Below are 72,089 nucleotides of genomic sequence, written 5' to 3'. Positions count from 1 at the left end.
AAAATCTAGACGTTAGAGCTTGCACAAGAAGTTTTTAGAAAGAGCTCTCTTGAGGCTACAAGGGAATTATGACTCTGGACAGGGAACAGCTGGAAGGTAGTCTTTGAGTCACCATTTTAAAGGACCTCTGTTCACTAGCAATTAGAATCACAGCCTCTGAAACAGGAGTCCCCTGTGTTTCTCTTTTGGTAGCAAAGCAATAAAACAATAAAACTTAATTTTCCTTTTTCTCAACACCATGTTATTATTATTAGATCACTACTGGGGTCAAGGATCAAACTTTCAGGATCAAATTTGGTCATCAGGGAGAAAACTCAGAGTGCCCTGCTCCAGCCCTTCTGGGCAGGTCTGGCACTCTGAGCAACCCCACTTCCACACTGAGGAGCAAGCAGGCTGATGAGCTCACTGACAGCTGAGCCTGGAGAATTAGGAGACAGGTGTGTTGCCTCAGGTTGTTCTGGAGGAGCTGTTCCAGTAAGTAAAGGGAGAGTCTGAGGGGCCTTCCAAGCAGCTGCCAAGGCCTCTTGGCTTCAGGGGTCTCTTGCTCTCCCTGAATGGTATGGGGCTCCACCATGGGCCTACTCTGGGAAAAAGGAAACTGAATGCAGTGAAGTCATGCCAACATGGACATCTGGCAAGTTCCTCCTGTGTGCACATTGAGACCCTTGATTCCACACATCAGGTCCTCTACAGGGGAGCATCAGGTACCTCTGTCTGGACATCTGTGGCACTATTGGTGTCAGAGTTGTGCTTACACTGCAGTAGGGGACTTAGAGGTGTTTCCCCAACTGGTCTGTTTTAAAGGATCTCTTCTGATGGCCCTGGTTTGAGGGATTCACTCTGGTTGTCTCTGGGTTTTTTGTCAAATGTTACTGGCCCTTTAACACATGGGCAATCCTGCATTTATCTCTTGGGAACAATCCTGGCTAACAGGTCCTTAAATAGATATGTCTAAGGAAAAGCTGATGTTTTACTCTATCAATCCACTGAATCGCTTCTTGTCAGCCTTTAGCTCACAACTTCAAAGTCAGGCACAAAGTTTTACAATTAAGGTTTGATGCACTTAAAAACTCCTCAGAATGGTAGTAGTCAATAAGATAGTTCTGGGGTCTCAGGGGCTCATGTCCATATCCACCAAATCTTCCATGGGGTGGTAGCACACACTTAGGTGGAAGAGAGGGCGAACAGAAAATAGGCTGCTGCCCTATAGTAGAGATGTGCCAGGGACTCACTTTCTGAATTGTTATATAATCTTGCTACTGGAATTGGTCTGTCAGAGGTAGGTGAGTGGAAGAAATCCTATCTGGGCAGGTATCCACACAGTTGCATAAGGAGTCCGACTGGCCTGAGATGAAGTTCATGATGTAAAAATACAAAGTTCATGGTGTGCAAGGATAGCAAGGCACCAGAAAACAGAAGTGTGCCCAGCACTGTTTCTCAGCCCAGTCCCAGGCAGCTGCAGATCATCCCACTGTGGGTCAGGAAAACCAGCCCTATGTCAGAAGAAAATCCCAGAAAAGCTGCTGGGGTTTAGAAAAGTAAATGTCTTCTACCTCTTTTGCCCAAGCTGGGGAAAGAGACATAAAAGGACAATGGCAATGGGTATTAGAACCACTAGATTATGACTTGGGGACAGGGATGATCTCCTGTTTAAGATTTATAGGACACTCCATTTGCTCAAGGGACACTCAGCACAGAGGCAGAGCAATTGTTCCTAAGATAGTATCCCATCAGCCTAAATGTACAGGAAGATGGAGGGGATAAATAACTGCAGAAAGGAAAAGCAGCTGTGGATGAAAGCAGATGGCTACAGTAGAGAGAGATCTGTAACCTCATGGGCTCTGGACAAAAGAAGAACCAGCTAAGTTCTAACAAAAAGGCCAAAGGCCAGGGCTCCCCAGGCTGCACCTCAGCCATACCACAAGCACAGGGCCCAGGACCATGTGGCAATAAATCAAAACCAGCCTGCTGGCCTCAGAGCCAAGGTCCAACCTCCCGGGCACTGTCACCTGAGGCAGAGCAGCTGAGGAGAGGCAAGGGCTCCAGTGCAAGCTCCCCACCTTGTGTCCTGAATCCCTGAGCTATTTACCCCTGTATGCAGGCACCTGCTTCTTGAATCCTAAAACATCTCTGTATGGGGCTGGGGCTGTAGCTCAGTGGGAAAGTGCTTGCCTCACATGTGTGAGGTGCTGGGTTTGATCCTCAGCACCACACAAAAATATAAAGACATTGTGTGTCCATCAACAACTAAAATTATTTTTTAAAAAAATCTCTGTATGGACTAGGTGTGGTTTTGAACACTTGTAATCCCAGTGACTTGGGAGGATGGTGGAGAAGGATTGCACATTTGAGGCCAGCCTCAGTAATTTAGCAAGGCCCTAAGGAACTTAGCAAGGCTCTGAACAACTCATGAGATCCTGTCTGAGAATAAAACAATAAAAAGGGCTGGGAATGTGGCTCAGTGGTTAAAGAACCTGGGTTCAATCCCTGGTTAAATAAATAAATAAATAACAACAACAAAAATGTCTCTGTGCTTAATGTGACCTTCACTGGACAAAGTAGCCTGGACATTGAGAAAAAAATGTAGTGGGTGGAGGGGGCAAACTGACCTAAACCACCCTCAGCTAACTGACATTGTCTTTAAGGTAAGGCCTGCAAAGAACAGAAACTAAAGCCACCTCGGGTTGTGTTGGCAGCCTCCACAAAGAGGTCATCAAGGGAGCCTAAAGACAGCATGGGAAGGGCCTGCCTCCATGGAAAACATGCCCACACTGAGAACAGGCCCAGCAGGAGCCCCTGGGTGCAACTGACAGTGGGGACTCACCTGAAGGTGATGACATTGTGATAATGATAATAGGGACCAGTCAGTCTTAACCAGACCCTGTGCTCCAACCCCTAGAATACCACCAGAGAAATTAAGACAAAGGCAGAGATTTGTACATGCCAGGTTGTCCAACGCAGCTCCTGGATGAGATCTGCTCGAATTGTAATAAGTACTCAAATTGTAATGGGCCTGGCCATATTGGCAATGACCAAATGGGCTCCATTTTACCCTGAGACTTGATGTCATGTAAGAAATGTTTCTCCCATGGGAACACTCCACTTCTGTGCCCATTAATTGTTACTTAGCATAACATGTTTGGCAACACAAAATGGCAATTCTTATACAATGTGAAATTGTTCTCTTTTTGGTTTCCATTGGGGGGGAGGGGACAATGTACCCTAACCACATAGAAAGTTAATGTTTGTGTAGACATTAGTAACCATTTTTAACTTGTACTCAAAATGACCCACTTCCCCTTCTGCTTATGATTTTACATCTCATGACTTTTATTTATTATCTTGAATCATAGCAACAACCACTTAAGATTAATATACTGACATACTTCATTTGCTCTAACTTCTGGAAGAGTCAGAGAATGTAGGCTTGCAGTCTGCCTTCTGTCCCGCCAGCTGGTGAATCCAGACTGCCAGTTGGTGAATAAACGTCTTAGGACCTGCTTCAGGACTGACCCAGTGATTTACTGCAATTTCACCATAAAAAGATAATCTTCTCATCCAAAAAAAAGCCATAACTCCACTTGCAAGTGACACCAGAACATGTCCTGATACAGTCTCCGTTGCCATCCAGGAAAGGAGACAGACTGCTGGGCTGAAGGTCAGCTAAAATGAGAGTAAGTCTGTGAGGGCCAAAGGGACACTGAGGAGGTGAACAATGTCATCACAAACACAATGCTGTTTAAGGAGGTCACATGCCCAGGAAGAAACAGTACCCTCTTAAGAGAAGTGCTGATAGGGATCCAGCCTCTTGTGGACAAATTCTTAAAACAGGCATGGAATTGGCTTTGTCAAATACCTTGTAGTACTCCACCCTGCTTGATTAAAACAAACAACAACAATAATACCTCACACTAATGCACACTAATTTGTTCAAAGGGCCTAAGAGCTAAAACTAACATTGCTTGGGATATTCAGCCCACAGGACCTAATTCAAATACCCTGCTAATTGCAATGCCAGGTAACTATGGCTGGTTCAAAACACTTCAGTGAAAAGATGAATTCTTTTGTATCCCCCTCAAAAGGAATTCCTAATTACAGTTTGCTTTTGACTGAGAGAACTTCAATACAATTAACATATCCAGTATCACCAGAGTGTCTTACCTCAGGGATTTAAAATCTCTTCTATTTTGTTGAATGAGTGTCTAACAAAAGTGTTAGCTGTTAGGGTTAAGGCTGGATAAAGGACTCCTTTGGAAATGTGTGTGTTATGGGCCAGTATATACATGCCTTCACCAGACAAACTCCATTTTACCCTGAGACTCCATTTCATATAGGAAATGCTTCTCCAATGAGAAAACTGTGCCTCTGCGAACATGATTCAGCTTAGCACACCCTGCTTAGAAACACACAACCTTAGAAAATGTTTCTTTTAGGGCTGGGGTTGTGGCTCAGCAGTAGAGCGCTTGCCTCACACATGAGAGACCCTGGGTTCCATCCTCAGCACCACATAAAAATAAATAAGTGAAATAAAGGTATTGTGTCCAACTACAATTAAAAAATAAATATTTTTTTTAAAAAAGAAAATGTTTCTTTTATTCTTTTACAATGTAAAATTGCTCTCCTTTTGGGGGGGCAATGTACCTGACTGTACCGGGTCATTCTGACCTACTCCCTATGGTTTTGACTTACTAGTGGCTTACAGTTTCTTGCTATAAGAGTGCCCACTACCTCTGCAAGATATCAAAGGTTGCAGAGGTGACTTGCCTTCTGCAGTTCTGACTCACCAACAAATAAAGTCCCATGTCCTACTTCAAGACTGACCAAATGATTTATTTCTAACATGCCACAAAATATGGATGACCTGCTTAGAGCCAACCACAACCAAGAACACCTCCTCTGAAATATTACTGCTGCACTAAACAACCTCACCTCATGTGGAAATGAGGTGTCCACTACTAAGGCTCAGTTTTGTAAAACAGTCACCTATCTGAAATATTAAATTAGCAAATGAACCTGAGTTTGATGTCAGATTAAAAGCAGGCTATATTAAGAAGTCAGGAACAAGAGACAGGTTTATTCCTGAGAATGTCATGGTTCTGCCATATTTGGGTCCCTAATTTTAGATAAATAGCTAAATGTCTGTATGAAGAACAAAAAGGAACAGAAATTAAACATGATTGTACACCAGAAAGATAAGGCTGTCTTTGGGAGGTTAAAACAAAGCCTCATGACAGCCCCCTGCCCTAGGCCTGCCTGACCCAAAAAGGTGTTAAGACTCTATATGAATGAGAAGCAAGGTACAGCCCTAGGAGTTGTCACATAGAGACTGAAGACATTGTGACCAGTAGCATGAAGGCTATTTAAAACCTAAATATAGAACTACTATATGATACAGTGATAATAATACTGGGTATACAGCCAAAGGAACTGGAATCCCTCTACTAATAAAAGACTTCATACTCATCTTCACTTGGCAGTATACACAGTAGCCAAGGTAAGGAAAAAAGTGTCTTTTGGATAAAGGGTGCACCAGGAGATTCCTCCCACCTGCAGGACACTTAGCTACTCCTGAGAGACTACACCCCTAAATTCAGACAGCTTTCTAATAGGTTAAGACCCAGGTACTGATGTTCATGAGACACTCCAAGAGAACTTAGACAGGCCAGCTGTGGGATCCTCGCATCAAGGAGTTCTGAAACATGGGATCAGGAAAATATCAGAGGGGATTATGAGAACCCAGTGTCATAAACTCTACTTAGGGGAAAGTCATTTTGACAAGGTTAGGACGGACACACACAAGTTTACACCATGTGAGATTGTCTTCAGGGATTAAACCCAGGGATTAAACCCAGGGGCACTCAACCCCTGAGCCACATCCCCAACTTTTTTGTATTTTATTTAGACACAGGGTCTCACTGAGTTGCTCAGGGCCTTGCTAAGTTGCTGAGTTTGATGGATCTCAGGATGCTCCTGCCTCAGCCTCCTGAGCCACTGGGATTACAAACTGTTGTAATAGACTCAGGGCCACTGAGCCCGGCACCACATAAGTTTCAAACAGATTTACACGAATGTTGTATTTCACATGGGAACATGTTCATTAAGAGAAATGTGTAGGATTTATGAGAAACTAAAATATACAGTAGTCCATAAAAGACTCAATTATAAGGCTGGGGCTGGGGCTCAGTGGTAATGCAACTACCAGGCATGTGTGAGGCACTGGGTTTGATTGCCAGTACCACATATAAATAAAATAAAGGTCTATCAACAACTGAAAAAAATATTTTAAAGAAAGGCTCAATTACACACCCCAATGTGCAGATGACAAAAATCATCATTACAAGAATAACCATTTCCCCCAAATTAATCTATAATATTATCTCATCAAAACTGCTATGTTCATATATAAATATATCACAATGAATTTCACCTCTTTGTTTATCTATAAAGCAGTAGTTTAAAACTATAAATAAATAGAAGGAAGACCAGGAGAGGAGGGGGAATGGGAAGCTAGGAGGAAAGGGAAAGGGGAAATACCACTAAAATGAAGCAAATTATACTCATGCTTGTATGATTATGTCTAATGAATCCCAACACGATATATATCTATAATGTACTAATAAAAAATTAAGAATTATTTATTTTTTAGTTTTAGGACACAATATCTTTATTTTATTTTTACGTGGTGCTGAGAATCAAACCCAGTGCCTCACACGTGCTAGGTGAGCACACTACCACTTGTTCCACAACCCCAGCCCCAGAATGCTTTATTTTTAATGGAATAAGGAACCAAGAATTAGTTTATAAAATTTATCCACAAGGTTTAATATATGTTAACTTAGCCAAGAAACCTTTTAATTATAAAAGCAAAAGAAGTAGCTATCAATACTAGGTAGTGTATATTATGAAACTATAATATTACCATAATGATCAGAGAATCAGAGTATAAACAAAATATACAGATGAATATACATATGTTTAAACGCAGGGGCGGTTAACCGCTGAGCCACATCTCCAGCCTTTTGTGTGTGTGTGTGTGTGTGTGTATTTTATTTAAAGATAGGGTCTCACTGAGTTGCATAGGGCCTCGCTAAGTTTCTGAGGCTGGCTTTGAACTCTCAATCCTCCAGTCTCAGCCTCCCGGGCTATTGGGATTATAGGTATGCACCACCCCACCGCACCTGGCTGAAATTTGTATTCTTAAGTTCAATAGAAACGTCTGTATAAATCCGACCATATCTAGGCCAGTCTCAGCAACTTAGCTACACCCTGTCTCAAAATAAAAAATAAAAAGTACTCATGTAGCCCCAAAACAACCACTAGCAAAATTAAGTTTCTCTTCTTGTCACCAAGATTGTTATAAAGAATGTCAGCAGTATTTTTCCTCCAGAGCGCTCACTGTGGGTTGAGCTTGCTCTTTCTTGTAAAAGCCAAGTTTGCAGACAGATGTCACAGACTTCTCAGGGAGCTTGCTGAACAGAAGCTTCATTTTTGTTTCCCTTGGTAGCAACCTGTGTCACCTACAAGTATGGGACAAGGAGTAGCTGCCCTGTAACCACGCACTGACTATAAATCTCAGAGAAGTTCCCTACCAGGGTCCCCGCTTTGCTCCATCTGGATGGCTGCAACTTAAGTAAACCTGCTGCCCGCGAATTCCTCAGGTGCCTCCCCCTCTGCCCTACATCAGAACCAGGGATGGAGCTCCTGGCAAAGCACCCTGCGGAAGGAAGGTTGGGGAGGAGGGAGAAAAAGCAAGAAAGCCAGCTAGCTCAGGAGGACGGCGGCAGCAAGGCCCAGAGCCACTGCTGTTAGAGTCTGTAAACAAGTCAGGATGGTGCCTGGCATTTTGCCAGAGGGAGTGGTTTGTGAAGTAACACCAGCGAGCCATTAAGTGTGGAGATTCCTTATTGGTTGACTGCTGTATCTAGTTTATGCTAATTAAGATAAGCTGTGTGGAATGTATATTTACCCCTCCTGTCCTACAATAAACGGCTCCCACTCCTGCTATATTGATCTACACAAGTCATTCGTCACCCCCCCCCCCGGGTTATTTTGCAGCAGCCGGACCGCGGCAGATGGTGGCCCGTTATGGGGAGCCCCGGGACACTGGGGGTAAGTGACAAAAAAAACAAACTGCCCATCCCTAGATAGGACGGGAGCAAATCTGCTTGTCCCTAGGCAGATAGGGCAAGAGGAAAAATGGCCATTTTGAGAAAATGGAGAAGATTGAGACAGTATGTTTGTGTCTTGTTTTGTCTTGGTGTATTGTATTGTCTTTGTGATGAAAATATGGAAGGGGTGAGAAGTAAATTACCAAGGGAAGAAGGCACCCCAGTGGAACCAAGAGCAATTAGAGCATGTGTTGATAAAAGCCCAGGGACTCTAGTCAGAAAGAAAAAGAAGTTCAGAAGAAGAAGGATTATCAGGAAAAAAGTTGCAGCAAAAAGGTATTACTGAATACTTTTCGTTACCGGAGGGTGCGTGAATCGGCATGGCAGCTGCCACGTGCGCAAGCCGGTCTTGGCGCAGCAAGGACTTTCCAAGCAGCGGCAGCGGGCTCTTCCCCGCCCCCCGCCCCGGGAGCAGGACGCCACTGAGAGAGCCCAAATCCAAACCTGACCCAGAGGCACAGTCTCGCAGGCTCTTGCTCCCTGTGCCCAGTGGCAGTTTGAGTCCAGAACACTCCCCGGACTCTCCCCGGGGCCATCTGGGGCTGCCCGGGTTGCTGCAGGTGGAAGACGGCCTGCATCCCTGAAGTTTGATCATTTCCAAGGCCAGTAACTACAATGGTTCTCCCACACCTGGAAGCTAATGAGTAATGAGCACTATTAAGGCTTATTTCAAATGTAAAAAAAAACTTGAGATAATGTACTAAATTGTTCAGAAGGTTGTTTTCTTAGTGGAATACTACAGGATTTTCTTTAGCATCATTGCTGGAGTTCCTGCCTTCATCCCAGTGCCGGTGAGGACGAGAGTGGAAGAATTTCCAGTGTTGCTGAGAACCAGACGAGACTTAGGATCAAGCTAGCTGCCTGCAGAACTTACCTGGACTGTGATTTAAGCTAGCTGCCTACAGAACTTACCTGGACTGTGATTTACCTGGACTGTGAGTTAATCTATTGAGACACTGCTTTACCTGGACTGAGACAACAAACTGTAATCTACAACAAATTGTAACTCGGTATCTTTGCTAACGGTGTCATTGCTGGTATAATTTTTCCAAGGGCTTCTTGCATGGAGCCATCAATTGGCTTGGTATTGTGGCATTTTGTATCCCCCCCTTCTGCTTGTAACAGATTATTTATGGTGTTTGTGTAAAAACCACTATGGTCTTTATTTAAATTGAACAAAAGGGGGAAATGTTAGAGTCTGTAAACAAGTCAGGACGGCACTTGGCATTTTGCCAGAGGGAGTGGTTTGTGAAGTAATGCCAGCGAGCATTCCTTATTGGTTGACTGCTGTATCTAGTTTATGCTAATTAAGATAAGCTGTGTGGAATGTATGTATACTCCTCCTGTCCTACAATAAACGGCTCCCACTCCTGCTGTATTGATCTACACAAGTCGTTCTTCACCCACCCCCCCGCCTTATTTTGCTGCAGCTGGACTGCCACACTGCTCCTCTCCTGCAGGAAAATCCCATGTGGAGAGACTTCTCCAACCGCGGTCCCACCTGTCAATCACCACCCACCTGGGAACACGGGGCTGCTGACTCTCTAGGGCTAGCTGAGGGGGTGCAGCAGGCTGGGCAGGAGCTCCACTGATGGCATGCTCCCCACCTGGCTGGCCAGGACTGAGGGGGCACTGCCAGGAGGAGGGCTCAGGCCACAGACCCCAGAGTCTCCAGCAGCTCCTGGTGTCACCGCAGCCAGTCTCGAGGTTCCAATGACCTCCCTCCCCAGGCTCAAGAGGCCCCGCCACATTCACCATTTCCTGGCGCTCGGGAGTCAGGCGGCCACCAGGGATCTTCAGCATCTGCAGGGCAAAGCCAGTGAGACCCCAGGGCTGGCAACAGAAGCCTAGGGCCAGATGGTGAGAAGGGCGGCTCAGAAGGAAAGGGCCTGGCCAGATCACGGAAGCCGCCCTGTCCTCGCTGGCTGTGCCGGAATTGGAGGGTTCTCCCCGAGTGCTCTCCACTGCACAGGGCTGCAGACCCGCCCGCAGGCTGAGCCCAGAGAGCCCTAGGAATCAGTGAGGCCAGAATGACAGGTTCCTGGTGACAGCTTTTACTTTTCCACCAAAGATCTGCGAATTGGACAAGAGGGCCTCAGGCTACAGCTAATGAAAGGCAAAGTTTCCTCTTAGAAGAGTGATCTAGCACTGCCAGAGGACATGTGCGATGAACCTCGCATACAAGGTGACTTCACCTTATGAATTATATGTCTGCATAATATTCACCAATGGAAATAATATAATGACAATTACTGTGCAATTTCATTTAACTTTCCTGCTCTCTCCTGGTGTGAGTCTGCAGCTTGGCCTGGGAAGCAATCCCTTAAGGCAGCAATGGCCAATGAAAACCATATGTGAAGCACAAGGGTCACTTAAAATTTCCTAATATTCACATTAAAAAATTAAAACAGGTGAAATTGATTGTTGTTGAGAGCCACAGCCAAAGGGGCCCCAGCAAACTTCCAGCTGCCAGCAAACTTCCAGCTGCTGGCTGATGATTGGCTCACAGCGGCCCCAGCAACATCTAGCTGATTGGCTCCTCGGCCCCAGCAACATCTAGCTGATTGGCTCCTCTGCGGTGATGCTCATTGGACTGTTTCCCTGCCCTTTCAGACCACGGAGCTGCTCATTGGGGGACTTTTTTGGCTCCGCCCACGTGACCCAGCCAATCGGCCTCAAGAGCAGGAGGATTGTGGGAGGTGGAGAGAAGCTTGTGTGGGAGAGAGAGGCTTGGGAAAAGCCGGTGGTGGCAGTTGAGGCTCTGAGGGTTTTTCCTGAGAGACTATTTTGTTTGTCGTGTGTGGTTCTAAAAATAAAGTTAGTTTCTTTTGACAAGTGGCTCCTGATTGTGCCCAGCCAGACTGCGGCATTTGGTGGCTCGCACGGGGAGCGACTGAGGGTAAGTGAACTGCTCGCCCCTGAGGGCAGGGCGAGAGGATGGGTAGCCATTTTAAGATTCTTCTTTTGTTATTTTGTTTCACTTTTGTTTTAAGTTGCCTGTCCCTGGAGATGTGTAAGATGGAAGAAAAACCGCTCACATCTGAGGAACAGATAGGGAGAAAGGACGGATGGATATTTCAGGAGGCTATTATAATGATTTTGTGTTGTTCCAATTTTGTTTCACTCAGTTTCAGTTTTGTTAGGCGTTATCTTGTTGGGTTGTATTATAGTAGAAATACGGGATCAGAAATTAGTAAAAAACAAACTGAAAGAGTGTTAAGTAAATTGTTAGAGGAAGGAGGCATCTCAGTAAAATCAAGAACAATCAGGGCATACGTTGATACAATACAAAAATGTAGCCCATGGCTTTTTAAGGAGGAGTTGTTAAATATATCACAATGGAACCATCATGGTGAAGATTTAAAAAGAATAGAAAAGAAAAGCCCAGGGACTCTGCCAGTTGGCACATTGCCATTGTGGACGTTCATATCTTGTTTGCTTAGTCCAAAGCCTTCAGTTCAGACAATGGTAGAGGAAGAAGAAGACATAATGATTCAAGTAAAAGAGAAGGTCTCTCAAGTTAGTCAGACAGAGGAAAATATTCAAGTAAAAGAGAAGGCCTCTCAAGCTAGTCAGACAGAGAAAGAAAGTGTAAAACAGAAAAAGCCATCAGGGGGAAAGTTACAACAGGAGACTGCTACTAACACCTTTCTATCACCAGAGGACGTAAATGTCCAACTAACAAGGCCACCTCCATATGCTGGGAGGTCCCCAACCCCCGCAGTTGATAGTTGGGATCCTGAGACAAGATCTCAAATATTAACATGCCCTGTATTTGAGGCAGGAGGGCAGCGATTTTACCAAGTTTTAAATTTCAAAACAGTGAAGCAGCTAAAAGAGGCTGTAACAACCTATGGTCCTCAAGCACCCTTCACTGTAAGCATGGTCGAATCCATTAACAACTTGAACATGACGCCAGCAGATTGGGCTAATATGTGTAAAGCTGTGCTAAATGGAGGACAATACCTGTTATGGAAGGTTGCCAATGAGGAATTTTGCAAGGAGACGGCTAGGCGAAATGCAGCAGCTGGTTATCCTCAGAGAAATCTAGATATGTTGTTAGGAAAGGGACCTTATGAGGATCAGCAGCAACAAATTGCATATGATCCTGGCGTATACGCACAAATTGCTGCAGATGCAATTAAGGCATGGAAGACTTTACAAGGACATGGAGGTTTACAAGGTCAATTATCTAAGGTCATACAAGGAGCTAATGAACCTTATGCTGAATTTGTAGATAGGCTTATTCAAACAGCTACCAGAGTTTTTGGGAATACAGAACAAGCAATGCCATTACTAAAACACCTGGCTTATGAGCAAGCGAATCATTGGTGCAGAGATATCATTAGACCATGGAAACATGAAGATTTAAACACATATATTAAATTATGTAGAGACATTAATGAACAAGAGCAAGTCATGGCAGCTGCAGTAAAACAGGCTTTAGATGCCAGAGACATTAATGAACAAGGGCAAATTGTGGCAGCTGCAGTAAAACAGGCTTTAGATGCCAGGCCAAGAACATGCTACAATTGTGAACAAACAGGACATTTTAAAAGGAATTGCCCCATTGGAGGAGGGTTTAACAAAACTAGCTATCAAAGGAGTAGAATACCAGGTATTTGTCCATGATGCCCTAGAGGGAGACATTGGGCTAATGAATGCCGTTCTCAAACCACCATAGAGGGTACTCCATTATCAAAAAACGAACAAGGACCAGGTGTTTATCCACGATATCGTGGAGAAAGGCATCGGGCTCCATTGCCAAAAAATGGACAGGGGGGCCCAATGCTCCGGGGCCCCAAACCACAAATATACGGAGCACTGGAGGAACCCAGCAACCCCATCAGGGTAGTGCCCAGGACACATTGTCCATCAGATCCCTCATCAGACAAACCAGAGGGAGCGCAGGGTTGGACATCTGCGCCTCCGCCAGAGCAGTACTAACTCCAGAGATGGGAGTTCAAATCATTCCCACAGGGGTGAAAGGACCTCTTCCCAAAGGAACAGTAGGCTTATTATTGGGACGCAGCTCTTCTACTCTAAAAGGACTTATGATAAGTCCTGGGGTAATTGATCCCGATTATGAAGGTGAAATAAAAATTATAGCCAGTTCTCCAAAGGGTATATCAGTAATTTCACCAGGAGATAGAATAGCACAGTTACTAATAATACCCAGCCTACATGATAAATTTTCCAGTCGTACTGTAGAAAGAGGTTCCAAGGGATTAGGCTCCACAGGTGTAGATTGGGCTATGCTTTCTTTAAATTTAGATTCTCGCCCCATGCTAAAACTAAATATTCAAGGACATGAATTTAATGGGCTACTGGATACAGGTGCAGACCTTAGCATCATCTCTCGTCAAGAATGGCCAAAACATTGGCCATTACAACAAGCCACTCAAACGCTTCAAGGCCTAGGAGTGGCAACTAATCCCCATAGAAGTGCAATGGTATTATATTGGAAGGATCCTGAAGGATGTGAAGGAACTATACAGCCATATGTATTGGATCATCTTCCCGTAAATTTATGGGGACGAGATGTCCTAGATCAATTAGGTTTGACATTAACAAATAACATCAACCAAAATGCACCCACTATTATGACTAGACAAGGTTTTAGGAAAGGAAAAAGATTAGAAAAACAAGAACAAGGTATAGCAGCACCAATACAAATAGATCAAGGAACAGACAGACATGGGTTGGATTTTCAGAAAGGGCCACTGAGACAATAAAAATTACTTGGAAATCAGAAAGACCAGTATGGGTTCCTCAGTGGCCCCTGACTAAAGAAAAGATACAAGCAGCCCATGACCTGGTCAAACAACAATTAGCGGAAGGACATATACAACCTTCCATATCTCCCCATAATACTCCCATTTTTGTCATCAAAAAGAAATCTGGTAAATGGAGATTATTGCAAGATTTAAGAGCCATTAATAATGAGATGGTTATTATGGGACCTGCTCAATCAGGGATTCCTCAGTTGTCTGCTTTGCCAAAAACCTGGTATGTTTTAGTTATAGATATTAAAGATTGTTTTTTTTTTCAATTCCAATTCATCCTGAGGATAGTCCACGTTTTGCATTTACTATCCCTGCACTGAATCATGAAGGTCCTGATCAGAGATATGAATGGAAAGTACTCCCTCAAGGGATGGCTAACAGCCCAACTATGTGTCAAATTTATGTTAACAAAGTAATCCAGCCACTTAGAAATCAAAATCCTGAACTACAAATATTTCACTATATGGATGATGTATTATTAGCACACAAAGATAAAAACACATTGCTAGAATGTTATGCCACACTTACAAACTTATTAAAAAATTATAATCTAGAGATAGCAATAGATAAAGTACAATTAAATTTTCCAATTAATTATTTAGGAGTTCTATTATCCTCAACCATGGTCCGTCCACCAAAAATTCAAATACGAGTAGATCAACTCAAATCACTTAATGACTTTCAAAAGTTATTAGGAGACATAAATTGGATAAGGCCTTATTTAGGTATACCAACAGGAGAGTTGGGACCTTTATTTGATATCCTAAAAGGTCCATCAGATCCAAATTCACCCCGAATGTTAACGCCTGAAGCAAGAAAGGCATTAAAAATCATTGAAACATATATGGAAAATATGCATTTGGATAGAATTGATATAAGTTTGCCTTTATTATTTATTGTACTACCAACAAAAAATATTCCTACAGGAGTATTTTGGCAAGAAGGTCCATTATTATGGATACATTTATCTTATTCTCCTAACACTATTCTTACTAGGTATCCTGAGGCTGTAGGACAATTAATACTCAAAGGAATAAAAGCAGCAAAGGGAGTGTTTGGAATTTCTCCCCATAAAATTATTACTCCATAGACTATGAATCAAATTGATGAGTTAGCTAATGAGTTAAATACTTGGGCAATAATCATGTGCAAATCTAATGTTTCATTTGATAACCACTTACCATCTAATCCTTTATTGTCTTTTTGGTCATTGCATCCTGTAATTTTTCCAAAAATGACAAGAAAAACACCTATCATGAATGCTCCAAATATATTCACTGATGGGTCAAATAATGGTACAGCAGCAGTAGTTACCCCTGATCAAACTTTTACATTTTTAGTACCCAAACAATCAGCTCAAAAGGTAGAGCTTAATGCAGTTTTACAAGCTTTTGTGATGTTTAAAGATTCTGTATTTAATTTATTTTCTGATAGTCAGTATGTAGTTAATGCTATAGTATCTCTTGAAGATGCTGGTAGGATTTCCCCTTCTTCTACTGTTTTCTCTCTGCTTTCCACTATACAAAGTCTAATCTGGGACAGAAAAGATCCATTCTTTATAGGACATATCAGGGCACATACAGGATTGCCTGGAGCCCTTAGTTTGGGCAATGATTTAGCAGATAAAACTACACATGACATACATATTTTCTCTACACTAGAAGAAGCTATAAATTTTCATAAAAAGTTCCATGTCAATGCTAATACTTTACAAAAGCATTTTAAAATAACTAAGGAACAAGCTAGACAAATAATAAAACAATGTCAAAATTGTGTGACCTTTTTACCACAAGTTAATCTTGGAGTCAATCCTAGAGGATTGATACCTAACCATATTTGGCAGATGGACGTCACACACTTGCCAGAATTTGGAAAATTAAAATATTTGCATGTTACAGTTGATACTTCTTCTGGATTTTTGATGGGCTCCCTTCATGCCGGAGAAAAAACTAAAGATGTTATAGCTCATTGCTTACAAAATTTTGCCACTGTGGGTGTTCCAAAACAGTTAAAAACAGATAATGCCCCTGGTTATACTTCTACCTCTTTTAAACAATTTTGCTCAACATTTGGCATTACTCATATAACAGGAATCCCATACAATCCACAGGGACAAGGCATAGTTGAAAGAGCTCATCAAACTATTAAAATGTACTTATTAAAGCAAAAAGAAGGAATTGGGAAGGGGTATATATTCCCCAAAGATAAACTTAAAATAACCCTTTTTACTCTAAACTTTTTAAATTTGGATTCATCAGGACTTAGTGCTGCGGAAAGGCATATGTGTCCAAAAAATGTACATAAGCCCAAGGTACTTTGGAAGGATATTCTAACAGGACAATGGAAAGGTCCTGACCCAGTAATTGTCTGGAGTCGAGGGTCTGTTTGTGTGTTTCCACAGGGAGAACAGCAGCCGATTTGGATTCCAGAGAGATTAACCAAGGTCCTGACCCAGTGATTGTCTGGAGTCGGGGGTCTGTTTATGTGTTTCCACAGGGAGAACAGCAGCCGATTTGGATTCCAGAAAGATTAACTAAAGCGATTTCTACAGACCAAAAAGAAGATGATTTGGCTCAAATCCATAACAACTGATATCCAAAACTCCAGTTTGGCTATTCTTACATCTGCAACAGAACCAGGATGCTTTTTTCAATATCGATTTTATTATTGCCCTTTGCCATATCATGAAGTTCTATTTTGTTTTTTGAGCTCATACAGACCTAGGTTAATGTTTTGCTGATCAGTTCTATTTTTTGACTATAGAGTTTTTAAACATTGCAATGGAGATTTCACCTGTAAAAAGTTATAAGGCCTTTACTATAATGTTATGTGTTGTATGTATTATATTATGTGTGCACACTTGTGTTTTGTGTTATATGTTTGAATGTACGTATGTCCATATATCATATATGATGAGCGCTCATGATAAAATGGATCCAAATATTTTTTTTTTCACGTGATTTATATGGTTTAATTTAAATTGGGTAAACAACTGTTGAGGATTGTTTTAATATGTAAACAAAAAAGAAGGTTAACAGATCTGTTTGTTTACTTTCACCTTTCCTTTTCATTATATTTAATAATTCTCTTAAAGACAATGTAAATTGTTAAGAAAATTGTTTTCTTTTAGTGCCTTCTGTAATGTTACATAATTTTTTCTTTAGCCATTATTGCCAGAATTCCTATCTTCATCCCAGTGCCGGTGAAGACAATGTAAATTGTTAAGAAAATTGTTTTCTTTTAGTGCCTTCTGTAATGTTACATAATTTTTTCTTTAGCCATTATTGCCAGAATTCCTATCTTCATCCCAGTGCTAGTGAAGTCAAAGATAAAATCAATCTACAGCTTCTACAATAGCCATCACTGAACTGCTTGCAGAACTTGCCTGGACACACTGTGAGCTCACCTGTATGCATTGTGAACTATCTGTTGGTGCAGTGACTTGTGGTAGTGTTGGGGTATTTTTGCTGATGATGTCACCGGTGGTACAATTTTTCAAAGGAGCCCTCAATTGGCTTAATGTCATGGCATTTTGCATCCTCCTCTACTAGTGATGGTCTAAAATTTGGGGGCCAACAGAGGTGAGGCAAAGAACCTCACCCCCCCACTGGTGCAAAGGCCTATCCACAAGTATGGCTGTATGCTGGACCGGTAGTCAGTGACGGGTATGATCCAATTGCACTGGTACCAACCTAAGACAGGAGGCTGACGCCTAGAGGTCAGTTCATCCGATGACGGGTAAGGACCATATGTTGAATTGGACTGCCTAACAGGCACGGTCCCTAAGCCACATGCTTGTTGTTTAAACAGAGAGGGGGAGATGTTGAGAGCCACAGCCAAAGGGGCCCCAGCAAACTTCCAGCTGCCAGCAAACTTCCAGCTGCTGGCTGATGATTGGCTCACAGCGGCCCCAGCAACATCTAGCTGATTGGCTCCTCGGCCCCAGCAACATCTAGCTGATTGGCTCCTCTGCGGTGATGCTCATTGGACTGTTTCCCTGCCCTTTCAGACCACGGAGCTGCTCATTGGGGGACTTTTTTGGCTCCGCCCACGTGACCCAGCCAATCGGCCTCAAGAGCAGGAGGATTGTGGGAGGTGGAGAGAAGCTTGTGTGGGAGAGAGAGGCTTGGGAAAAGCCGGTGGTGGCAGTTGAGGCTCTGAGGGTTTTTCCTGAGAGACTATTTTGTTTGTCGTGTGTGGTTCTAAAAATAAAGTTAGTTTCTTTTGACAAGTGGCTCCTGATTGTGCCCAGCCAGACTGCGGCAGATTGTAATGACATAAACCAATATATCCTGAATATTATCCAGATTATTATCAAAGTGCTAATGTAACCCCAAAAGCTTCATCTTTCTTGTAAATGCCAGGTTTGCAGACGAATGTTGTAACAGACCCTGTCTCAAGAGAGCTTGCTATACAAACAAATAATGTTTTCCTTGGAAAAACCTGTGAAACCTGTCTGTCCTGAAAATATGGGACAAAGACTTACTGCTATGTAACCACCCACTGTCATGTAAACACCCACTGAATCTCAAAGTATTTGTCAACCCTGGATCAGAGATTTTCCAGCCTTAGTTCCTCTGGACTGCTAAAGCTAATCAACCTGCATCTTGCAAATTCCTTGGGACTCAGGCCCATCTGTCCTACATCAGTGTGACCTATATGAAATCACCAATGAAGCATATGTAGTTTAGGAAGTATATCCCCAAACTCCCTGCTGTTCCATTGACCCAAAGGGCTAACACAAAGAAAAAATGTAAGGTAATATGTTTTATTTTGTGTTTAGTTTTTTGTTATCGAGGATTGAACCCAGGGTTGCTTAACTACTGAGCCACATCCCCAGCCCATTTTTGTATTTTATTTAGAGACAGAATCTCACTGATTTGCTTAGGGCCTCATTAAATTGCTGGGGCTGGCTGTAAACTTTAGATCTTCCTGCCTTAGCCTCTTGAGCTGCTGGGATTACAGGCATATACCACCATTCCCTGTTTTTTTGTTTTTTTTTTTTTTGAGAGAGAGAGAGAGAGAATTTTAATATTTATTTTTTAGTTTTCGGCGGACACAACATCTTTGTTTGTAAGTGGTGCTGAGGATCGAACCCGGGCGCAAGCATGCCCGGCAAGCATGCTACCGCTTGAGTCACATCCCCAGCCCTGTGATTAGCTTTTGAACATGACTTATATATACTCCAGTGGCTCATCTAAACAAGACCTTTGTTTTCTTCTCTGTAATGACATGTGCTCCTGTTCCTGTAAGACCTAAAAAGGGACAGGTGTAATCTGGATACTTCATCAGGACTCAGTGTCAGCCTGTGCCATATACTCTCTATCCTTTGATCCCCGATGTATAATTACTATGATAAATTTTAGAGTCAAATAAAAAGTAGCCAAAGTGAAATGATATATAATTATGTGGGAGTTTAGATGCTCTGTTAGTATGGCTCTTTTTCTTTTCCCCCCATTATTGGGTACTTGTTTCTGGTTATAGTTCCCTGCTGGTTGTCCAAGGCTAAATAGGTATTTAATAATGGGCAAAAATAGTTTTCTAAATTTTTCAATGTGAGTCGAGACCCCTCAGAGGGCTCTTCGTGAGGAACTCCTTGGCTTCCTCAGTATTTTAGTTGTTTTCTACCAACATACCAGGAGCCAGGATGGGTCAGTGTCCAGCTGTCCACATGGCTTCCTGGGCAACCATTAGGAATATTTCTTCCAATGGCCCTTCTTTTTACAAAATACGCACTGGTGGCTCCTAATTTCTGGGGTATTTAAAGTCCCTATGTTTGAAAGCTGTGTTGCTCTCCAAAATTGCAGAGCCCTTAGGACTACTCTTATTCTATAATGTTAAAAAAATTATTTTGGTACCAGGGATTGAATCCAGGGATGCTTAAAGACTGAGCCACATTCCTAGGTCTTTTTGTTTTTTTTAATTTTGAAACAGGGTCTCACTAAGTTGCTGAGGCTGGCTTTAAACTTGGGATGTTCCTGCCTTAGCCTCTTCAGTTGCTGGGATTAAAGGTATGTGCCACTGTTCCCAGCCCCTGTAGGGTAAAATTTGAAAGTACTAATTCAAGATAGAGAAATTTGGAGTTTATTTTCCTGTTCTTATATCTTACCTATAACTGTCTTAAGATCACCATAATACATAATTAGTATTCTGATTTGGGGGAATACTATTCTCCAAATGAGTTGATGTTTCTAAAAAGATTCATGGACATTTTTTAGTATGCATGATAGGAGAAGCAAATGTGACTCCATTTTGTATTATGACTTCATCCTGTAAAACAACCATGCCAAGTAGAAGGGTCATGACCAGGGCAAAATGTTCTTTTTCCTTTTGCTATAGATACCTTTAAGAACAGGGAACTACCTGATGGGGCATTGTTCTGTAACTAGGGTAATGGGGCTCTGTTTCTGTAACTGGGGTGACTGGGCTGAGATTGGTTAGGTTTCCAGCCGCTTGACTGTACTCTCCCGCCTCTGTAACCTGGCTTGCTTGCCTTGGCTAGACCCCCAAACATCCCTTTTGCGGTTTTCAGGCTTATAAGGAGCACCCTTGCAATTGTTCGGGCTGATCAGGGGAATAGCTTTAAGTTCTGGTCAGCGGCCACCGGTGTGCTTCAATAAAGGCTTGATTTGACTATACGTGAGTGGTCTGGAAGTCAGTTTATGAAACCCCAGGACAAAGCTTTAACTATAACATATGTTTTTACTATCTGTTGCACAGAACTTTTAGTAAAGAAGAACACTGTAATACCTGTGACATACTACCACGAGTAAATACCTAACAATACTAATACATTAACAAATTTTACTTTTATTTTGTGACAAAATTCATAATAATGTGAATAAAGTATTTCAAAATCCACTGTAAATAGTTGAAATTATAGATTGACAACTCTCAGAAACAAGTCATCTTCTGATAAATGAATCTAAGTTACAATTGTTTCCTCCAGTTTTCAAAAGTGAAAATATTGAGAAATCTTTAATTTACAATAAATTTACCTTCTTCCAGAGACAAGAGTTCTACACTATTTTATGACACTTGTGAGAATTTCTTTATTTCTACCCCAGCAGGTAAGGATGCTTAACAAATTTTAAGCAAATGTTAAAGGCAATTCCTCATTTCCCTCTCACATACATCAAGAATCAAGGTACAGATAAGAGCTTTGCTATATTTTTTTATATTCCTTAAGGTGTTTTCTTCACTGTTGATATTTTGCTATTTTTTAAGGCATATATTTCAGGCAAATGTCTTTCCACATCCCCTATAGGTATCAGGTTTCTGATGTTAAGGAAAATTTGAAATTTGAGTAAAGACTTGGGCACAGTATTTACATTGTTAGGGTTTCTATACACTATGAATTCTCCAGTGATAAGCCTGAGCAATTGCTAAAAGGTATGCAACAGTTTTTACACTTGCATTACCTCTCCCTGTTATGATTAGTCTGGTGAAGAATAAGCCATACTCTTTGATTAAAACCTTTCCCACATTCTTAACATTGAATCTCTGCATTATGAATTCTCTGGTGCTGGGTAAGACTTGATTTATACCTAAAAGCTTTCCCACATTTATTACATTTGTAGGGCTTCACTACAGTATGAATACTCTGGTGTCGAGTAACATCTGCTCTTCGAATAAATCCTTTCCCACATTCTTCACATTTGTAAGGCTTCTCTCCAGTGTGAATTTTCTGGTGTTGAGTAAGGTGTGAACTTTGAATAAAACCTTTCCCACATTCTTTACATTTGTAGGGCTTCTCTCCAGTATGAATTTTCTGGTGTCGAGAAAGCAATGAATTACACCTAAAAGCTTTGCCACATTCCTTACATTTGTAGGGCTTCTCTATAGTATGAATACGCTGGTGTAGAGTGAGGTTGGCTCTTTGAGTAAATCCTTTCCCACATTCTTCACATTTATAGGGCTTCTCTACCATATGAGTACTCTGGTGTAGAGTCAGGCTTGGTCTTTGAGTAAATCCTTTCCCACATTCTTCACATTTGTAGGGTTTCTCTCCAGTATGAATTCTCTGATGTTGAGTAAGGTGTGCTCTTTGAGTATATCCTCTCCCACATTCTTTACATTTGTAGGGCTTCTCTCCAGTATGAATTATCTGGTGTCGTGTAAGCAATGAATTACACCTAAAAGCTTTGCTACATTCCTTACATTTGTAGGGCTTCTCTCCAGTATGAATACTGTGGTGTAGAGTAAGATGTACTCTTTGAGTAAATTCTTTCCCACATTTATGACATTTGTAGGGCTTCTGTACAGTATGAATACTCTGGTGTCGAATAAGGCTTGGTCTTTGAGTAAATCCTTTCCCACATTCTTCACATTTGTAGGGCTTCTCTCCACTATGAATTCTTTGGTGTTGAGTAAGACCTGCTCTTTGAGTATATCCTTTCCCACATTCTTTACATTTGTAGGGCTTCTCTCCAGTATGAATACTGTAGTGTAGAGTAAAATATGCTCTTTGAGTAAATCCTTTCCCACATTCTTCACATTTGTAGGGTTTCTCTCCAGTATGAGTACTCTGGTGTTGAGTAACATGTGATCTTTTATTAAAAGCTTTGCCACAAATTTCACATTTATAGGGCTTCTCTCCACTATGAATTCTCTGGTGTTGAGTAAGTTGTCTTCTTTTAGTAAAACCTTTGCCACATTCTTCACATATGTGGGGCTTTTCTCCCATATGAATCCTTTGTTGTTGAGTAAGAGTTAAAAAATTCTTAAAATTTTTTTCACATTCTTGACATTTGTAGGGTTTCTCACTGCTATGCCATCTCAGGTGTTTAGAAATGGTTGAGCAATTAATAAAGGATTTGCCACATTCTTCACATTTGTAGTGTTGATCACTATGGTACCTGTGATGTTTAGAAAGTGGTGTGGAACTCCCTGCTTGAATACATTCCTTAAATTTGGGGGGCTCTCTTCCAGGATGAGCTCCACTGTATTGAGGAAGGCTTGCAGTTGAGTGAGAAGCTCTCTCACATTCCTCACATTTGCAAGGCGCCTCTTGGCTCTGAGTACTCCCATGGTGCTTTGAGCACTGAAGAAGGATGTTCCCACATTTGTCATCTCTGTAAAGGTTCTGTGCACAATGGCCACACTGATGTTCTCTTTTATTGCAACCAAAGCTAGAGTTCTTCTGTGTTTTGCTACATTCATACTTTTTTTCTCCAACATAAGGACACTGGTAATTGCTTAGTGTAAAGACCTGGCTGAAAGTGTTGCTTGTTTCATTACATGTGTTGCACACTTTGCCGAAATCTAAATCTGAATTTTGGTTAAGTAGTATGGAGTATATAGGGGCCTTTCCACCATCATTAAAAGTGTATGTTTGGGCCCAAGAAGGAATTCTTTGTTCACTGCAGAATAATGGACAGTTTGTAAAGAAATTTTCAAAATCAACACTTTGAGAAACTTGTCCTTCAGTTATAAATTGAATACTCTTCTGAGCTATTAAATGTTCTTGAGGACTATTGATGGTATTAAGGACAGTCACTATTAATTGGTCTTGTCCTTCATAATATGATTTCTGACCTTCACTGTTATCTACACTGTTCTGTATTTTCTTTTGTTGTAAATAGTCAAGGTCACAATTTCCATATCTTCTCTTTATCACTTTTTTAAATAAATGTTCTCTGATGGGTTCTGGTAAAATTTCCTGGGTATGTTGAGAAGTCATGCCTAAAAAAATGAAAATAATAATTATTTTACATATTAGACTGAGAATATACTTTTAAAATATAACATGAAATTATAGCTGTCAGGACATCAATGTGGTGGCAGAATAGTACATCAAAGACCATAATTACTCCATAAATATATGAGCTAAATAACAATGGACAGACAAATTTACTTTGTGAGAATTATCCAAATCATCTGAGAATTCACAGTGTCCAAGAGGAGTATATAGTTAAAGAGTAATATAACAGAGGAAAGGAAAGTGTGTTATTTTTATCCACTCCTGGCCTTCCTCCTCTAGAATGCACCATTGTACAATTAGGGAAAAGCTACCAACTCCCTTCTTCTCTCTCAATAGGAAAAGGAAAATGTAAAATGTGAACATTTCTGGTTTTCTTGGGGATTGTCTGAAAACCACTGTTTGTCTACCATGAGAAAGACCTGTCTATAACAGATTTTGAATGACCATAACACAGATATTCTACAGGGACAAAGAACCTATTGTGTCTAAGGAGAAAAATGGGCTAATCTTTTTAATGATAAACACACACACACAACACACCCTGTGTCAGTATTACCTGGATGAAGTCAACACATGGAGACCAAGACAAATGACTTGCTTTTTAAGTTTTATAATTTTGGTTATTCATGGATTCATTTCATTGGCAAATAAAATGGCATGTATTTACCAAGTATTTCATGGTATTTGAAAATATAAATACATGGTGAAATGACTAAATCTAGATAAAAAACATTTTGTTATTTTATATAATCACCATTTTACTACTTAGAAAACATTGCATTCATTCTCTTAGCATTCATCAAGAATACAGTACATTAGCCAGTGTGGTGGTACAAGCCTGAATCCTCACAACTCAGGAGACTGAGGCAGGAGGATCCCAAGTTCAAATACAGCCTCAGCAAATTACTGAGGCTGTAAGTAACTTAGTGAGACCCTGTAACAAAATAAAAAATAATAAAAGGGCTTGGGATGTGGCTCAATATTTAAGTGTTTCTTGGATCAATATTTCTTTTGTCCTTTAAAATAATGTATTTCAGTCTTTGACCAACACTCCTAATACACAGGAGCTAGTAACCATTTTACTCTCTGCACTTGTGAGTTCCACATGTGAGTCAGAAGAGGCTGCAAATTACTTTCTGTGACTTCCTTATTTCATGTAATGCAAAGCCCTGCATATTTATCCCATGTCACTTCACTTGACAAGATATCTCTTTTCTATTATTAATTCATTGTGTATAAATATCATATTTTTTACCCATCCAACCCCAGATGGGCACATAGGTGGAGTCCATGTCTTGAGTACTGTGAACAGTGTCTGCACTGAAGCAGTAGTGGAGCCCTCTCTGCAACATGCTGACTTAATCTCTTCTGGTTACCTGTTTGGAACTTGCTTTTCTGGATCACAGGGGCATTCTACTCCTAACTTTTTATGTGTGGTGCTTAAGATTAAGCCCAAGAGTGTTGCAGCACTGACTTACAAACACAAACCCCTTTAAAATTGTTTATTTTGAGACATGGTGTGACACACCTCTTGCAAGTCCTCCCAATTACCTGGAATTTCAAGCATGTGGCACAGTGCTTCCTGTTTTTCAGTTCTTTACTAACATCCATATTGTTTTCCAAAATGACTATTAATCTACTATAGGCTGGCTTTTATATGGACAGATCAAAAATAGTATGGTATGCAAAGAAAAAATGAATACTTGATTAATCAGGGGTAAAATGAAACACAAGGAATTGAATATTGGGAATGTAGGAATTATGAATTACACAAGGAACCTAAATAATCTTTAGTTCACTAGACTTATACTACTTATACTACAGCATACTACACAATTCACAATAGCTAAACTGTGGAACCAACCTAGATGCCCTTCATTAGATGAATGGATAAAGAAAATGTGCTAAATATACACAATAGTATATTACTCAGCAATAAAAGAGATCCCAAGTTCAAATACAGTATATTCTTCAACTCCATCCATTTACCTACAAATGCCATGATTTGGCATATAGTATATAAGTCTAGTGAACTAAACCAGAACACAGAAAACTGAATAAAATCCAGACAAAAATTATTACTACAAACAAGCAAAACTAGTGTACTTGAAGACTTTCTTAAGAAATAGTGTCTGAGAGAGTGGTGGGGGAGGGTTTGTACACAACTGTAATCCTAGCAACTTGGGAGGCTGAGGCAGAAAGATCACAAGTTTGAGGCCAGCCTCAGCAACTTAGTGAGACTGTCAGAAATTAAAAATGAAAAAAGCTAAGGCAAAGGGCAGTGAAAAAGCAACTGAATTCAATCTCCAGTATCAATTTTAACAGCCTGAGAAATGATAAATATGAGCAAAAAAATAAATCAAAATCAAAGAAGTTCAATTATTCCTAAGTAGAAAAAAAACAAAAAGACTCAAAGTGCATTGCACTTAATTTTTCAACATTCACAAAGAGAGAACCTTGAGAGAACCAAAAGAAAACTGTGTAACTAAAAAGGGTACTTGAATATAATTTCAATATAGTCAATAGTCAATTTCTTTTTTTAAAATTTTTTATTCTAATTTGTTATATATGAAAACAGAATGCATTATACTTCATATTACACATAAATGTTGAGACCCACAGCCGAGTTGGGATGGCGCCTAGCATTTTGCCAGTACTTTTGAGTTCTTACAGAGTTCCCTTTGAGTTCCAGTTGAGCTCTGGCGGGGATTCCTGGAGAGTTCGCGTTGGTTGGTGAAGTTCCAGTGGAGGGAGTTCCGGTTTGTATGTGGTGTGTCCTGGAGAAGGCTGCATGGGTGGCGTTAGCGAGAGTTCAGAAATAAAGTTTGTTCCTGCTTGAGTGGCTCGTGATTTGTGCCCAGCCAGACTGCGGCACACAAAGCACAATTATTCATATTTCTGGTTATATACAAAGTATATTCACACCATCCATGTCTTTGTACATGTACTTAGAGTAAAGATGTCCATCTCATTCCACCATCTTTCCTACACCCTTGTCCCCTCCCTTCCTCTCCCTCCTCTTTGTCCTATGGTTTTTCTAATCTTCCCATGTCCCCCTTCCCAACCTCACTATGAATCAGTGTCTTATATCAGAGAAAATATTTGGCATTTGTTTTTTGGGGATTGGCTAATTTCACATAGCAGTATATTCTTCAACTCCATCCATTTACCTGCAAATGCCATGATTTTATTCTCTTTTATTGCTGAGTAATATACTATTGTGTATATTTACCACATTTTCTTTATACATTCATCTACTGAAGGGCATCTAGATTGCTTCCACAGTTTAGCTATTGTGAATTGTGTAGTATGCTGTTTTTAAGTCCTTTGGGTCTAGACCAAGGAATGGGATAGCTGGGTCAAAAGGTGGTTCCATTCCCAGTTTTCCAAGGAATCTCCACACTGCTTTCCGTATTGGCTGCACCATTTTGCAGTCCCACCAGCAGTGTATGAGTGTGCCTTTTCCCCCACATCCTCACCAGCACTTACTGTTGTTTGTATTCTTAACAGCTGCCATTGTGACTGGAGTGAGATGAAATGGAAACCTTGCAATACAGAAAGGAACTCAGGAATAGCATCAAAAGGGAAAACAACAAAATTACCAACTGATAATACTATAATCAGAAATACTATATTTTCATGTCGGGCTGGGGTTGTGGCTCAGCGGTAGAGTGCTCGCCTAGCATGTATGAGGCCCTGGGTTTGGTCTTGAGCACCACATAAAAATAAATAAACAAAATAAAGGTATTGTATCCAACTATAACTACAAGATAAAATATTTTAAAAAAGAAATACTATATTTTCATGTGAGTAAAAATAAAGATTTAAATATGTGTAAATGCAGCCATTTATAACTACTTGACCTCTCCTTCAAAAAATATTAAAGTGAATCATCCCATTTGAAAAATAAAATAAATGTGCACAGCAACACAAGTCATATGAAATTTTAAAGTTTTCATGGTAGGTACTACAAAATTCATATACCAATATAGAATTTAATTTTATGGGAATGATGGGTCATAAAACACTTTTTCAATAGAGTTTGAAATATAAAAACATAAAAATCATCATAAACTCTAAATATGTATGTAATATAAAAATAACTGTGCCATCAATAACATAATTTTCAAAGGATACATAAATATACTGAATTTTGTTATGAAATTGAAGTTAATTTGTTGCCAGTTAAAAACCTACTGTAAGCTTAAAATTATTTTTGTAAAATATCAAAGCAAATGACAAAATACTCATAGAATTAAGGGAAGTGAAAGAGGAATCAAATAATGTCATGATAACAATTCATGAACCACAAGATAACCCAATTTAAAAAGAAGGGAAAAGAATTAAAAGAAGCAGAGGAAACTTATTTAAAAAATGACAACTGTATGCAGATTACCAGAGACTAAATCTAAAGATGCAATGTGAAGGCAAAGGTGTATATGAATAGTACACACAAAAGTGACCAGAAATAATTATCATATGTGCAACATACTTTAAAACAAAAACTTTTGAGATACAATATATTTTATCTCAAATGTAATTTTACTGGCAATAGAAACAAAAATAAAATAACAGAAGCAAATATAATTGTATTGACAATGGAAACAAGAATCAGGCATAACTTAATTTCATCTTACACTGCCCTAATTTGTGAAATATTGGAGATGGCCATCGAACTATAAAATGTAGGTTTAAAAAAGATGGAAACATTAACTGATGTGAGGAAACCTATACTATATCTTGAAATCTAACCTATAAAATGAACTACAGCAAAGAAAAAAAGAAAAAAATTTAACCAACAAAATTCTGAATACCCATGGATGGATTATTTTGCAAACCCTTTTATATAATTGTAGTTATCCCCTGTGACCATATAACCAAAATGAACAGCCACTGTGAATCACTGACATTCACTCTATGGCAGAAAAATTCCACAGAATATTCTTTATAAGTATTCATAATGAGTTTTGATATGGGAATTTTAATTAATAAATACTTAAGTGATATCAGATACACTGCTGTATGATACTAATATATTAAAATGGATTCACCTCGAGGTCTCCAGAACTGTGCACAGATTTCTGACAGACACGTCAAATGATGAAAATGCCGTCAGATCATGCTGACCTCACAGGCAAAGGGGAGTGCTTGGGCTGTTGATTTTGACTCAACACAGACATCCATGGAGGAGAAGGAGGAGACTAAAAAGGAAACCATGTTCAACATAGGGCAGTATGTGTCCTTCTAGGACAGCACTAGAAATAAACCTAAGCTCCTGGAAGACCATTTCTATGGCATAATAACTTTTGCACTAACATTTGTATTTGGCTTCCTCCTTGCCTTGGACCTCTCAATTGTGTCCTCTGTTTCATGAATTTCTGCCCAGCTGGGTACATAGCTCAGGGCTCTTTCCTTTGCACCAGGTGAGGGTGTCCAAATACAGCTTAGAGGCAATGTGTTCATTGCAAAATGAACTATTTGTTGGAATTATCACTGAGAGTATTGATGCTTCTATTCTGGTACCATAAAGGGAAGAAATTGGATTTTGACATGTAGGTCACATCATTCCATATCACTGAAAGGAAGCTCTGCTTACCCAGGAAGACCAGGTTTCTGTAGGTCTCTAGCATCACATCTCTGTATAAATTCCTCTGAGCAGGCTCCAGGCATTCCCATTCCTCTTGAGAGAAATCAATGGCCACATCCCTAAATGTCAACAGTTCCTGAAACAAGAATAGGTAAATTAATAGCACACTGACCAATTAACCATTCACAGAGCTTCTAAGTTGACTGAAGATGATATGAGAGTTAGTAGAACTGGTTCTCAAGTAGGTAAGTGACTTTAATTACTCAAGAAAATACTTTGTAACAGTGATATTCTCTAATTCTGAGGAAAGAGTATTATAAGTCCACAAAAAGTTTATATACTCCAACTTTACAAAATAAAATATAAAATTAAGGCATCAACACAAGAATATACATTTTAATTGTGATTTTATATATCATAAGATCAATTATTTCTCAAAGGAGAATGTTCTGGTGAGTAAGAAGGGTAATTCTAAATTTTCAAATGCACAGCCATGAATCAGAGATTCACTAAAATATGACCTGGTTTTCTGAAAATGTAGCAGTAATTCCAATCTAGTAATTCCAATCTGAAATAAGAATAGATCAATTAATAGCACACTGACCATTTGATCATTCACAGATCATTGCAAATCTATACTTCTCACTAAGAGTTTTTCAGGTCTTAATGAAGAAAACCAAAAGAATGTGATAGTAGTACTGGTATTCATCTTTTATGACAATTTGTCAAACACCCAATAAATGGTAGAGCTTGATTTTTACCCAAGTCTATTTGACCTGTAATTCAAAAAAAAAGCACGGGGAGCTTTAAAGTCAACATAAAATGTTAGCATTAGAATTTTCAGAGCAGGACAGTGATTATTAATGAGAGGACTAATTGAAAAATGTTAAATAGAAACAGGATCAGATTGATCAAATGATATTTATTTATGTTTCATGTATACATAAGTAGATATGTCATCTTTATACATTGAAAAAACAGACAAATTTTCATGTAAATGTAAATATGACATATATTCCTGGTTCTAAAACATAAATCAATTTTGGATGAATGCTGTCTTAAAAGGCATTGAGATAGACACCTTTAAGGATAGGGAATAAAATAAGAGCCACAGTTACTGAATCTTTTACACTCTTCATGTTGTCCCTGTTACTAAAAAATTATTTTGAAGAAGACATTACAATTTTCACACACTTGGAAAGATATAATTCTTATTTCTTTCATGGAAAATGCAAGATGTTATGAGATTATGATTGTGAGCTGCAGGTAGAATGAAATGAAAGCCTACAGGATTGTGGTCTGCTTCAGGAGCTCTGTTAATAAAGCCAGTGTCTCCATTAAACAAAAGACAGGCAGAGGCTGCTTTACCCAAAGCAGGCCATGAAGAAAAATTATTAAGAAAGAAGAGTTTTTGTATCAAATATGATGGTTTATGTAGATTATTTAGAAAATCCTACCAAAACACCTAAAGACAAAGAGAAAGACATATAACATTATAGGGAAAATGTGGCAGACAGCATTTATACAAAGCAAATAAGGTTAAAAGAGTTGAAGAACAAATGGAACAAGTTGGTAAAAAGTATCAATCAATATAAAAGGACACATCATCACTGCTGTGATGTCTGTGGCCAAATCAAAACTAAATGACATAGTAAGTATTTCAGCAGACTTTCCATGGCATTGTAGAGATTGAGTCTCTTCTAATCATTCTGTTCTTTTAGACTTACTTCGTTCTTTGGGGCAATGAATGTGCATTTTATTAACTTTTGTGTATTTATAGATAGTGGAGCATCCAGATGGAATGAAAACAAAGCAGGGTTCACTTCTTCTAATGACCCAGAAACATCCTCAATGGGAATCTAAGATACCAAGACAATCTGATGTCCATTTACCAAAAAGAAAACCTTTTGAATCCCGCAGGTCACGTATGCCTGGCCTGGCTTTGATGAAGTGAAAGAACAGAGGGCTCCTGATATAGGAGGACATGTGCACCATATATGTTTTAAACAGAGTTCAAATTGACTGTTGTGATAAGAAAGTGAAGCAAAGTGGATTTAAACATGTTAAACACAATACTGGAACAGTGGAGAAGTAACAGTCTGCATGTTCCATAGTAGTTTGGGAGGAAAATTCAAAGCTGCCCCTGACCTGGGAAACTCCTGGAAAACAACTACATCTTCCTCCTACTTCTCTAGGCTTCCTTCTCAGGAATGATAACCTACCATTCAAACCCATATCTGGAAAATATGGGACTCATGAAAAAAAAAATGGGTCCCAAGGACCTTCCTTTGTAAGCTTAAGATTATTAACTCAAACCTCTCTGCTTCCCGATTTTATTCATTTAGTTTTAGATGAGAAAGTATCACTACTTAATAGGTAAAAATATTCACACTCAGTGGGATTTTGTTTTCTGATTGGGATTGCATCTAGGGACTGTTTACAGGTTTACCACTAGCAACATCTGTAGCCCTTTTTTACTTTTTGAGTCATGGTGACCCTAAGCATTTAAGGCTGATGTAAACCATGCAATCCTCCTGCATTGGCCTCCTGAGTAGCTGGCATCCCAGACATGCATCACTCACAATGCCTGGCCAAACTCAGTCCATGGGAGGCAAGAAAAGTGTAAAGGACTTACATTCATACCTGAAATGGAAAAAACATCCACCTTTTTCAGAAAACAAATGTAATATTTGGTTACTATCTCCATGATAACAAATAATTTACTAAACACAAATCATGTGAATAATTCTAGGATCTGCCAAACCTTATCTCACATGTTTTAGTATTAAACTCCAATATCGATATGATAAGATCTACCACATATTGACTATCACATGGTTTCATATGAAAGACCCCAGCCCAATAACTTTAGGCCCAGTAACAAATCACCAGGGCTTGCTTCCGCACCTGCACAGACATCAGATGTATTTTTCAGAAAATCAGTTAAGTGTAAACGATTAAGAAAGGACAGGATGGTTGGGAAAGGAGCCGGCACGGTTGGGCAAACGGGATCATACAATGAAAAACCATACAATGAATAACAAATGGTTTTTATGTGGTTTTTCCAGGAACCTATAGTGAAAAACAAGTTTACCCTTTAAGTGACCTATATGCTGGATTCAAAAGAGCCAATGAGATACCTGTTACTGTGCTAGGAGGGAAACTGACCACTGTACCCTATAAAAGATCTGTACCCCAAAGCCCGGTGTGCCAGTTCACCGAAGCTCCGGCTGAGGTTTCGCTGAGCACCCGCAGGCGCCTGTGTATCAATAAATCGCCTCTTGCTTTTGCAGCCAGTGCCTCGTGCGTCTTTCTTGGACAGGGAATCGGCGGGTCTTTCACATAGATGAGGAGGTGATGACTTGGTATATGGGATTTACCCTGGCAGCTACCAATCAGTTTTTTAAAACTACATTCATTTTTATGCTGCCAAAATGGGAAATAGATTTTCCCTATTTATTATTTCTGGTAAAATTTCCAAAGCTAAGCCTGGGAATTCCATTTAAAATCACCTCCCAAACACAGAGCACAAGAAAATCCCATGAAAAACACTGTGAAGGAGAAGAAAGGCAAATAAAACATTTTAATAAAGTAACATAACATAAGACTGACTTCCTTCCCTAAAGTACAACTGTATACTGTAGCTTTGGATATATTTTTTTATGTTTGAAGCTTTATTAGTAAAACACATTTTACAGTTAGGGAAAAGTTGAAGCTGAAGTAAGTAAAGAAATCTTTTCAAGGTGACAAGCCCAGGAAGAGCAGAGCTGACTGTAAAACAGACAGGTCAGACCCAAGGTTAAAGTCAAGGCATCCTGACACCTTGGACCTTTTCCCACCCCATTCTTACTGAAGTACAGTGTGGATTCTTGTACACCTGAAGGGTGTGGGTTTTCCTTGAACTTTGGGATACTCTCCTTGTATTCACAACTCAGAGAAAATGCAGAGAGGAGAAGGAATTCTGTATTTCCCCCTCAACACCATGATCCAATTTGTAGGCCAACAAAAATCTGCATGTAATGGAAGTTACAGGAAAAATATTCATGTTCCAAGGGGTTATGATGTAAATACAAATGGATAAAGGAGATGCCTCTAAGCCCCAGACCAGCCAGTTTTCCCCCAAGTCTCCACCCCAATCCTCAGCCTGTCCTCTAGGAAGAGATGCCCAGGAGGCTGATGGTCTACAGACAATCTTAGTGAAATACCCCTGTGGGTACCAAGTGTCATCACCAGGAAGTTCTTAAATTCAGCACCAGGGAAAAAATAGGACACTGGATAAGGACATGCCAACTAGTAGGTTTTCTGTTGTAGTGAGCATTTCATTTCTGACATAAATAGCTAAAAGTCACAACTTAGAAGAGGAAACATTTATTTCAGCTCACAGTTTCAGAGCACTCAAGCCATGGTAGTCTCATTCCAAAACAGAAACATCAGGGAAAAAGAGCATGAAAAGCTCTTCAGCTCATGGCTGCCAGGCAGCAGAGAAGGAGGAAGGTGCTGGAAGAAGATGGTCCTGTTCAGGGCTGCTCCAGTGACCCACATCCTCCAACTAGTTCCCTTCCAATCATCCATTCAGTTGTTACTGGACTAGTCCACAGAAGTCAGAGCCCCCAAGATCCAATCATGGTCTAAAATCCCATCTCTCCATCTTGCCACAACTGGGGGCCATGTTTCAACATGTGAGATTTTGGAGACATCCCAGATATAAACCAGAATACTTGTTAAAAATATGGTGATGACTGTGTCTAAGGAAGAAAAAAGTAGGCACAAAGATTTTTAAAAGCAGAGTCTGGAGATTATTCTCTGCCCTCAAATCATGTGCAACATTAACCTCCTGAAAACAAACTTTTTCAAAACCATCATCCATTACTGAGGGGTATATGACAATTAAAATACTGTGTCGGCTTCAAATATTGCATGGGTAAAAACTGTTAATAATCCTGTGATCTGCAAAGAGAAAATTGATATTTTGGAATCTGTGGAGGAAACTCAAAAATAAAGGATTTGTTGTCAGCCCTGTGAGCAGCTATAGAGGGAAGAGGATCTAATTTTGAGATCCTGCCTCTCATATTGTGAAAGAATCAGAGAAAATAAATAACCCTGGGAAGAAAGGAAAATCTGACATCTGCTCTCAACAAAGCACCTCCTACACAAAGACCACATCCACCAAGTCAGCTTCTCCCAGTGTGATGATGTCGTATTACAACTCAGTTGATGCAGCAAGCCAACTCTGGCCTCAGCACAGGAGAACAGCAAAAGCCAACCCTGGCTACACCAGGAAGGAGGGAGCTAGGTGAGGCTCGTGCCTGCCTGATCAAGGCTTCTGACACTTTCTCTTAATAATTTGACTTAAATTACTTCCAAGATCCTTCATGGTCAGATAAGAGCTGATGGAGGATGAGAACTAAGTTACAATGCTCTAGAAAACAATGTAATGAATAATGGGAATCAGCTCTTTGCTCTGAGGTTTATGGAGAGGCTTAAATGCCATACCAATAAAAATGTCTGTTACTATGGCCATATACAATGTCTCCCAATAAAATTGGGAAAAGATTAAGAATCTTCTGATGAGTGTTTGTCATAATAATAATAACCTGGATCTTCCAAGTTGATGGTGTTATTGAAATGATATGTTTTCTACTAATTCCTTTTGTGTTTCAATAGTAGATCATGATGACCTCGGATCAAGAATCCAGTGACTGAAAGATATAATTCCCCAGTTGTTGGTGGTGTTTTTGTTTTTTTTTTAATTAAGAAAGGGGAATATGTGGGAGGCCACTCTGAATGATTTGCGTCTCCATCCTGGAGTGGAGAGGCTCTGACCATCACTACATCTCATGGTGACCTGGACATTGCCCCAATCCTGGAAGTTTGAGGATGCATCTGCAGACATAGGAGTGTCACCCATGGATTGAGCTACACTCACCTGTTCCTTTGTGATATTACCCCTTTGCCCTGTTTGGGATAGAAAATTCCATGGAAACATCCTTTGTGTGCCCCCTTCTCTTGCTCTGCCTTTGGGTGTGGCCTTCCTAGATGTCAGTCAACCTGCCGACAGCAGGCATCACAAAGCTAGACTCAGCCCCCTGAAATCTGACCCCTTGCCTCATTTGAATGGCTTTTCCACAATAAAAGGGGTCAGCAGGATCTCTCTCTCTCTCTCTCTTTCTCTCTCTCTCTCTCTGGATCCTTAAGGTCAGAGGAGCCGTCACAGAACCCCCAAAGAAAAATGTATCTCTGTCTCTTGTGTGGTTATTTTATGCAGCCCAGTTCCCCTGGAGTGACCCTGAGTGATTTAGTCATGAGGAACGCGACATATGTGATTGTGCATGCTTATAATTCCAATGACTTGGGAGGCTTAGGCAGATGGATTGCATATTTGAGGCCAGTCTCAGTAATTTAGCAAGGTTCTAAGCAACTTAGAAGGCTCTGAAAAACCTCGGAGACCCTGTTTGAAAATAAAACAAAGGCTGGGAATATGGCTCAGTGCGTAAGAGACCCTGGGTTCAATCTCTGGTTTAAAAAAAAAAAAAAAAACTCTGTATGGTCAGTGTGACTTTCATTAGACAGAGTACTTGAACAATGCGTGGAAAAGGAAACTGACATAAACCTCTCACAACTAACTGATTCTGTCTTTAAGGAAATGCCTGCAAAGAACAGAAACTAAAGCCAGCTCCACAACCCCCTGCTTTTTGTATAAGGGATTGAATTCAGGGGCAATCAACCACTGAGCCACATCCCCAGCCTATTTTGTATTTTATTTAGAGACAGGGTCTCACTGAGTTGCTTAGTACCTCACATTTCCTCAAGCTGGCTTTGAACTTGGGATCCTCCTGCCTCAGTCTCCTGAGCCTCTGCGATTACAGGTGTGTAAAGCCAGTTCTTTTATTGGCAGCCCCAACAAAGAGGTCATCAATGAAGCCTTAAGAAAGCATGGGAAAAGCCTCCCTATATTAAAAAATATGCCACAGTAAGAACAGGCCCAGCAGGAGATGCTGGGTACAACTGACACTGGGGCCTCACCTGAAGGTGATGACATTGTGATAAAGGTAAAGTGACATGTCAGGCTCAACCACATCCTGTGCTTGTATGTGGTGTGAGGATCGAACCTGGGCTGCAAGCATGCCTGGCGAACGTGCTACCGCTTGAGCCACATCCCAAACACCAATATTTTTCAAAAATCTGAGTATCCAATGGTTATTCTTAGCTTTCCTGTCAAATATATAAAAATTCATACCTACATACAATTGTTCACTTTTTAAGATCATTTTGAGACAGGGTCTATTAAAGATGCAGAGGGTCTCACTATGATGCTGAGACTAGCTGCAAATTTGTGGTCCCTGTGCCTCAGCCTCTTGAATACCTGATGTTACAGGCATGTGTCACCACACCTGGCTTATCATTCAGCTTTTATACTAAAGTATATTATAGTTGGAAGCAGTGGCAAAATTTCAAGGTCAGCCTCAGCAACTTAGTAAGATGCTATCTTAAAAATAAAAAATAAAATTAACCGGGGCCAGGTTCAGTGGCATACACTGAACCTAGCAGCTCAGGAGGCCGAGCCAAGAGGACCATGAGTTCAAAGCCAGCCTCAGCAAAAGTGAGGTGCTAAGCAACTCAGTGAGACCTTGTCTCTAAATAAAATACAAAATAGGGGCTGGGGATGTGGCTCAGTGATAAAATATGCTGCGTTCAAATTCTAGTACAAAAAAAAAAAAAAGGCTGTGGATACATCTCAGTGGCCACTCAGTGGCCAAACAACCCTAAGTTCAAACCCCAGTAACAAAAGAAACAAATATGCTGCCACTTAAAATAACATAGATGAAGCTGAAGAACATCATGGTAAGTGAAATGATCCAGACACAGAAAGAAGCATTTTGCATACTCTGTATGTGGAATCTGGGAGAAATTTTTGAATGCACAGAGAACTGTGGTTACTAGAGGTTGATCATTAATAATGGTGTATCATATATCAGAACTTCCAAAGAGTAAAAGTTTAGATGTTGTTACTACAGAATAAAGTAATTATGGGAGATGATAAATTTTATTAACACGTATCCACTGTATTTATTAATGAGATTTGGTGTGATGTTTTCATATGTTCATATACACACGCACATGTTCTGACCATGTCCAACCACCCTTCTTCCACTCCTGATGACCCAGAGCCCTCTCCTGCCAGAGTCAACACTCTATGTTTATATCAGTTTTATTTTAGCTGCCATGTCTAATAGATAGCATGTGATACCTCTTTCTGTGCCTGTCGTTCATGAGTTAGCATTACAGTATTCAGTTCCATCTATTTTGCTGGATATGACAGGATCCCATCTTTGTCTATGGATGGATAACAATACACCATTGTGAATACACAACATACTTTCTGATGCATATGTTAAATTGGTTACCTGTATAACTAATTTTTCTCTTTATATTTATTGCTAAACATACTATTAAACAACATAAATTTATATAACAAAAGAAACAAAGAATAAACTAGGAAACTTGCTCCTTGGCCTGATTTTATCCAATTGAAAACAAGAAATATAGGGGTTGGGGTTGTGGCTGAGCAGTAGAGCACTTGCTTAGCATGAGTGAGGCACTGGGTTTGATTCTCAGTACCACATAAAAAATAAAGATATTGTGTCCAACTAAAACTAAAAAATTTTTTTTTAATTTTTAAGAAAAGTAATCTAGAGCATAAAAAAATTCATGTCCCTCTTTTACATTGAATTTGATGATAAATTAGATAACAATATGCTCACTCTCTTTGAATCTGTCACTCACTAAACAAATTTGGGAGTCTTCGGTAGATTCTATTACACTGAAAACTTCTACAAACAATGAAATAAAACAGCTGGGTGATAGGAGATGAACAATTCATAATCTTTCTGCAAATTTATACTTTCTAATTACTTCACTTTTGACCAAGTCCTATCCAGAAGCATTTTTTAAACAATATATCCACTGCAATGTTTATACTCATATCTTCTATGATCCTACAATGAAACCTCAGGGACCCTGTTCTTCAAACTCAGGGAGCTCAGCATGGATTTTGAGTCCTCTTCCTCACACTTTGAAACACCTAGTCTCCCTTCATCACAGCCCTTGATCCCACGTCTCTGTGTTCACACCAGCCTTCTCATCTCCACCTCCCCAGATGCTGGCACTCCCCCTCCCTCTGCCACAGTTACACCTTCCAGCCTGCTGCATCTGAGCCTCCAGCTGGTCCCCAGTTGACCCCCTCCCCTGCTCCTTTCCCCACTCCTACAGCTTGCAGTCTGCCAGCCTCTCCTAGCAACCACAGCCTCATGTCCTGCCCAGCCTCTCCTTCATCCTAGGATTAACCTCACATGCCTCCTATCAGAGAGCACTCGGCTGGGCTGGGGTCAGTGCTGCAGCCCAGCCCACTGTTGCCCCCTTCTCCTCCCCTTTTTCTATGAACCAGTAAAGAGGGAGTCACACTTCTCTTTTACTGTTTGCTTGCTTTGCCTTTAACTAACACTTCTCTAGAACTACATGAAAAAGGAAAGCAGCACTAACCACTGGGGAGAATGGAGGGTGGTAAGAGGAAGAGGGCAGGGAGGGTTGTTGGGGATCATCAATGCTCTGTGTCTTGTTGGAGGCAGTAGAGACAGGAAGTGCTCCCTCCATGGTAATTCAAGGATCTTTATCATTTTGAAGTTTGCCCTCTTCTTGCTCAATAAGATCAAATTTATTACATAAAAGTTTGGGTGACAGCATAAAGGAGGGATTTAAATGGGCACTAGAGGACACTTTTAGTAATGGATATGATAATTTTGTTGATTGCAATCCATTTATTTCTTAAGTGTGGTGAATCTAAATGGACTCAGATGTGGTGGGAAGAGAGGCTTCCTAGCCAGAAGTCTTGAGCATGATTTCCCACAAGGCCACTTCATAACTCTGGGCTGTGTGAACTTGGGTAGTTATTTATTCTCTTAGGATCTGCTTCCTCCTCTGTAAATATGGGGGTAATAAAGTTTCCCTGGCGGGGTTATTGTCAGGATTAAACTCTTTTGAGCATTTATAGCATGGGTGTGTACATATGCCTAAACATAAAAACATAAACCTTTGATGTATGTAGGTATATGTCCATCAAACCTCCATAAGGCTGTAAAAAAGTGGAATGCATCTAAAGCTGAGGTTAAAAAGGAAAATATACAGTCTTTAACCAGTTAGCTATAAAAGGACTAAGAATTTATTAGCAAGTAATCAGGCTCAATAGTTTAGAAGAAGCAAACTTTATGAAAATAAGAGTAAAGAAAATCCTAAGCAAAAGAGCAAAATTTGAAGGTATTGAAAAATGAACCTACACAGAGGATCACTAATGTCAAATGTTCGTGTTTTTAAAAAACAATTGAAATTGAAAGAGCTCTGGTAAATTTGACAAGAAAAATTGTGCTAAATATATATTATATAATTGCACATATATGTACATATGCAATGATGTTTCACTTAATGATGAAGATACATTCTAGAACATTCATTGTGGGATGATTCTGTCATCATAGAGAGTAATGACGAGCCCTAGATGGTATGAACCACTGTGTGCATAGGCTATATGCTACAGCCAGTGCACCTGAACTCTATCCCTAACCCAAACACCATGTAGGTTACCCATGTATGTTACAGAGCTACAGTGTTCAGTGGTAGACCTTGTAATGAAAGGAATTATTAGGCTGTGGAATTAAAAATAAAACCCTTTATACATCTCTTGCTATTAGAAAATGATAAATGATAGAGACTGCAGTGCAGGGAAGGAAAAAATGGCATTCTTTCCAAAGAAAGTGATACAGGAATAATGGGACACCTGTGTGAAAATAAAAATGCTATTGTACCTTTCACCCCTACCACATAAGAACTCATTTCAGATGCAATAAGTTCTGAAATAAAAAGAAAATATAAAGCATTGTAAAGTCAATGTAAGAAAGGGTGGGCTAGGGTGTATGTCATGGTGCACGCCTGCAATATTAGTTACTGTAGAGGCTAAAGCCAGAGGATTACAACTGTGAGGCCAGCCCCAGCAATTCAGCAACACCCTGAGGAAAAGTAAAACTTTTCAAAGGGCTAAGAATGCAATTCAGTGATAGAACACCCTGGCTTTAATCCCCAGTATCACAGTAGAAGGGGAAAATAATAACAACAAATAAAAAAGAGACCTATTTCTCTGCAAAGTTACACAAAACAATATTTTTTAAATTTCATATTATACAATATTAAAATGAAAATCCTATTCATAAAATGATGTCATTAAAGGGTGCAAAGAGAAGTGACAGAGTCAAAGAAACTAATTTCCTCACATATAATCAAACACAGGAAGAAAGGTTTAGAGAGACACCCCAAAAGAAAAGCAGGCAAGAGACTTGAAAAATCACTTTTTATAGGAGACATCTAAGTGTTCAATAATCATAAAAGACTCAACCTCTTTGGAAATTAGAGAAATGTAAAATAAAATCACATCATACACACAAAACTAAATAGTATTGAAGAACATATGAAGTCAATGAATACTCATGAAGTGAAGGTGGAGTTTAAGTTGTCATTATCTATCTGTGGAAACTATTTTGCCACTAAAGATACATGATACTCCCCCACCAGAAACAGAGGCTCCTAGAAATGGCAGCACACATGAACCCTAATGACACAGAAGGACACAGCTGTATTGCTCAAAGGCCTGAGGCCCAGGGGTGTGCCTAAGGAGCCTGCACACTCAGAAAGAGGAACAACAAACTGTAGGAAATAATGGTTTTCAGGAGCCAGACACATTTATGTCATAGTACATAAAATTATTAAAATAGTATACAACATGTCAGTTTTCAATAAATGTCACACAAATGTTGTTTTTAACACATAAGCATATTTTTAAAGAAATGTGTAGAATTTATGAGAAAATAAAATACACATAAGAACATAAAAGACTCAATTACATACCCCATGCATAGATGACAAAACTCTTCAATATCAAGATGACCATTTCCCCAAGTTAATCTAGAACAATATTCCATCAAAATTTCATCATGCTTTATTTTAATAAAAGAAGGGACCACAGCAAAAAGTTCTGACATTCTTCTGGAAGGATAACTATGTGTCCAATTAGCCAAGAAATCTCTGAACTACAATAGCAAAAGCAGCAGCTATCATTTCCTGACTCTAATGTATATGAGTGAACTATATTATTACAATAATAAAGACCCAAGAATCACAACACAGAACATTCCACAGATACATCAATATATATATATCAAAACCATTTGTATTGTTAAGTGCAACAGAAGGGCCTACACATCCAACCACATCAAGAAATGTATTTAGGGCTGGGTTTATGGCTCAGTGGTTAAGCACTTGCCTCGTATGTGTTAGAGTCTGTAAACAAGTCTGGATGGCGCCTGGCATATTGCCAGAGGGAGTGGTTTGTGAAGTAAGGCCAGGAGCCATTAAGTGTGGAGATTTCTTATTGGTTGACTGCTGTATCTAGTTTATGCTAATTAAGATAAGCTGTGTGGAATGCATAAATACCTCTGTTGTCCTACAATAAACGGCTCCCACTCCTGCTGTATGAATGTACACAAGTTGTTCGTCACCCCCGGGTTATTTTGCTGCAGCCGGACTGTGGCAGTATGCAGTGGGCACACTGGGTTCGATCTTCAACATCACATAAATATACAAATAAAATAAAAATATTGTGTCTATCTACAACTAAAAAAAAAAAAAAAGAAAGAAAAAAAAGAAATGTACCCAGGTACTGATGTTCATGAGACACTCCAAGAGAACTTAGACAGCTGTGAGATCCTCACATCAGGCAGTTCTGAAACATGGGTCCAGGGCATAATAAGAACCCAGTGACATAAAGTCTACATGGGGGAAAGTCATCTTGACAAGGTGAGGATGGACACACACAAGTTTACACTACCTGAGGTTTTTTTGGTTTTGTTTTGTTTTGTTTTGGTGCTGGGGATTAAACCCAGGGGCACTCAACCCTTGAGCCATATCCCAGCCCTTTTTTGTATTTTATTTAGACACAGGGTCTCACTGAGTTGCTTAGGGCCTTGCTAAGTTGCTGAGGTTGATGGATCTCAGGATGCTCCTGCCTCAGCCTCCTGAGCCACTGGGATTACAGACTGTTATAACAGACTCAGGGCCACCAAGCCCAACACCGCGTGACTTTCATAAAGATTCACATAAATGTTGTATCTCACATGGGAACATATTTGTTAAGAGAAATGTGTAGGATTTATGAGAAACTAAAATATACAGAAGTCCATAAAAGACTCCATTACACATCCCATGCACCAGGAACAAAAGTCATCATTACAGCAATGACCATTTCCCCCATACTTATCTATATTATCCCATCAAAACTGCTCTGCACATATATGAAAATATCACAGTGAATTTCACCGTTAAGTTTATCTATAAAGCAGTAGTTTAAAATATAAATAAATAGAAGGAAGACCAGGAGAGGAGGGGGAATGGGGAGCTAGGAGGAGAGGGAAAGAGGGAAGTACCACTAAAATGGAGCAAATTAAACTCATGCTTGAATAATTACAGCAAATGAACCCCAACAGCATGTATGACTATAATGCACTAATAAAAAAAAATCAGCATGCTTTATTTGTAATGGAATAAGGAACGAAAGAATAAGTTTCTATAATTTATCCACTAAGTTAAACACATGTTGACTTAGCATGAAAAACCAGCCTCTACCTCAGAGCAAAGCCTGACCAAGGAAGGGACATCACCTTTGTCCTTGGAAGGACCCACAGAGCACTCCTAGGCACTCAGTCAGGCTAGGTGGGGATCCATAACAACCCCCTAGCAGCCACCAATCAGCATGAGACAGGGAAATACCTGGGATGCCAGATGACCCTCCCAGTAGTTTATGGTGGTTGATAACATGTTGGAAAACCATGTAGTTCAGCGAGAACACCCCTCTTGGCTTAAACCAATCAGTTCAAATGAATACCCCTTTTGTACTGACCAATCACCCCTACCCAACTTGTTCCCACCAGTGAATGTACTAATAATGTTTTAGAGTTGTTATTTGATTTTCCTGCGGTGTATGATGATTTGCTAAGAGATGCTATGATGTATGTGGGGGTCCCTGCCTTCTCCAAAGAATGTATAAAACTGCTACAAACCCTGGGCTCGGGGCCTCTCAGCGTCACCAGTTGCTGTGTGCACGCGGAGGACCGAGCTAGCTTGCAATAAACACCTCTTTGCTGCTTACATCGATCTTGGTCTCTGGTGGTCTTTTGGGGGTCCTGAATTCGAGCATAACAGCAGAGAAACCTTTTACTTATAAGAGCAAAAGCAGTAGCTATCATTACTAGATAGTGTATATCATGAAACTATAACACTACCATAATAATCAAGGATTCACAATATTAAAAAAAATCCATAGATGAATCCATATAATTGTTTTTGTCTTGTTGTTGTTTGTTTATTTGGTACCAGGGATTAAACCCAGGGGTGCTTAACCACAAAGCTTCATCCTGTTTTTTCTGAAATTTTATGTAGAGATGTGGTCTCACTGAGTTGCTTAGAGTCTTGATAAGTTTTTGATGCTGGCTTTGAACTCCCAATCCTCCTGCCTCAGCCTTCAGGGCCTCTGGGATCACAGGTGTGCATCACCGAGCCCAGTTTATTGGCATCAGATTCACCATTTTAGGTCAGGAGCCATTTTATCTAGAGGCTTTTAAATTTCCATTTTGAGGCAACACTGCTTAGCTTCCCACAAGAACATGTGAGCTCTGAAGGATCCAACCCCACCCCAGCTTATGACGAAACCCCTAAGCGGCTTAAGGAACTCCTCCTCCAGCTAAATCCTGCCCTGGGAGGGCTGAGGCTTTGCCTCCTGCTACTGACAATAAAGCTCTGGCTCGGGATTCCGGGCTGTGGCCTGGTGTTTGGACTTTGCCTGGACATTGCAAGTGTCCTTTCACGGCTGAAACTTGTACTCTTAAATCCAATAGAAAGGTCTGTATAAATCCGACCATATCTAGGCCAGTCTCAGCAATTTAGCTACACCCTGTCTCAAAATAAAAAATAAAAAGTACTCATGTAGCCCCAAAACAACCACTAGCAAAATTAAGTTTCTCTTCTTGTCACCAAGATTGTTATAAAGAATGTCAGCAGTATTTTTCCTCCAGAGCGCTCACTGTGGGTTGAGCTTGCTCTTTCTTGTAAAAGCCAAGTTTGCAGACAGATGTCACAGACTTCTCAGGGAGCTTGCTGAACAGAAGCTTCATTTTTGTTTCCCTTGGTAACAACCTGTGTCACCTACAAATATGGGTAAGGAGTAGCTGCCCTGTAACCACGCACTGACTATAAATCTCAGAGAAGTTCCCTACCAGGGTCCCCGCGTTGCTCCATCTGGACGGCTGCAACTTAAGTAAACCTGCTGCCCGCGAATTCCTCAGGTGCCGCCCCCTCCGCCCTACCTCAGAACCAGGGATGGAGCTCCTGGTAAAGCACCCTGCGGAAGGAAGGTTGGGAAGGAGGGAGAAAAAGCAAGAAAGCCAGCTAGCTTAGGAGGACGGCGGCAGCGAAGCCCAGAGCCACTGCTCCTCTCCTGCAGGAAAATCCCACGTGGAGAGACTTCTCCAACCGCCATCCCGCCTGTCAATCACCACCCACCTGGGAAGACCGGGCTGCTGACTCTCTAGGGCTAGCTGAGCGGGTGCAGCAGGCTGGGCAGGAGCTCCGCTGCCGATAAGCTCCCGACCTAGCTGGCCAGGGGGACTGAGGGGGCGCTGCCAGGAGGAGGGCTCAAGCCGCGGACCCCGGAGTCCCCAGCAGCTCCTGGCCCCACCGCAGCCAGTCCCGCGGTTCCAGCGACCTCCTTCCGCGGGCTCAAGAGGCCCCGCCACACTCACCATTTCCTGCGCTCCGGAGCCAGGCGGCCACCAGGGATCTTCAGCACCCGCAGGGCAAAGCCAGCGGGACCCCAGGGCTGGCGACGGAAGCCGAAATCGCGAGAAGGGCGGCTCAGAAGGAAAGGGCCCGGCCAGACGCGGAAGCCGCCCTGGCTGTGCCAGGATTGGACGGTTCTTCCCGAGTGCTCTCCACTGCACAGGGCTGCAGACCCGCCCCGCAGGCTGAGCCCAGAGACCTTCTTTCTGAGTGACAGTAGATGACGTCCAACCTAGGAATCAGTGAGGCCAGAATGACAGGTTCCTGGCGGCAGCTTTTACTTTCCTCCTGAGGTCTGTGAATTGAACAAGAGGGCCTCAGGCTACAGCTAATCCTAGGCAAAGTTTCCTCTTAAAAGAATGATCTAGCAGCGCCAGAGGTCGTGTGCGATGAACCTCGCATACAAGGTGACTTCACCTTATGAATAATATGTCTGCATTGTATTCACTGGAAATAATATAATAATATAATGACAGTCACTTTGCAATTTCACTTAACTTTCCTGCTCTCTCGCCCTGTGAGTCTGCAGATTGGCCTGGGAAGCAATCCCCTAAGGCAGCAATGGCCAATGAAAATCCTATGTGAATCACAAGGGTCATTTAAAATTTCCTAATATTCACATTAAAAAATTAAAACAGGTGAAATTGATTGTAACGACATAAACCAATATATCCTGAATATTATCCAGATTATTATCGTTGTGCTAATGTAACCCCAAAAGAATGGTAGCAGGATTTCTTCTTCTTTTTTTTTTTTCTTTCAGAGAGCTCATTATGGTTTGAAGCTTCATCTTTCTTGTAAATGCCAGGTTTGCAGACTGTTGTAACAGGCTCTGTCTCAAGAGAGCTTGCTGTAAAAACGTTATTATTTGTTTTCCTTGGAAAAACCTGCCTGTCCCAAAAATTTGGGACAACGACTCTCTGCTATGTAACCACCCACTGTTATGTAAACACCCACTGAAGATGAATCTCAAAGGATTTATCAACCCTGGATCAGAGATTATCCAGCCTTAGTTCCTCTGGACCACTAAAGCTAATCAATCTGAGGTGTGCAAATTCCTTGAGACTCAGGCCTCATCTGTCCTGCATCAGTGTGACCCATATGAAATCATCAATGAAGCATATGTAGTTTAGGAAGTATATCCCCAAACTCACTGGACTTAAAGCCTCCAGCATATCTCATTTTGTAGCAAACACATTCAAGATTTGACAGCTATAGGTGCCCTGTCCTCTGAAATGTGAAGGGCCTGGTTACCTGTTTTTTATGACAGAAATGAGAGACACAGTTTCTTATTAATAATTCTCCTCCGACCCAACCTACCAGGAGACAGTGCCCTGAGTGAGGAAAGGGAAGTGTCCATAGTAGATCACTCTCCCACTGGAAGATGGCCACAGGTCCATTCCCATTGCAGCTATCAGAGAGCAAACAAAGGAAAATGGGGTCCTAGGAGGTGGGGGACACATGTCTTCAGATCTGTCCACAGACTTGACTCTATTGTTTCAAACATGAAATGAATACTTTTTATTTGACAATTTGGCCTTAGACCTAATGGCCAGGCTATGATATCTGTTTCATCCTGTGGCCAAAGCCCCATGGCTAATTAGCAGCTGGACTGGGACTCAGCATGAGCTGTACCTTATTCCAAAGCCAAAACCCCTCCACCAGACCAAAGGACTCATGCAACATTGCTTATTCTCAAAAAACTTGGAAAGTGACAAATATTTAAAAAAAACAAAAAACCCAGCACTTGTGATTATATGTATATGGAACACAGTACTATGTGTTACACATCATAATACAAATGGAACCTTCTTATATACTGAGTCATCATGAGACTCCAATTCCAGGATCCAGGAAAACTTGGTTCAGTTTACATCAAGGGCAAACACCAGCTAGAATTAATCTCAACTCCCCTTTGCAAATAAAAATATAGGCTGATTTTGAAAATGTGGTAGGTTTATGAATTATGGAACAGGCTGCTCTAGAGGGATGTAAAAGACCACCAAGTCCTATGATTTCAAACACAGGTGGACATGGGCTATACAGAAATGCAGGAAAAAAAAAAACTTCTTTATTGTAGGCATAGAATAAGAGGAGGGCAAGGGGACAGTGCCATAAAACATCTGATATAGGAATCTGGAGTTCAGACCAGGAAGATTCAATATGTTGTATTTGGGTGTGTGGATGGCATTAGTCCCTATTAAGGAAAGGTTATAGTAAACTTGCAAAAGAAAACTGGTATGAGTGGCAGATAGTGGTGAAATAATTATTATTTGCAAAGTGTCTTCCAGGGTTTTCTCAATGATGGAGCCACAGCACATATGTGTTTAATAGCCTCCATGAGGATCTTCATCCGACTGAATCCTCCAAAAACATCCCCAATACAGGGAAAACGTAGGCTTCTACATGTCAAATGGCTTCTTGGCAGTATGCATCCCAACTGGGAACTGCCCAGACACACGACTGTATGAAATTCCTTCAAACCTGCTCCTGTAGGGAGAAAACCTCTCTCCTCCATATTTAGAAGTGAGCACCTAGAGAAAACATTCCAGGAGAACCTTTGTCTTAAGAGGCACAGTTGCTTGTCCTTTTATGTTATGGGAGGTCTTCAGAGACAGAGCTGTCACCCCAGGTTCCTCCTAGGGGCAGATGCTTGGAGACTACACGTGCAACAGAGCACATTACAGGGTCCAGAATCTGACTCAGGGAAGAACAAACCTAAATGACTGAGAATTAACTGAAAGATGACTCAAGCTGATCAGCTGGGAAATTGGAAATGAATGGAACAGTGTGATTTTATTTGCCACATGGACAAGAGATTGGCCAAAAGTAAAAAGGAGGCCAAAGCCCAGGGATTTCTGCCTGTAGAGAAGCAGGTACAGTCAGAGATTTCTGGTGGCAATTAAGAGCTGCAGCTTCAATGTGACCATGCTCTGCCTGTAGCTACTGCAATGTTACATGTGCATATTCTTTCACTCAGTATTCCCTTTCTTCAGATTCTACCCTCATTAGGAAACCAGTTTATGTTTTCAGGTGAATTGTGTCCCCTCCCTAAATCTCACGTTGATGTTCTAACCATCCAGTGCCTCAGACTGTGACTGTTTGCACATATGATTCTTAAAGACATAATCAATGTTAATCTAGTTATTTGGTGTGGGGCCTAATCTAATTAAATCCATTTGTCCCACTTATAAGAAGTGACAATAAGGACACAAAGGAGCATAGAAATAATGTTGTGCAAATGTAGAGACAGAAGATGGTGATACATGTCAGAGTGGGTCTCAAAAGAAATTATTCCAGGTCTGGGGTTGTAGCTCAGTGGTGGAGTGCTCGCCTAGCATATGCAAGGCCCTGGTTCGATTTTCAGCAGCAGATAAAAAATAAAAGTAGGGGCTGGGGTTGTGGCTCAGCGGTAGAGTGCTCGCCTAGCTGTGCGAGGTCCTGGGTTCGACCCTCAGCACCACATAAAAATAAATAAACAAAATAATTTTTTTTAAATAAATAAATAAAAAATAAAAGTATTGTGTCCAACTACAACTAAAAAAAATTAATATTAAAAAAAAGAAATCATCCCAGCAAGCACATTGATGAGTAGCCTCTGGAATTAGGACCAAAGTAATTACTGTCCTTAAGCCCACCATTGTGGCAGTGTCTTACGGCAGCCTTATGAAATGGAGGCAGCCCACTAGGACACACATACTGTCCCTGCAGCACGGCTGACTGAAGATGCAACTGGATCATATCACCTTCCTCCAGCACTGAAAGGCTGAACTGCTGCAAGAAATGGCTTTTCTTACTGGAGTATTCTGAAGGCAGGTGAGGAATCAGCTCCTTACCTGGTGGGAACATAGTAATGTGATTTGTGATACATCACAGTTCCAAAAACTATGCAGCAGAGTTTGACTCCCTTTGTTTGTGTAACCCTCAGTCCTCCTCATGGAAACACTTTCCTGGTAAGGCTGCTAGTTTTTAGGTCTTATAGAAGGACTAGAAGCAGAGTGGAGTCAACCGCTACACGGGCTACCTGGGGCCAGATACTGAAGCAAAAACTAGTAACAGTAAAATAAAATTTAAAAAATACCCAATGCCCAGTACAAATTGAAAATGATGCCAAATGCTTTCTCTGTTATTTCTACAAGTATGTGATCTGAAGATTTATACCTACTATACTGCCAGGGTAGTAAATTCAGTCCAGATTCATTTTGGAATGAAAATGCAGGTCATTTAAGTGGTAAAGTGCTCAAACAGAATATAGAGAAGTCCTCATACCGGGTATTGTAACTTGCCCTATCCTGGCCATCTCAAGTACCTGCCTGTGGAAACCCTTCTCCAGAAGGGTCATCTAACCTCAGTCCAAAGATATTATTGTTGGTTATGTGTTGCACTTGATCTTTTCTCAAGTAGACACAGTTAAAAATGGCTCCCTGATGATCTGCGTGGCACTCTGCAAACAGATCACCTGACATTCAGTACAACATATAACACTGATGACCCTGGCTGGCCCCAGAGGAAACACTTCCATTGAAAAAATCTATTCCCAAATCAGGAATTTACAAATATACATATAGACCTCCATCTAGGGGTGACACCAGAATAAGAACCCTGGATAAATACCTGAGTAGAAAAATTACTATCTGTCAGGGACTAGAAGGAAATTCTCCTTCAAAGATTAGCCTGACAGCCCCCTGGGAGACATCCTGCCTGGGAGGCATCCTGCAGCTACTTATCTCACCTGAGACATCCTGCGGCCACCTATCTTCCTGAAACCTATCTTCCTGAAACATCCTGCGGTTATCTCACCTTGTGCAGACATCCAGCAACTACCGATAAGAGAGCTTCCCCATCCCCAGCATATAAATACCCCTGTGTGAACAATAAAAGTTTGCAGCTTGATCAGAACTTTTGTCTTGCTGTCATCCTTCTGTGCCTCTTGTCCCTTCATTCCTCCCCATCTAGGTTCGCTGCCCACGTTGATGTGTCCTGCCGGCCGGGACAACTATCCAATGCCTAAATATCCACCCTGGCCAGCCATACCCAGTGGAAGACCACTAGAGTTCCAGCATCTGGTAATCTCCTCCTGTCATTACAGGTCCCCTGCAGTTCCCCTCTCACACACACACACACACACACACACACATAAGGGGAAGGACAAGGACTTCTCAGGTGTAACCATAGAAGGGGTTTTTCTGGATTGGTCCTCTCTGATCCACCCCCTTTTACCTGTGGGTGCTTCCTGATCGATGCCCATAGGGTCTGGTGTTTGGCCTTGTCAACATCTACAAATGCTCCCATTCTGGACATTTTTGTGGCTACAACCTTGGAAGTTTTGGAAACATGAAGAAAACAGCTTGCTCTCTTGAGCATCTTCCTTCATGGGAGCTGGATAAGGGACTGTGTCTAGAATGTGTGCCTGGTTAAAAGAGTTCTAAGTTCTGTTGGGTTCTAATGCCAAAAGCTTGAGGTCACTTCTTCACAATTTAGTTCAGTGAACCTTTTCCTATAATTAGGACTCCCCAAGTACTCTTTGGGGTACTGACTTTTTAATCTTCTCAACGATATAAAAGTATGCAAACACAGATGGCCTTTCAACCCCTTTGGGCAGTCATAAATGCAGCCAAGGGCCTTAGTGGACAGATTTGGCTTCAGAATTTACATTTTATTACCATTCCTGTGATCCTAGAGAAGTGATCATGATTTTCAGGCATTCCCCACACACACAATGGGGATCACATTGGCATCTACTTCCTGGGGAGATCACAAAACATAAATAAAATAAACCCTTTCAATTCACAATTTGGTGTCAATCATAGAAAATCCTGAAACTTAGGTGAGAATCACAATGGGTAAGTATGGGGTGATGGCCAGCATCTTGTTGGGGGTTCTTCTTCCAGCTGAGGAGGTTGTAATCCACCTGAGAAATTAAAGTCTAGAATAATTTGCCGCAGCCCGGCTGGCTGGGCAAAATAACCAGGGGGTGACGAAGAACTTGTGTAGATTGATACAGCAGGAGTGGAAGCCATTTATTGCAGGACAGGAGCAGTATTTATACATTCCACATAGCTTATCTAATTAGCATAAACTAGATACATCAGTCAACCAATAAGGAATCTCCACACTTAATGGCTGGCTGGTGTTACTTCACAAACCACTCCCTCTGGCATTTTGCCAGGCACCATCCAGACTTGTTTACAGACCCTAACATTTCTCTGGCAAAATGCCAGGAGCCATCCTGACTTGTTTACAGACTCTAACATTTCCCCCTTTTGTTTGATTTAAATAACAACCATAGTGGTTTTTACAGAAACACCATAAATAATCTTCTACAAGCAGAAGGGGAGGATCAGGGATGCAGGTAGCATCTTCTGCCGGCTGTAGCGTCCCGGGCAGCCCCAGATGGCCCTGGGGAGAGTCCCGGTCTCAAACTGCTACTGGGCACAGGGAGCAAGAGCCTGCGAGACTGTGCCTCCAGGTCAGGTCTAGATTTGGGCTCGCAGCAGTGGAAGAGCCAGCTCCCCCGGCCAGGAGGCGGGGAAGGGCCAGTCGCCGCTGCCTCTTGGAAAATCCTTGCTGCGCTGTGACCGGCTTGCACACTCGGCAGCCGCCTCTCCGCTTCACGCACCCTCCGGTAATGAAAAGTATTTAGTAATAGCCTTTTGCTGCAACTTTTTTTCTGATAATCCTTCTTCTTCTGAACTTTCTTTTTCTTTCTGACTAGAGTTCCTGGGCTCTTATCAACACATGCCCTAACTATTCTTGGTTCCATTGGGGTGCCTCTTTCCCTTATCAATTTACCTAACACCCCTTCCATATTTTCATCACAGAGACAATACAATACACTTAGACAAAACAAGACACAAATATACTGTATCAATCTTTTCCATTTTCTCAAAATGGCCATTTTTCCTCTCGCCCTATCTGCCTAGGGACAAGCAGATTGCTCCCGTCCTATCTATGGACGGGCAGCTTTTTTTCATCACTTACCCCCGAGTGTCCCGGGGCTCCCCGTAAAGGGCCACCATCTGCCGCAGTCCGGCTGCAGCAAACTAACCGGGTAGTGATGAAGAACTTGTGTAGATTGATACAGCAGGAGTGGAAGCCATTTATTGCAGGACAGGAGCAGTATTTATACATTCCACACAGCTTATCTAATTAGCATAAACTAGATACATCAGTCAACCAATAAGGAATCTCCACACTTAATGGCTGGCTGGTGTTACTTCACAAACCACTCCCTCTGGCATTTTGCCAGGCACCATCCAGACTTGTTTACAGACCCTAACATTTCTCTGGCAAAATGCCAGGAGCCATCCTGACTTGTTTACAGACTCTAACAATAATTAGTAAAGAACAAAAGACTATTTTCAAAAGTGGAAGTGCTGATAGCTTTAGTTCACACAAGTGCTGGAGCTAGACAAAGAAAATGGCTCCAGAGGTTTATTTAAGGGGGTGGATCAGAGGCAGAGATAAAGTTGCCAGGGTAAAGTCTTGCTTCATGATGTCTTGCAGTCAGCAGGTTGATTGGCATCTTGTCAGGTCACACCCATCTCAGGTGCTGTGTGGGATATGGCAGAGTGGAATAGGAACTGCACAATGTCTCTAGGCAGTCCTACACAGAGGAAATGTCCACTGGACATTCTCAGACACCAGATGTTCCTATCCACTCAGCTGCAATGCCAACAAAGTCCACATGCAGCCCATGGATGGCTCACGACAGGTGAGAAACACCAGAGACTAACCTCTAGAGGTCTCAGTTCTAGCAGATCTTGTGCAGGTCCTCCTCCTCTGGGACTAACTGCATTCTGCATCAGCAAGATAGATGTTGAGAGCCACAGCCAAAGGGGCCCCAGCAAACTTCCAGCTGCCAGCAACTGGAAATATTTGGATTCCAGAGAGATTAACCAAGGTCCTGACCCAGTGATTGTCTGGAGTCGGGGGTCTGTTTATGTGTTTCCACAGGGAGAACAGCAGCCGATTTGGATTCCAGAAAGATTAACTAAAGCGATTTCTACAGACCAAAAAGAAGATGATTTGGCTCAAATCCATAACAACTGATATCCAAAACTCCAGTTTGGCTATTCTTACATCTGCAACAGAACCAGGATGCTTTTTTCAATATCGATTTTATTATTGCCCTTTGCCATATCATGAAGTTCTATTTTGTTTTTTGAGCTCATACAGACCTAGGTTAATGTTTTGCTGATCAGTTCTATTTTTTGACTATAGAGTTTTTAAACATTGCAATGGAGATTTCACCTGTAAAAAGTTATAAGGCCTTTACTATAATGTTATGTGTTGTATGTATTATATTATGTGTGCACACTTGTGTTTTGTGTTATATGTTTGAATGTATGTATGTCCATATATCATATATGATGAGCGCTCATGATAAAATGGATCCAAATATTTTTTTTCACGTGATTTATATGGTTTAATTTAAATTGGGTAAACAACTGTTGAGGATTGTTTTAATATGTAAACAAAAAAGAAGGTTAACAGATCTGTTTGTTTACTTTCACCTTTCCTTTTCATTATATTTAATAATTCTCTTAAAGATAATGTAAATTGTTAAGAAAATTGTTTTCTTTTAGTGCCTTCTGTAATGTTACATAATTTTTTCTTTAGCCATTATTGCCAGAATTCCTATCTTCATCCCAGTGCTGGTGAAGTCAAAGATAAAACCAATCTACAGCTTCTACAATAGCCATCACTGAACTGCTTGCAGAACTTGCCTGGACACATTGTGAGCTCACCTGTATGCATTGTGAACTATCTGTTGGTACAGTGAATTGTGGTAGTGCTGGAGTATTTTTGCTGATGGTGTCACCGGTGGTACAATTTTTCAAAGGAGCCCTCAATTGGCTTAATGTCATGGCATTTTGCATCCTCCTCTACTAGTGATGGTCTAAAATTTGGGGGCCAACAGAGGTGAGGCAAAGAACCTCACCCCCCCCCACAGGTGCAAAGGCCTATCCACAAGTATGGCTGTATGCTGGACCGGTAGTCAGTGACGGGTATGATCCAATTGCAGTGGTACCAACCTAAGACAGGAGGCTGACGCCTAGAGGTCAGTTCATCCGATGACGGGTAAGGACCATATGTTGAATTGGACTGCCTAACAGGCACGGTCCCTAAGCCACATGCTTGTTGTTTAAACAGAGAGGGGGAGATGTTGAGAGCCACAGCCAAAGGGGCCCCAGCAAACTTCCAGCTGCCAGCAAACTTCCAGCTGCTGGCTGATGATTGGCTCACAGCGGCCCCAGCAACATCTAGCTGATTGGCTCCTCTGCGGTGATGCTCATTGGACTGTTTCCCTGCCCTTTCAGACCACGGAGCTGCTCATTGGGGGACTTTTTTGGCTCCGCCCACATGACCCAGCCAATCGGCCTCAAGAGCAGGAGGATTGTGGGAGGTGGAGAGAAGCTTGTGTGGGAGAGAGAGGCTTGTGGAAAGCCGGTGGTGGCAGTTGAGGCTCTGAGGGTTTTTCCTGAGAGGCTATTTTGTTTGGCGTGTGTGGTTCTAAAAATAAAGTTAGTTTCTTTTGACAAGTGGCTCCTGATTGTGCCCAGCCAGACTGCGGCAATAGTTGTTGAAATCAAATGAAGCTCACATTCAATTATCTTCTGACAATAAACCCTGCCCTGTTATCCTGCTATGTTTAGAATTAGATGGATGTGTGGCCCAGCACACACAGTGGGTCCCAACAGTAGGCAGTTAGTGACTCAATTCTTAACAATAATGTGCAATAGAATCGAAGGGATACTGCTTCTCTACCAGAAAATACAGTTCACTGCTGTGGGAAGCCATTCTCACACGTGACTGGGCAACTCCCGGTTTGGGTCTGAGGCGCTCTGGCTAACTGTGTCAGAGCTTTTCCGGCCCTCTCCTGATGAGAGAGCCTGTCCGTGTGGGGGTGTGACTGACCACTGACCCCGGGGGCCAATCACTGACCTTGACCTTGGAGTGCGGCCCCCCTCAACCTTCATTGGATGGAATTCTCCCCTGAATTTCTTGTTCCCCAATAAAAGGCTACTCCCTGGTGTGCTCCCTCTCTCTCTCTCCTGCTAGCCCTGAGTAATCCTTGCTGCCCTACTGGGTGGTTCGAGGTGGGAACCAGAGAGGGGAGCCGTCTTGGACCTCGTCATAGAAAAAGATAACTGAGTCTGTGTGTTTATTTCGATCTCACTAGTTAACTTTTATGCCAAGAACCTCATTAATGAAACCAGTGCGCTGGTCGCATGGTGGACACTGCAACACAGTCCCCTAGGCTTCATAGCTTAAGAACAACATCAATTTACTCTCAACAATTCTGGAGCATGGAGGGGGTCCGGTAATAAATATTTCTCTTTCAAGAGACTCACATTACTCTGAAGGACTTATAGGGAACTCAGTCTTGATTTCCCCATAAAATCAGAGTGCAGGGGCTAAAAAATAAATATTTTTAAAAAATCAGAGTGCAGTGTATTCTCAGTGAAAAAACAAGGTCAACACATTCTAAGCATAAAGTCATCCAGTTAAAACACCCAGCTCATATGGGAAGAAACCGAAGTTCTATCTTCTCTTGTTCTTTTTTACACAGGGTAGATGGACTTATCTTAGTTTTAGGTAGAAAGAATATAAAATCCTACCCTGTCTTCCTTAGATCCCTAAAAACCTTTTAGATGTCACTGCCCCATGGATGGCATACCTACAAGCTGAATTTTCCCACTAGTTACTCCCTTATTGTCTTCTCCCTCTCTGTCCCCAATGTCAGGGTGCCAACCTTAGAAGTTGTGCATGTGTTATGTACACACACGTATGTGTACATGCACACGTATGTATGTGTGTATGCACTCCTTACCCATAGGTGAGTAAGGAGTGAAAAATTGCTCATGTGAAGAAGTACAGTGTATTCTCAATGAAAAAACAAGGTCAACACAACAACATGAGGAAGAGATTTCCAGGATGACAGGTGATATCATTCCAAAATAAACATTATGGGAAGGAACAGCACCCTACTGAAAGCTGTTGTCCTGTTTCTAGACCAGTCCCTTTTTATGTCTGGGCCTCAGTTTCTGATAATACAATGAGGGGTTTGATGTGGACCAGCATATCTACATACTGAATGAGGACATAGTTTTGGGCTCCATAAATACTGCATGATGTGCCAACTTGGGCCAGGCAGGCACATGCAGGTTTATCAGTCTTCTCACATGGCTTTTGCAGATGGATGTGAGTTTTGGAATACCCAGGTCTCTTACAGCACCATACACTTTTGCACAAGCACAAAGGTCTTGGCCTTAGGGCAATCCCTATGCATTTACCCCACATCCAGACTCCTCCTGCTGTGAATAAGAAGAGATGATTGAGGGTTGGGGGAATGGACAAGTATTTGATCAAGTATCTGATGAGCCATTTCACAGAACAACACAAAATTACCCCCATGTATATGAGAAGCTGCTCCTCATCATTAATAATTACATTTAAATTAAAACTGCAATACAGGGCTGGAGGTTTAGCTCATTTAAAAGAAAGACCACAATATGATACAAATATGCAATGGCTTAAAACCACTGATGGGAGTTGTAAGAATGTAGAGCAACTGGAATCTTGCACGCTGCTATGCATGCAAATGGGTACAACCACTTCCAAAACCTCCAAGGTGGCCTCTCTTGAGATGGAAGTAGACTGTAGCTGATGCTCAGAGATCCTGCTCTAAGACATACACCCAGTGGAAATGCCGAGCTGTGTTCACCATGTGAAAGAATGTTTACAGCAACATTATGTACAATCTGGAAACCATTCAAATATGTATCAATAATGAAAGGATAAATAATATGGTCTAGATTACTTTTAAGTGGGATTTCAAACAGAAATTAAAATAAAACATTACCAAAAAGTATGTAATAAACTTGTGATTCTCATGATTCTCATTGAATCATGTTACAGGATTGGGGTCCAGATATCCTACATCCCAGGCCACCAGTCACCTCCACAGGGAGTGCATGGCATAGGATCCTTTTATCCTGGCTTGGCCCATTAAATTTTATCAATTTTTGCCTGATTATTTGTGAAATTGCAGGAAGAATAGTGACTGACCACATAATAATCTCTGATTGTTCTTTTAAAAGTCTCTTGTGGCTAGATAGCCATACAGACTCAAGTATAACATTCTCTAAAAAACCTGTTAACAATTTAAATATGACATGTCATTGAACATGTTGGTAATATAACTAAGGTTTCAAATTGTATTCTGTTATGAGGAGAAACACATGCTTTTGGATTTATATAAATCAATGCATACCCCTAAAATAATAATTATGAAAAAAATTTAAATCTTAGATGGGTCAAGGAGGAAGTGAAGGTAAGTTTTTGTTCATAAAAGCATACCTATTAGAAGAGCTTTCTTTGGTATAAATTACTCAATGCAAGCTAACTTTATAAAGAGAAGAGGTTTCCTTTGCTCACAGTTCTGAAGATTCCACAGCATGGCACCTGGACCACCTCAGCTCTGCTAAGGGCTCTCTTGGTGCATCCCATCATGGTGGGTGGCAACGGAGGAAAACAGGGGATTCAGAGGCCCCACTGCTGTTCAGGAAGCCAGGGAGACTGAGATTTCATACCACTCTCTCATGAACACTTACTGAAGTGAGGAAGGAAAAACAACTGCAGAAAGGAAAACCAGCTGTGGAGAAAAGCAGATGGCTATAGTAGAGAGAAATCTCCAGCCTCATAAGCTCTGGACAAAAGCAGCAGCTAAGTTCTGGTTAAAAAGGCCAAAGACCCTGGGCTCCCCAGGCTGCACTGCAGCCGCACCACAAGCACAGGGCTCATGCCCATGTGGAGATACATAGGAGCCACATGTTTGGCCTCAGAGCCCAGGTCCAACCACCCAGGCACTGACTGTCACTTTAAGGCCAGGGTGGCTGAGGACAAACAGGGCCTTCAGTGCAAGCTCCCCCATCATGTGTGTACTGAACCTCAGCTTCTTCCTGAAAGAGATGGCTCTGAATGGGGTCCTGCCATCTGCCCACAGAGCAGGTACATGCCAGGTTTTCCAATGCAGCTCCTGGTTGAGATCTGCTGTGTAAATTAAGTTCTCAGGTGAACTCGTCACCCAAATAAGTCATAACTCCACTTGCAAGTGCCACCAGAATATGCACTTATTCAGTCTCTACTCCTGCCATCCAGGAAAGGAAACAGCCAGCTCTTCTGGAGTTCAGCTAAAAAGTGAGTAAGGCTGTGTGGGCCAAAGGGACAATGAGGAGGAGGATCAAAGTCATCACCAATACAATGCTGTTTAAGGAGGAGGTCACCTGCCCTGGAAGAAACAATACCCCCTTAACAGAAGTGCTGATAGGGATCCAGCCTCTTGTGGACAAATTCTTAAAACAGAATGGAATTGGCTTTGCTGCAATACTCCAGCCCTGCTTGTTCAAAACAAAAACAAAACCTCACACTGATGAATACTAATTTGTGCAATAAGGGTCTTGTTGATATAACTAACATTGTTTATAATATTCAGCCCACAGGTTCTAATTCATACACTCTGCTATTTGCAGGGCCAGGTAACTACTGGTGGTTCAAAGCACTACATTGAAGAGATGAATTGTTTGCATTCCATTAAAAAAAGAAATTTCTAATTATGGTTTGCTTTTGAGTGACAAGACTTCAATAAATAACACATCCAGTACTTCCAGACTGCGTCATGTCAGGGACGTAAAATCTTTTTATTCTTATATATTATAATGAGTGTCTAACACAAGTGTTAGCTGTGAGGGTTTGAGCACTATGTGGATGACCTGCTTACAGCCAACCCCCACCAAGAACACTGCCTCTCAAATACTGCTGCTGCACTAAAACAACCCACCTCATGTGGATATGAGGTGTCCACCAAAAAGGCTCAGTTTTGTAAAATAGTCACCTATCTGGAATTCCAGATGAGCCTGAATTTTAAGGTCAGATTGAAAGCAGGCTTTCACCATCTGTCCCAGCTGGAAACCTAATGCTGGGTTCACAAAATCTGACTATTCCAATAACTCAAGAAAATGACAAAGAAAGCATGCTACCACACAGAAATGCCATTTTCAATATTCTGGAGATGGCTCTTTGACCTTAAAGTTCTGTGGAAAGAGATCGAGCCACTGAATTCTTTATTCTTACACAGGGAACACACAAGGGGAGGGTCCATGGAACATTCTATCCCAAAAAGGGCAAAAGAATAGGATTACAAAGGATCAGGTGAGTGTAGCTCAACCCCTGAGAATGACACCTACACCTGGAGCCACGCACGCCTTGCTACCCGAGCTGGGGTAACACCCAAGTTACAGTGAGGCCTGGCACCAAAGGCAATAATTGATCAGTGTGCTGGGGCATCAGGATTGCATCCAGGGCAGCTCCCAACATCCTCCCATCTTCTTAATATTAAAAAAAAAAAAAGGCAACTGGGGAATTATATCTTCCAGTCACTGGATTCTTGGTCTGAGGTCATCACGATCTATTATTGAAACACAAAAAGAATTAGTAGAAAACATCATTTCAATAACATAACCAACTTGGAAGATCCAGGTTATTATTGTTACTCTGCCAAACACTCATCAGAAGATTCTTAATCTTTTCCCAATTTTACTGGGAAGCATTGTGTTTGGCCCAGTGACATAGATATATTTATTTGCCATGGCATTTAAGCCTTTCCACAAACCATAGAGCAGAGGGCTCATTCACATTTTTCATCACTGTGTCTTCCACAGAATTTTAACTTAGTTCCAATCCTTCCATCAGCACTTAACTGACCATGAAGGATCTTGGAAGTAATTTAAGTCAAATTATTAAGAAAATCCATATGTTGTAAGTTTTAAAACATAGCCATGAATTATAGGAACAATGAATATATTTCGAGTAGTCATTTCAAGGATCATAAGATCAAGAGGTTGCCTAGGTCTGGTTAATTGACATTCACCTGTTTCAAGGCCTGAATGTTAACTTCAGCATGCTAGCTGGCAATTGATGAAGCATCAATGTCCTTTTCCTCTACTAAAACTAGCGATAAAACTAAGTAAGTTGTCACAGGATATTTAATCATCCTTTCTCTCACTTCTACATTTAAGGAGTCTTCTAGGTCTGTCAGTAATGTAAATACTCTGAAGGCAAAAGTCAAACATCAAACATCCTTTTGGGTGCCATCTCACTGCAGGTTAAGGTTTCTAGGAGTCATTGCAACCTTCTGCAATTGTACTTGTCCATTCTAGGAGACCAGCCTAAAATATATCCACCATTTCTAGATATTTTATGTTGTACTTGCAAGACATTTGCACAATTTATCAATTTAGGAAATATGCCAATTTCTATTATAGAATGATTAGGGCAATAATACATTGGTGGATATTTTATGTAAATAACTGGCCTGTATAAGAAAGTTCCATTTCAATAACCTCTCTATTTTGACAATTGTCCAGATACATAGTCTTAATTTCTAAGGACCATCATAATTGGCTGGTTGAGGTTTCTCATATGCTGTCTTTTCCTCAAAAGATACTCCCAAACAACCTGTTTACCATAGGACCAACATATAGGGATAACTGACCATTACAGTCAGTATGATTAATCTAGTTACATAGGTGGACTTTTAAGTTCACACTGCAAGGTATATTAAAGGTGGACCTGAGAAATGGGTCCATAGAACTTTGTTCATAAACTCTGCAGTTGGGAGAAGTACCTTCCTGTGTTTTCAACATTTCCTTGATGACCGGTTTAAACTCCATCTTTGAAATCTAATTTAATTTACTGAATCATGTTCAGCAGCAGTAAGACTCTCAATATTACAATTTAAGAAATAATTTAAAAATATTTTGTAAGACGTATTATGTGCCTGTGGGTCCTGTTTCCCCCTGTTTTACTATATTAACATCGAGTGAAAGGCTGGTATAAATCATAATATCATTAGTTTAAATTATCGACAATAGTACAAGTATTTAAATAAGAAAAGATTTATTATCTCTAATTGGTCATGAGATTTGGCAAAAGTCACTTAAAGGGATCATGATAAATAAAAATTTAGCCTTTATTAAATGTATGACTTGATTTTGACTTTAACAGAATTACCAAAAATAAAGAATATAATAATTTGTATATAAAAATTTGTAGTTTGAAATTAGCTCTAGATTAACTTAATTATCTTAATTTGGAATGAAGTGAGAAACAGACTTTTTAACTTAGGAATGGTGGCTTTTACTAGGGGCAATGAGAAATTATATAAACATCCAAAATAGGAAGTATATATGTTAAGTAAGTCCAGAGACAGTGTTTTGGTTTTTATCATTAATAAAGAATGAAATAGAGGGCTGGGGATGTGGCTCAAGCGGTAGCACGCTCACCTGGCATGCATGTGGTCCGGGTTGGATCCTCAGCACCACATACAAACAAAGATGTTGTGTCTGCCGAAAACTAAAAAAATAAATGAATATTAAAAAATTCTCTCTCTCTCTTAAAAAAAAAAGAATGAAGCAGAGAAACAAATAGTTTTTATTTATGAATCTATAAAAAACTATCATTACTGTTATCAAGTTTAGTGTTGACCTAAGGAGGAGGAGTTAGTATTTTAAATATTAATGGGTAAAAACAAGTTAACAGTGTTGTTTAAGAAAATAATCTAATTTAGAATTTGTGTTACACTGACCTAGCAATGACATCTTGAGGGATTATTGTCAAAACAATTTTTGTGTATAAATAAATAGCTCTATGAGTATCCTTAGTAACTTTATTTAATGTAGTAAAATTAGCTCTAATAATTATGTATGACTTTGCTAATTTAAAAATATCAATATATGTAGGGCATCATCTCATATTATTAAAGTTGAAAAGGGTCTATCATTTTTTAAATTTTTTTAATTAAAATTATCTATCAGCTATTGAGCTGATTTATTTATAGCTGTCTGATATTTTAGGGGTAACTATTTTTAGTGTTATTTTCCTCAGGTGACAAACTGTTGATAGGGGCTTGAAGTAAGGCCCTGTTTCAATGTTTAGAGGCTTCTAAAATCTGTTTTTAACTTAGAAGAGGAGTAAAAGTTTTAATCAGAAAGCTTATTTTTCTTGGGGTAAGATTAGCATTTTAATCTCTGTATGTTTACCTTTCTTTTTTTTCATTTGAGCTCCATTTAATTATGGTGTAATGACTAAACTTGGTTAGAATTATGCTAACCCTTTGTAAATCCCTTGGAATGTCTAGGGTTAACTGGATTCTTTAGAAAATGGGTGGGCCCTATAAGTTTAGGTGTTGTATTTTCTCTTTAAGTCTCTCTATGAAAATATCAGGATTTTTCTAAAGGCTTATTAAAATTATTTTTTAGGCATTTTGTTTATCTGTTGGATATCTGTTTTGGGGGGTTGTCTGTGTTTCAGACAGACAATCAGCTTTGTCCCTATTCTGTGTTACTGGGACATAGTTAAGATAAATTTCCTTTAAAGTTGTTTTCAAGATGGTCTTCTATTTCAAAGTTTAGGTAAGTAATACCATAATATTTCTTTAGGTAAGATTAGACATCTGGCATAAATTTTGAAATATTACAATACATGTATTTGGATCTTTTGAAAATCTCCCTGAATTTGTTCTAGTTTATATTAATTTTGAGAGGTCCCCTCTGATCTTAGTTTCAAGTAGGTGATTTTTAAGGCCTTCTCTGTTAATAGTAATTGAGGCTAGATATGAAAATGAGATATCTTTTATTGATTATTGTAATTTTCTAGTATATAGACTAGTTGATCCATCTTGGTAATTTAAAAAGAACCCTCAATCTCTTTCTGAGAGAAGATATCATATCTCAAAATATCTCTGTATCTTAGAATATTATCCTTTAAATAGGTGTCTCATAATTGTCTTTTAGAAAATATGATTAAGGTTACTTCCCAGTGTAGGGAGTAGTATATAAATCTTACCATATTTTTTTATGGATATTAAGTCAGAGAGTATCCATATCCAAGTCAGAGAGCTTATATAATACCAATGAATTTTCCAACAAAGTTTGCAAATTTTACTGCTCCAAACTAACATACGACTTTAATTTGAAGAAGATCAGTCCTAATAAAATGTTTTCTCAAATCTTACAACTATCCAACAAACAGAAGTAATATGCAAGAATCAAATTTAGTCTCCAAGGAGAAATGTCAAAATTGGAATTTGAGTCAGTATTTAAAATGTTTATTATTTAATTAAGGATGTGAATTTATTCACTAAAATTAATCCTTGTCTTAAACATTAAGACATTTTATAGGTCTTTATTGAGTCAAAATATGGACAAAATCTTAATTCACATCAGCATAATAAGATCAGGGTAATAGCCTGAAATATCCTAGAATTGATTAGTCTATATTTACAGTCAGTCCAGTTATACATAAATCTGTTTCTCAATTTTTTTAACTTTCTATATTATCTGTGTAGATAATGACATAAGAATTTCTTTTTTCTTTTTTAAGAATTTTTTTATCATTAAAAAAAAGACCTTGTTTTACCCAAAGATGATTTCTTCTTCTTCTTAGGACTTCCAATGTGTTTCCTGTCTGTTAAAGCATGTTGTTCTCCTTCTAGAATTTTTCCTGGGCTATATTTGGAATAATTCCAGTAAATCTTAGAATATAAATTGATTAAGTAACCTTAATCATTGATTAACCTTGATAAGAAGAAATAGCTCAATGAAAATATAGTTAAAGCCCTTGGATATTTCTGTAGACAGAATCATATTTGTTTATCATCTTACAAAAGTTTGTACCATAATTTGAGAATTAGAAATTACTTGATGGTTGTTTTATCTCTTGAAAGAAAAAAAATTTATAGTAAAATACATTTATCTCAAATATCTGTAACTAAAAGGCAGAGTATCAGTAAATGCATGTACAAGAAATATATAAATTATGTGTTTTCTGTTGAAGGAAAATGATTAGAAGCAAACAGACACATAATAATTAAACAAATAGACATATTTTAATTATTCTATGAATTAAGGACTATAGATTATCCAAATATCTGGGAAAATATACATTAAGAATAAAGGTAGGGGGCTGGGGTTGTGGCTCAGTGTTACAGCGCTTGCCTGGCATCTGTGAGGCACTGGGTTCGATCCTCAGCACCACATATAAATAAATTAAAAAATCAACAACTAAAAAAAAGAATAAAGATAGGGGCTGAGGCTGTAGCTCAGTGGTAAAGTGCTTGCCTTGCGTGTATAAATGGTAAAGTGCTTGCCTTGCATGTGTGAGGCACTGGGTTCAATCCTCAGCACCACATAAAAATGCATAAATATACTGTGTGTTCATCTACAACTAAATAAATATTTTTTAAAAAATAAAGGTATAGTTTATGATTATGTAAACCTTATGAAACACCCTTTTTTAATGTTTGGATCCATTTTAACTTACTTTTAACTAGGGGTGCACACACACTTATGTGACATCACAAAATTTCTGTGCACATATCTGTTTACATTTTATATTTACATAGTTAGAAACCAAGAAGAATTATGTGATTTGCTCCTCGTGAGAGACTGTGAGAAAATTATCTCAAATTGCTGGCCTTTTACTATCTCGTGATGATCAAAGGTACTTTCATAATTTTAAAAAATAAAATACAAGCAAACATTTGCATCACTTATAAATGTAACATTACCTTTGCAAATTTTCTTAATAATACAACTATAAAGGCTTTCTATAGAAAACTGTGGAGGGATAAAAATCAGATTGTTTAGCTTAGAGAACACGTTAGGATCAGGGCAATAATGTTTTTTGTCTGAAAAAGACGTCCTACAGGTGGGCATCCTTGAAAACGCAGGCTCTGTGTAGACCCAGCAGCAGGTCTGTGAGGAACAGGAAGTGCAGGTTAGTAGCCCGAAGGCAGGACCAAAGAGTCCTGTTCCAGTGACAAAGAAAAGACCAATGGGAAGCCCGTGGGATGCGGGACTTACCAGCCACATTGCTCCCTCCCTGTGGCTGGAGTTCTGGGTTCTCTTTGGCCCAGGGTTTGCCTGGCATTTGGGGATGTTTATGGCCTTGTTTGTTCTGACCCTAGAAGTCCTGCTTGTATTCTGCCGCTGGGCAGAAGGGGCCCCAGCCTTGCATTGTTCACATTGTCCCCCTCCCAGTGCTTGCCTTAGTCACCAGGGAAGCCTGGAGTATCACATTGGTGCAGGCAAGAAAGGACCCCTTTGGCTGTCTGCCCCAGCCTGGCCTGGCGCTTCTGGTTCCTGTGGGCTGTCCCGACCAGCAGGACACATCAATGAGGGCAGCGAACCTAGATGGGGAGGAATGAAGGGACAAGAGACACGAAGGATGACAGCAAGACAGGAATTCTGATCGAGCTGCAAACTTTTATTGTTCACACAGGGGTATTTATATGCTAGGGATGGGGAAGCTCTCTTATTGGCAGTTGCTGGATGTCTGCACAAGGTGAGATAACCGCAGGATGTTTCAGGAAGATAGGTGGCCGCAGGATGTCTCAGGGAGATAGATGGCTGCAGGGTGTCTCCCAGGCAGGATGTCTCCCAGGGGGCTGTTTCTTGTAAATGTCAGGCTATTTTTTGAAGGAGAACTTCCTTCTAGCCCCTGACAGTGGGCGTTTGGCTGTTTTTCCTGCCTGTGTTCCTCCTCCTGGGGCAGGACTTGTGCCCAGGGGTCAGGGCACATGGCGGTCCGTGCCCTGGGAACTCGCAGGGAGCCCTGTGCCATTTGCTGCTGCCCCACAGGGGCATCCAGGGAAGAACTCCATGGCTTAGCACCAGGGGATGTGCAACCCAGCGCTAAGCTGCTTGTCCATGGCAGTTTGTGCCCCACCGTCCTGTGGCCTGCAGGGCTGTCCCAAGTGGGGTTGCAAACCAGCAATTTGCCCATCCCCAATAGTGTCTCCACTGGAACACCAGGGCCACACACTCACCCAAACTGGGGCCGCTGCCCAAGGCATCTCCAGACAAGTGGCCAGCCATGGGTGTTCCTGGCAATGTCCCCTGAGAACCCCAGATCCAAAGGGGCTGGCAGCCTCTCCTGGACCCCTCAGCCCCTCTGTGTGGCTTTCCACTCCCCGAGCTGCAGCTGCATTGCGCATAGTCCACAGGCGGGAATCCTGGCCTTGGATTCTGTCTGTACAAATATAAACATGAGCTTGCATATGGAAAAGAATTTGTTTATATGAATATGAACATATACATGCATATTTATGTTAATATGCACATGAATCTGTGTATGATATGTGCATGAATATATATGAATATTATGATTATGTGCTTATATAAATGCATAAATATGAGAAAAATGAATATGATGTAAGGGTAAAAGAAATTGAAGTTAAAACGTAAAAGTTAAAGGGTAAAAGACCGGGTATTGTAAAGTTTCTAAGCTGCAAGGTCTGAGTTAAAATGTAAAGGATTAGGTATTGTTAGGTTTCTATGCTACCTGCAAAACCTGAAATTTCTGTAGCTGTTAAGACAATGCTTGGAACTGCCCAGTTTCCCCTGTCTGTTTGGTTGTTTAATAACTGAAGGGCTCTGTGTAACTGGTCACGTAGTCATTTAGGCCCTAAAACCAATCAGTTTGAATGTGTACCCCGTTTAGAAATGACCTATCACTCCAGCCTGACCTGTTCCCGCCAATGAATAAACTAATCATGTTTAGGAGTTGTTGTTCAATTTTCCCGTGCCTCATGATGATTTGTTCTGATTTATACAAAGCCCTCTGCCCTCCCCAAAAAGTGTACTTAAGCAGTGCTCAGCCCCTGCTCAGGGCTCTGGGCTGCTTTCCCTTCTTGAGTGGGCACGGAGCCCCAGCATGCTGGTTCAATAGATCCCCTTCTGCCAATTGCATGAGTGGTTGTTAGAGTCTGTAAACAAGTCAAAATAACACCTGGCATTTTGCCAGGGGAATGTTAGAGTTCGTAAACAAGTCTGGATGGTGCCTGGCAAAATGCCAGAGGGAGTGGTTTGAGAAGTAACAAAAGCGAGCCATTAAGTATGGAGATTCCTGATTGGTTGACTGCTGTATCTAGTTTATGCTAATTAGATAAGCTGTGTGGAATGTATAAATACTGCTCCTGTCCTGCAATAAACGGCTCCCACTCCTGCTGTATCAACGTACACAAGTTGTTCGTCACCCGCCCCCCCGTCATTTTGCCCAGCCAGCCAGGCTGCGGCAAGTGGTCACTTGGTGGTCTCTTTCTCCGACGCTTCGCCGGACCCTTACATTTGGTGCATTGGCCGGGAACTGCGCATCGCCGGACAAAGAGACTCCAACGGACTCCTTTAGGGGGTAAGTAAGGCGCCTCTTCCTCTTCTTCTCCCTCCTCTTCTTCTCCTCCTTGTTCTCCTTCTTGTTTTTCCTTTGCGATCGCTTAGAGCTTTTTGGTTTTTGGCTCGGTGGAGAGCGTAAGTTCTCAGAGCTTTTTGGTTCAGGTTTGGTTTTTGGCTTGGATTGGTTGGTTGGGTTGGCAGCGTGGCCGCCAGCGGAGAGTGTAAATTCTCCCTGGCAGTGGTGACAGACGTGTCCTAATCCACAGGCCACTCCTCTTAAGGGACGCCTTGGAGGATTTGGGGGGGGGGCGAAAGTGCCCCCAGTTGGTAGAGGGACAAGAGTGCCCTCGTTTGTACTCTGCTGCCAACCCATTTGGTTTCGCCGGCAATTCCTTTTCTCAGGTTGAATTCACTGCCTGTCTTTAACCTTTGCTTCTAAACTTGTGTTAAACATTTACTGTGTGTCCGTGTTTGTGTCACGTTTGTATTGTCCTGTCCCTGTCTTTGTTTGAGTAACTCCCAGTATGGAACAAAGCCATTCCATGCCTCTGTCCCTGAAGCCTTTCCTGGTCCCTGCCTCCACTCCGACCCCTTCCCCCAAGATCCTATCACTCAATCCTTCTGCTCCTCCCCCTTTTCCCTCCATTCTCCCTGAGTCACAAGATTGTAGATCTTGGGGTTGTGAACGAACGGGAGCTGCATGATGATCTTTGTGTGTCTTTTTGTCTGTGTCTCTGTTAAGTGTGATGGCATTGTTTTACTTTGGACCGATGCAGAGTCCCAAATTCCAAATGGCCTTAGATGTGTGGAAGTAACTTTAGCTAAATTTTAACCTAATGCTTCTCCTGTGAGGGACCAAAAGTCAATAGAACCGCCAGCTTTTCTGTTCTCACCTTTTACACCTCTCTTAGCTGTGTTTTAAAGAACTTTGATAAACTTTACCCCCCTTTGTTAAGTGAGATTAGGGAAGCAGTGTTTTCTTTTCTTCCCGTAGTTGGCTTGAGCATGCCCACTGCAGAGGGAAATGCCTGGGGTCTAAAAACTTTGATATCTCGCTTAAACTTTTCTCAAACTCGAAACAACTGCAAGCAGAAGATGAACTTTTTGGGAAGCTGACTACTGAAAAGTTAGGAGATGTGAGAAATGCCTAGTGCCTGGGGTCAGACCAAGCCAGAGGAACTAATCCTATAAGTAAAAGGTGGAACTAAGGGGCTCCCAGCAGCTGCCAAAGCCATTTTGCTTTGGGGAGTTTCCTCCTTCCTTACCTGCACTTTAGGGATTACCCCACCTCTGTTTACTTAACTAAAGGGACAATAAATGCAGTAATGTGTTGATGTTATAGATTGTTTCTTGGGGATGATCTTGGCTAAATGTGTATCTAAAAGATGATTTTTTTTATTGTAACAATTTGGTATCTGAATGGGTTTCTAAAGCATTGCACTATCTTGCAGTTAAAAGTTGGGTTTAAGCAATTGTTTAGTTTGATTTCAGATAGTTCATGCTAGAAAACTTAAATATTTAGGATAAAAAAAAATTAGAAAGTTTCAATTTTGAACTGGGTAGCCTGAGAAAATTTCACTAGGTATTCCAGTGCATTAACTTGGGCGAAGATAATAAATTATGATATGATATCTGTTCCCCTCAGTGTGTAAGATTCAGGGAAAAAAAGGGGGGGTGCTAAATTAAAACGTTGGTCTGGCTTATTGAAATGACATTAATTAGCAACAGTCTTGAAATTTTTTAAAGCTTGATTTTGGATATACATGGTAAAAGTTAATACTACTTTAGGAACTTCAGAACAAAGGAAGCAGCTTAATGATCCTGAGGGAATTTCCTCTGATGGTGGCCTTTATATTATCAGAAAAAGATCCTATTTTCAGTTTTGTGTGAGCAAGTGTTTCTAATGTAAAGAGATATAAAGATATAAAATTTTGAGAATTGCATCTTAAACCTGGAAATTATGACTTATAGCTAAAACGCCTTAGGCATGAGGTTTCTGCTCAGAATTCCAGTTTTCCCAGTTCCTTCCAGACCTCAGCCAGGACTTAAGCTGATATGCAAATAGAAGAAGCCTGGAGCACTCAGCAGGAGACAGATTTCAGGCCCAAGGGAAAAAAAAAAAAAGAGTTAATGTGTCTTTTTACCTGAACTCAAACTAGACCCCAACCAAAAAGTAAATTATATGGTATTTACTAATTACTGGCCAGTCATCTTTTTTAGGACTCTTGCTTTTTCTTAGATTCTGTATTTTTTTTGAGCTCATGATTTTAATCCCACAGACGGGTTAATGTTTCCTGATCAGTTCTATTTCTGATCAACTGTGGAGTTTTGAAACGTTGCAATGGAGATTTCACCTGAAAAAGCTACAAGGGTGTTACACTTGTGTTATGTGTTATATGTCAGTATGTCTGTATGTGTGTATGTCCATATATCCTGCAGTGATATGACAATTGACAGATGAGGAGCGCTCATAAAAAAATTAAAAATGGATCCAAATATCTTTGATTCACGTGATTCAAATGGTTCGATTTAAATTGGGTAAACAGATAAAAGTAAAGATGTCTTTAAAATTAAGCTTATAAGTTTTTCTAGGTGTTCAAAAAGACCCTGATAAAATGTTGATGTCTATAAAATAATCTGCTTAAATTCAGAAATTTACAGATATTGTTTTAAAATGTGAACAGAAGGAGGTTAACAGATGGAAAAGAAAAACTAGAAAGGTTCTAGATATGGATTTAATAGAGGCAAAATGTGTTTCTGGATAAGAGAGTCTATGTGATTAAGTAATTAAGAAGGTTTAAGTAAATGATAAAAAAGGTTTGTGTAAGGTTTGGTTATGTGTATAAGTTTTTGAGCAAGTAATCTTAAAGAAATTAAAAATTATACAACTATGGTTAAACAACAACTGTTATTTTTCAGTACTTTTCTTGTGCTCTCTTACTCTGCATAATGAAGTTCTTCCAAACCCAATTGCAGAAAGTTTCTAATTAGACTTTCAACCAGCTTCTGCTTAGGCACTACCGGCCTCTGATGACTGATGAACCCCCAACATCTTCAAGAGAACAGTTCACTCAGTGCTGAAGCTCACTACCAGGCATGATGGAATGCAACGGACATCAGACAGTGGGAGACAACAAGTTCGGAGAACCTCTTAATATGCCATCCTGGATTCATGAGTCTTTATGTCCTTCTAAGCTTCCTCATGGCCCTTGGTCTCTTTTCCGTCAGTCCCCCAGCATGGAACTTCTGCCAAAAATTGACGTTTGCTTTAATCTTTATCTTCATTCTGGTTTTATTCACTCTGATTTTCTTCAGGTGCTGGTAACGCCAACATGACGCCTATCTGGAAGAACTTACCAATAAACGGGTTGCCTGCCATTTATCTAAGCCCTACCATCTCCCCCTTAGTTCTATATAAGCACACAGCTTTTTGCAAGGTTAATTATGGTGCTATTAATGTGTTCATATCTTCCAGGTATACACGTCTGTAAGGTAGAAGCTTCAAAAGAACCTTGTATCAAACTGATGTTTTAAAGTTGTATGGTAATTCTGGGCTTAAAAGAAAAAACATGTTGGAGATTTGTTCATATCATTTGTGTTCTACAGTTGGACTTGTTATCAATAAGATATGTACAGTTCCATGTTACTTTTCACACTGATATACAATTTTAAAACACCAAAATACTTTGCTACTTTTCTACAAAAGGTTAAAAGCTTTCAGCCTTTAATTCATGTTTCAGGTGTGATATTATGTTGTGTTAGCTAATGTTCATGTAAACTTGAACAACAATTTATGTAAACTTTGTAAAATGATCAGCTTCAGAACTATAGTACTTGAGATTTATAAAGAGCCCTGCCTTACTTGAGATAAGGCTCTGTCCCATCTCACTACATGTGAAAGTGGCTATGAAAGAAGTAAGCCAGATTTCAGTACAGTTAAAGTTGTGTCCAAAAGTAGGTTTTTGCCAAGATTACTAGGATCTCAAACAGGGAATTATGATGTATAACCCTGCCAGAATTCAAGGTAGCTATTATATAAGCTAAATATGTTTTTACCCTAGGTAGTTTTGTTTTGTAGTTTGCTTATAGATGGTTTAAGGATTGCCTGTTAACGTTTTAAAGAGGTACTGCTTTAAGAACACAACCTGGGTCAACTTAAGATAAGGAGTTATCACCTACAGGATAGAGAGATAGACATTAAAGCCCAGTGCTCTTAATAGAAGGCTGTTAACTTATTTGCTGGATGTTTAAGATTAAGTTTTAAAATTAAAAATTTGGCTCTTGCCCTCTGAGTCAGTCTGAATCAGGGAATAGGGGACTTCTCCAAAGGGCTCTGCAACTCTAGGCCACATAACCTCCTGAGCAGGGAAATTAATGAGACCAGTGGAGGACAGAAAGCCAATCGGTGCATTTGCTGTAAAGAGGAGGGTCATCAGAAAGGGGAGACATCCCTGATGCTTCCGAGGGAAGCCACATGGTCAAGCAAGGCCTGGACCCATCCTAAGGTAAATGGCACTAGCAGAACTGAGAAGCTGCTATGAAGTTCCCCGAGGACTCCCAGGGAAACTCAGCTGACTGTTGACAATAGATAAGAACAAAAGTCAGTTTGACTTGCTTCATCTTAAACACTTAGCAAAGATAGTTAAAGCCAAAGCACAGCTGTTCCTGGACATTTTA

General features: G+C 40.6%; 1 protein-coding gene across 1 annotated transcript; it reads right to left on the bottom strand.

Annotated features, from left to right (window-relative positions):
• Positions 1-20,744: 20,744 nt before the first annotated feature.
• LOC124100434 (zinc finger protein ZFP2) lies at positions 20,745-45,401 on the bottom strand. The gene is made up of 4 exons (XM_058583031.1): positions 45,138-45,401; positions 29,254-29,380; positions 26,329-26,444; positions 20,745-23,638 (listed from the first exon to the last, which is right to left on the bottom strand). The coding sequence occupies exons 2-4, from the start codon at positions 29,331-29,333 to the stop codon at positions 21,444-21,446; spliced, it is 2,391 nt and encodes a 796-aa protein (XP_058439014.1). The 5' UTR covers positions 29,334-29,380; positions 45,138-45,401; the 3' UTR covers positions 20,745-21,443.
• Between the last annotated feature and the right edge of the window lie 26,688 nt (positions 45,402-72,089).

Source organism: Marmota monax, unplaced genomic scaffold (genome assembly GCF_021218885.2).
Source record: "Marmota monax isolate L192 unplaced genomic scaffold, Marmota_monax_Labrador192_F-V1.1 WCK01_AAM20220418_F8-fsc00238, whole genome shotgun sequence".
Taxonomy (NCBI): domain Eukaryota; kingdom Metazoa; phylum Chordata; class Mammalia; order Rodentia; family Sciuridae; genus Marmota; species Marmota monax.
Note: the sequence above shows the minus strand (reverse complement) of the source record. Positions and strands in the feature narration are given on the sequence as shown.

Excerpts from the sequence above, each read along its gene's own strand:
- LOC124100434 (XM_058583031.1), bottom strand. The coding sequence starts at position 29,333 with ATGGGAATGCCTGGAGCCTGCTCAGAGGAATTTATACAGAGATGTGAT. Across the intron at positions 26,445-29,253 it reads CAGAAACCTGGTCTTCCTGG|CCTTCTCCAGGACACACCAC; the intron begins GTAAGCAGAGCT and ends CCACCCATGCAG. Across the intron at positions 23,639-26,328 it reads TGGAACTCAAAGGGAACTCT|GCATGACTTCTCAACATACC; the intron begins GTAAGAACTCAA and ends TCATTTTTTTAG.